General features: G+C 43.5%; 2 protein-coding genes and 1 pseudogene across 2 annotated transcripts; 1 reads left to right on the top strand and 2 right to left on the bottom strand.

Moving 5' to 3' along the window:
- Positions 1-12,128: 12,128 nt before the first annotated feature.
- Positions 12,129-14,970, bottom strand: LOC124039224 (homeobox protein Dlx3b-like). The gene is made up of 3 exons (XM_046355129.1): positions 14,435-14,970; positions 13,509-13,693; positions 12,129-13,088 (listed from the first exon to the last, which is right to left on the bottom strand). The coding sequence occupies exons 1-3, from the start codon at positions 14,775-14,777 to the stop codon at positions 12,774-12,776; spliced, it is 843 nt and encodes a 280-aa protein (XP_046211085.1). The 5' UTR covers positions 14,778-14,970; the 3' UTR covers positions 12,129-12,773.
- An 8,840-nt stretch (positions 14,971-23,810) lies between these two features.
- Positions 23,811-31,743, top strand: LOC124039000 (annotated as a pseudogene).
- Positions 31,744-39,017: 7,274 nt separating this feature from the next.
- LOC124039909 (angiotensin-converting enzyme-like) lies at positions 39,018-71,043 on the bottom strand. The gene is made up of 25 exons (XM_046356460.1): positions 70,609-71,043; positions 59,655-59,822; positions 59,337-59,424; positions 58,211-58,354; positions 57,836-58,027; positions 57,377-57,474; positions 56,978-57,147; positions 56,636-56,859; positions 56,176-56,320; positions 55,932-56,030; positions 55,191-55,313; positions 54,730-54,941; positions 53,648-53,784; positions 53,215-53,373; positions 52,919-53,006; positions 52,230-52,373; positions 51,839-52,030; positions 51,456-51,553; positions 51,173-51,345; positions 50,682-50,905; positions 50,238-50,382; positions 50,037-50,135; positions 49,662-49,784; positions 49,289-49,473; positions 39,018-39,584 (listed from the first exon to the last, which is right to left on the bottom strand). The coding sequence occupies exons 1-25, from the start codon at positions 70,834-70,836 to the stop codon at positions 39,376-39,378; spliced, it is 3,867 nt and encodes a 1,288-aa protein (XP_046212416.1). The 5' UTR covers positions 70,837-71,043; the 3' UTR covers positions 39,018-39,375.
- Positions 71,044-72,089: the final 1,046 nt, after the last annotated feature.

The following is a 72,089-nucleotide window of genomic DNA, read 5'->3' as shown; positions in this document are numbered from 1 at the left end:
CAAACAAAAAACACAACTTTCACTCGAAATGACGAGGACAAACTGGAGACTCGATCTTGAACAGCAGGTGAACAGCAGGTTGCCTCGGGAAGGCACTTGAACCAGACAGACTCAGACACCTGCTCACCACGCAGCATCTGAGGAAAACACGACACGACAGGGCGATACACAAACACAGCACGGTGAATTCTAGACAAGGAACCGACAGGACAGGAACGGAACACAAAGGAAGAAATAGGGACTCTAATCAGGGGAAAGGATCGGGAACAGGTGTGGGAAGACTAAATGATTGATTAGGGGAATAGGAACAGCTGGGAGCAGGAACGGAACGATAGAGAGAAGAGAGAGCGAGAGAGTGAGAGAGGGAGGGGGAGAGAGAGGGATAGAAAGAGGGAAAGAACCTAATAAGACCAGCAGAGGGAAACGAATAGAATGGGAAGCACAGGGACAAGACAAGATAATAAATGACAAAACATGACATTAAGAAAAGGATAAGCTTGAGGATAGGCATATTTATTTCATTTCATTTGCGATTTTTAGAAATCGCTAACGTTGCGTTATGGTAATGAGCTTGAGGCTATGATTACGCTACCGAATACGGTGTGGGTAGGACTAACAGGTTAAGGAATACCTAGGATAGGATAAAGTAATCCTTCTCACCCCCCCCTCCCCCCTTAAAAGATTTAGATGCACTATTGTAAAGTGGCTGTTCCACTTGATGTCACAATTTGTAAGTCGCTCTGGATAAGAGCATCTGCTAAATGACTTAAATGTAAATGTTGTCACTCACTTTGTGCCACAGTCTCACAGCCAGAGACTGCGTTTCAAACTCATAAAAGACACATCCTCGTCCACTCACCCTCACCTTATGCCCATGGGGGATTCCCCGCGGCCATATTTTTCAGCGGTCCAAATGATTAGCCAAGCAAGTGAAGTTTGCAATGTAAGCCCCTCAGCCCTCGTTTTTAATGGAGCTTGCGAGCGTACACTTTAGGGGCCTGAAACACCCTATAATTATACTTGTGAGGATTGCACATCCGGTTCAGAAAAGTCCACCAAAACTTAAAACCTCGTCAATATGGAGAAGTCAACATACAAGCGTAAGTATAAAAAAATGTAAATAAGTTAGAAATTGTGCTACTAATGCACAAACACGTCTCAATAAAGTAACAATGTTTTTATTTGGTTAGCTTTTGAAAATTGCATAAATAAAACAGAAGTTCCAGCTAGGCAGGCTAATGTTAGTTAGTTAATTTGCTAGCTATCATACAGTAGGCATATATTAATAATTATATAGTTAATATAAGAAGACATGCAATCACAATTGACTGTAGAGCATATAAAGCACCCACAAGTTACCATTGGCTGAAAACACAATCATCGCTGGATGAACAAGTGACGAATTTCCGGGCAAGGGCAGTCCATCCTTCCTCCCTTGTCAGATGTCATGAAACGTCATCAAATGTGTCCACTTAATTTGAGGGCTGAGGGGAAAGGGTGTGTCTGTTAAGTGTTTGGAATGCAGCCAGTATCGCATTTGCAAAAAAAACTGATTGGCTAGTGAAACGCAAGCTCGGCCCTCTGATTGGACCAGTAAACTGTCAATTAAGTTGGATGAGCTAGAGCAGCTATTCCCAAACTGTGTTACACGCCCAATGCCATCAGGGGTATGCCAAATAAAAATGTGATTCACATTTAAAAAATATATACAGTGGGGCAAAAAAGTATTGTATTGAAAATACTTATTTTCCACCATAATTAGCATATAAATTCATAAAAAATCCTACAATGTGATTTTCTGGATTTTTTCCCCTCATTTTGTCTGTCATAGTTGAAGTGTACCTATGATGAAAATTACAGGCCTCTCTCATATTTTTAAGTGGGAGAACTTGCACAATTGGTGTTATTTCTTACATTAGTACCCCAGGTCATCTTAGGTTTCATTACATACAGTCGAGAAGAACTACTGAATATAAGATCAGCGTCAACTCACCATCAGTACGACCAAGAATATGTTTTCCGCGACGCGGATCCTGTGTTCTGCCTTACAAACAGGACAACGGAATGGATCGCATGCAGCGACCCAAGGAAACGACTCCGAAAAAGAGGGAAACGCGGCGGTGTTCTGGTCAGACTCCGAAAAAGGGCACATCGCGCACCACTTCCCAGTATTCTTCTTGCCAATGTCCAGTCTCTCGACAACAAGGTTGATGAAATCCGAGCAAGGGTGGCATTCCAGAGGGACATCAGAGACTGCAACGTTCTCTGCTTTACGGAAACATGGCTTACTGGGAAAACGCTATCCAGGGCGGTGCAGCCAACGGGTTTCTCCACCCATCGCGCCGACAGAAACAAACATCTATCTGGTAAGAAGAGTGGAGGGGGCGTATGCCTCATGACTAACGGGACATGGTGTGATGAAGGAAACATACAGGAACTCAAATCCTTCTGTTCACCTGATTTAGAATTCCTCACAATCAAATGTAGACCGCATTATCTTCCAAGAGAATTCTCTTCGATTATAATCACAGCCGTATATATCCCCCCCAAGCAGACACATCGATGGCTCTGAACGAACTTTATTTAACTCTTTGCAAACTGGAAAACATTTATCCGGAGGCTGCATTCATTGTAGCTGGGGATTTTAACAAAGCCAATCTGAAAACAAGACTCCCTAAATTTTATCAGCATATCGATTGCGCAACCAGGGGTGGTAAAACCTTGGATCATTGTTACTCTAACTTCCGCGACGCATATAAGGCCTTGCCCCGCCCCCCTTTCGGAAAAGCTGACCACGACTCCATTTTGCTGATCCCTGCCTACAGACAGAAATTAAAACAAGAGGCTCCCACGCTGAGGTCTGTCCAACGCTGGTCAGACCAAGCTGACTCTACACTCCAAGACTGCTTCCATCACGTGGACTGGGACATGTTTCGTATTGCGTCAGATGGGAATATTGACGAATACGCTGATTCGGTGTGCGAGTTCATTAGAACGTGCGTCGAAGATGTCGTTCCCATAGCAACGATAAAAACATTCCCTAACCAGAAACCGTGGATTGATGGCAGCATTCGCGTGAAACTGAAAGCGCGAACTACTGCTTTTAATCAGGGCAAGGTGTCTGGCAACATGACTGAATACAAACAATGCAGCTATTCCCTCCGTAAGGCTATCAAACAAGCTAAGCGTCAGTACAGAGACAAAGTGGAATCTCAATTCAATGGCTCAGACACAAGAGGCATGTGGCAGGGTCTACAGTCAATCACGGACTACAAGATGAAATCCAGCCCAGTCACGGACCAGGATGTCTTGCTCCCAGGCAGACTAAATAACTTTTTTGCCCGCTTTGAGGACAATACAGTGCCACTGACACGGCCTGCAACGGAAACATGCAGTCTCTCCTTCACTGCAGCCGAGGTGAGTAAGACATTTAAACGTGTTAACCCTCGCAAGGCTGCAGGCCCAGACGGCATCCCCAGCCGCGCCCTCCGAGCATGCGCAGACCAGCTGGCCGGTGTGTTTACGGACATATTCAATCAATCCCTATACCAGTCTGCTGTTCCCACATGCTTCAAGAGGGCCACCATTGTTCCTGTTCCCAAGAAAGCTAAGGTAACTGAGCTAAATGACTACCGCCCCGTAGCACTCACTTCCGTCATCATGAAGTGCTTTGAGAGACTAGTCAAGGACCATATCACCTCCACCCTACCTGACACCCTAGACCCACTCCAATTTGCTTACCGCCCAAATAGGTCCACAGACGATGCAATCTCAACCACACTGCACACTGCCCTAACCCACCTGGACAAGAGGAATACCTATGTGAGAATGCTGTTCATCGACTACAGCTCGGCATTCAACACCATAGTACCCTCCAAGCTCGTCATCAAGCTCGAGACCCTGGGTCTCGACCCCGCCCTGTGCAACTGGGTACTGGACTTCCTGACGGGCCGCCCCCAGGTGGTGAGGGTAGGCAACAACATCTCCTCCCCGCTGATCCTCAACACGGGGGCCCCACAAGGGTGCGTTCTGAGCCCTCTCCTGTACTCCCTGTTCACCCACGACTGCGTGGCCACGCACGCCTCCAACTCAATCATCAAGTTTGCGGACGACACAACAGTGGTAGGCTTGATTACCAACAACGACGAGACGGCCTACAGGGAGGAGGTGAGGGCCCTTGGAGTGTGGTGTCAGGAAAATAACCTCACACTCAACGTCAACAAAACTAAGGAGATGATTGTGGACTTCAGGAAACAGCAGAGGGAACACCCCCTATCCACATCGATGGAACAGTAGTGGAGAGGGTAGCTAGTTTTAAGTTCCTCGGCATACACATCACAGACAAACTGAATTGGTCCACTCACACTGACAGCGTCGTGAAGAAGGCGCAGCAGCGCCTATTCAACCTCAGGAGGCTGAAGAAATTTGGCTTGTCACCAAAAGCACTCACAAACTTCTACAGATGCACAATCGAGAGCATCCTGGCGGGCTGTATCACCGCCTGGTACGGCAACTGCTCCGCCCTCAACCGTAAGGCTCTCCAGGGGGTAGTGAGGACTGCACAACGCATCACCGGGGGCAAACTACCTGCCCTCCAGGACACCTACACCACCCGTTGTTACAGGAAGGCCATAAAGATCATCAAGGACATCAACCACCCGAACCACTGCCTGTTCACCCCGCTATCATCCAGAAGGCGAGGTCAGTACAGGTGCATCAAAGCTGGGACCGAGAGACTGAAAAACAGCTTCTATCTCAAGGCCATCAGACTGTTAAATAGCCACCACTAACATTGAGTGGCTGCTGCCAACACACTGTCATTGACACTGACCCAACTCCAGCCATTTTAATAATGGGAATTGATGGGAAATGATGTAAATATATCACTAGCCACTTTAAACAATGCTACCTTATATAATGTTACTTACCCTACATTATTCATCTCATATGCATATGTATATACTGTACTCTACAACATCGACTGCATCCTTATGTAACACATGTATCACTAGCCACTTTAACTATGCCACTTTGTTTACTTTGTCTACACACTCATCTCATATGTATATACTGTACTCGATACCATCTACTGTATGCTGCTCTGTACCATCACTCATTCATATATCCTTATGTACATGTTCCTTATCCCCTTACACTGTGTATAAGACAGTAGTTTTGGAATTGTTAGTTAGATTACTTGTTGGTTATCACTGCATTGTCGGAACTAGAAGCACAAGCATTTCGCTACACTCGCATTAACATCTGCTAACCATGTGTATGTGACAAATAAAATTTGATTTGATTTTGATTTTGATTTGACTAAATACTTTTTGCCCCACTGTATATGTTATTTAATTTTTTAAAATAATAATCACATTTTCAAACAGTCCATTTATATTTTCCAACGGGGCTATACATTTGGGTGAGGGATTTTTCTCCTTCCTGAGTAGCCTCGTTTCACACAAAAATAAAATTAAACCATCTAGTGTTTCAGCGAAATAACAACAAAATGTAAAATACAGGTAGCCTAGTCAAACAATTAACAACCAATTACATTAACCGTTACTCCTTGCGGGAATTCCACTAACGGTCCATATGTAGCCAAACGTAGCTGCTGCTCATTCCGTTTGCTCGAAAATTGTTACATGGTTAAATAAAGTAAGGCCCACTACTGCAGCATAAATACTGGAGGCTGAGACAGGAGGGGCAGGAGACACTGTGGCCCCATCCAATGATATCCCCAGACAGGGCCAAACAGGCAGGATATCACCCCACTCACTTTGCCAAAGCACAGACCCCACACCACTAGAGGGATATCTTCAACCACTAACTTACCATCCTGAGACAAGGCCGAGTATAGCCCACAAAGATCTCCGCCATGGCACAACCCAAGAGGGGGCGCCAACCCAGACAACTCCCACGACTGGCCAATCTGGGTGATGCTTTTTCTCACCTGAATTATCTGAATCTCGGATCACACGGACTCTCCACAATTACATTCAATGTGCGGTACAAAATTGAAGCTTTTCTCGGTTTGCATTAACAAGGACAACACACAGGTCATTCCATCATTTTATGATGTTTTTGTGTGCAAATGAACTCAAGCTTACGGACAATGTCAAATGTTATATAGCTAGCGAATCACCTCAGTGTGTTGGGTGCGCAATTACGCAGGTACTTTCCAGAAATGCATGACACAAACAGCTGGATTCGTTATCCCTTTCATGCCCTGCCTGCAGTCCACTTACCGATATCTGAACAAGAGAGCCTCATTGGAATTGCAACAAGCGGTTCTGTGAATATTGAATTTAATAAATCTTCTTCCGGATAGGGTTCTTTTTTCTCAATTTCCACCTGACTGACGTGTCCAAAGTAAACTGCCTGTTGCTCAGGCCTTGAAGCTAGGATATGCATATAATAGTACCATTGGAAAGAAAACACTTTGTAGTTTGAAGAAATGTTAAAATAATGTAGGAGACTAACACAATAGATATGGTAGGAGAAAATTCAAAGAAAAACCAACCAGATTTTGGGGGTTTTGGAGAGCCCATGCTGTTACAATAGAAAGTATAGGGACATTCTGAAATCTAGCCCTCGGGGTGCAGTCCTATGGCTTCCACTGGGTGTTAGCACTCTATGTTCAAGGTTTCAGGCTTGTTTTTTCCAAAACAAATAAAAATAATGTGTTTTAGTACTGGGGCACACTCTTGGAAATTTGTGTATGCGCGCGCGATGAAGACAAGTCACACCTGCAAATATCTGTTTCCTATTGAACATACTTCTTTCCGAATTAAATATTATAAATTGATTACATTTTAGAGTACCTGAAGATTCAATAGAAACACATTTTGACACGTTTAAAAAAAAGTTTAGCCATAGGACTCCTTTCTCTGCATGTTGAACGAGTGGATTACTCAAATCGATGGCAACAACTAAACTGACTTCTTGTGATATGAAGAAGGATTTTATCTAACAAAACGACACAGTGCCATTTGCGGTATCTGACCGTTTCTAAAAGACTAAAACAATTGCAAATTGTTGTGGACCTGTAAACAGATCGTTTGAATGGAAAAATGTGTTGCATTCACTTTTGCCCGAATTTAAATATGCTGCACTGCCCGCTAATTCTGAAAAAATGTAATCTACAGTGGGAGCCTAGAGAGGAATTTATTCCGCAATGGTTATGATACAATACCGTTCAAAAGTTTGGGGTCACTTGTAAATGTCCTTTTTTGGGGGGAAAACATGCATGAAATTAGTTGCAAAATGATTAGGAAATATAGTCAAGACGTTGACAAGGTTATACATAGTATTTGTGTCCTTCAAACTTTGATTTCGTCAAAGAATCCTCCATTTGCAGCATTCACCCCATGTTTCCTGAAGCTGGATTGTTGGATTGACTTGATGGGCACTTCTTACGTACCATATGGTCAAGCTGCTCCCACAACAGCTCAAAAGGGTTGAGATCTGGTGACTGTGCTGGCCACTCCATTATAGACAGAATATCAGCTGACTGCTTCTTTCCTAAATAGTTCTTGCATAGTTTGGAGCTATGCTTTGGGTCATTGTCCTGTTGTAGGAGGAAATTGGCTCCATTTAAGCGCTTCTTCAAGATCTGTTTTACCCTGTACAAATCTCCCACTTTACTACCACCAAAGCACCACCAGACCATCACATTGCCTCCGTCATGCTTGACAGATGGCATCAAGCACTCCTCAAGCATCTTTTACATTTTTCTGCGTCTCATGAATGTTCTTCGTTGTGATCCAAACACCTCAAACTTAGATTGGCCTGTCCATAATACTTTTTTCAAATCTTCCTCTGTCCAGTGTCTGTGTTCTTTTGCCCATCTTAAATATTTTATTTTTATTGGCCAGTCTGAGATATGGCGTTTTCTTTGCAACTCTGCCTAGAAAGCCAGCATCCTGGAGTAGCCTCTTCACTGTTGACGTTGAGACGGGTGTTTTGCGGGTATTATTTAATGAAGCTGCCAGTTGAGGACTTGTGAGGTGCCTGTTTCTCAAACTAGACACTAATTTACTTGTCCTCATGTTCAGTTGTGCACCAGGGCCTCCCACTCTTTGTATTCTTGTTAGAACCAGTTTGCGCTGTTCTGTGAAGGATTTGTGATCTTCAGTTTCTTGACAATTTCTCGCATGGAATAGCCTTCATTTCTCAGAACAAGAGTAGACTGACTAGTTTCAGAAGAAAGTTATTTGTTTCTGGCCATTTTGAGCCTGTAATCGAACCCACAAATGCTGATGCTCCAGATACTCAACTAGTCTAAAGGCCAGTTTATTGCTTCTTTAATCAGGACAAAAGTTTTTCAGCTATGCTAACATAATTGCAAAAGTGTTTTCTAATGATCACTTAGCCTTTTAAAATTATAAACTTGGATTAGCTAACACAATTTGCCATTGGAACACAGGAGTGTGTAAGGATCCATGCCGTGGATGAGAAACAGGTACATTTATTAAGGAACAGACATGAAACAAGACAGGCACAGCGACAGCACATGGGCAAAACAACGATATACGACAATCACTGCAGCAGCGGGGAACAGAGATGGGGAACTGAAAAATATAGGGGAGGTAATAAACAGGGGATTGAGACCAGGTGAGTCCAATAATACGCTGATGCACGTGATGGGGAGAGGCAGGTGTGCCTAATGATGGGGAGAGGCAGGTGTGCCTAATGCTGGGGAGCCGGGCGGGCGCCAGGGAGTGGGAGCGGGAGCAGGCGTGACAGAGTGATGGTTGCTGATAATGGGCCGCTGTACGCCTATGTAGATATTCCATTAAATATCATCCGTTTCCAATAGTCATTTACAATATTAACGATGTCTACACGGTATTTCTAATCCATTTGATGTTATTTTAATGGGCAACAAAATGTGCTTTTCTTTCAAAAACAAGAACATTTCTAAGTGACCCCAAACTTTTTGAACGGTAGTGTAAGTATTTGTTCATAAATTAAATATTGCCTACGCTAGAAATCACATGACAGTACTCAGACGTAGCCTACGAACGTCAATGGAAAAGGTGAACCGTCTGTTCTACCGTAGGATCGGATCGCATAGAGCAAAATAGACTACTATTCACTACTGTGTAGTGGGTCCTATTAAATGAGAGATGGGACGAGTAGTCGTCTATCCAAAACGGTTGTTGGCCTATAGGCTATTTTGTGAGTCGCCTATGAAACCATCACAGTCAGAAATGGTGACGACTGTAATTCTGCAATGATCATGGACATTAAATAAATAATAGCAAATATATTTCTATTTCAAATTATTTTAGAATTCAAAGAATGTACTAATGGCAAATGATTGCACCTTGTCATTACATTTAGCTAGACCTACCTGTTTTTTGTTGTTGTTATGAATAAGAGTGTCATCATATATTCCTAATTTGCAAAAGGCTACTAGGCTACTTTTTTTGCCTTGCAATGCAAGACTTCAACCACTAGAAACTGTGAGTACACATGGTCTAGAAACTGTGAGTATGCATGGTCTAGAAACTGTGAGTAGGCATGGTCTAGAAACTGTGAGTAGGCATGGTCTAGAAACTGTGAGTACACTATAATATAATATAAGCAGCATAAGCACATCCCCACTTCAAGTTCAGTTTTCATAAATGCCAACTTTTGCGTGAAAGTTGGTTCACGCATGTTTTGGGGCATATTTTGTTAATTTGCAAAGTTTATAAATGATGGCTGTAACATTCAACCTTCAATACTTATGGGATAAAGATGTAACATACTCTGGCAAATTAATTACGATATTTGTGAGGAAGACTAAGGCAGCAGAGAGCATGCTTTCCATCCGATCCTGCAACCTCCGCTGCATAGGCACACAGGTAGGCCATATGATCCTGCAACCTCCACTGCATAGGCCCACAGGTAGGCCATATGATCCTGCAACCTCCGCTGCATCGGCCCACAGGTAGGCCATATGATCCTGCAACCTCCGCTGCATAGGCACACAGGTAGGCCATATGATCCTGCAACCTCCACTGCATAGGCCTACAGGTAGGCCATATGATCCTGCAACCTCCGCTGCATCGGCCCACAGGTAGGCCATATGATCCTGCAACCTCCGCTGCATAGGCACACAGGTAGGCCATATGATCCTGCAACCTCCACTGCATAGGCCCACAGGTAGGCCATATGATCCTGCAACCTCCGCTGCATCGGCCCACAGGTAGGCCATATGATCCTGCAACCTCCGCTGCATCGGCCCACAGGTAGGCCATATGATCCTGCAACCTCCGCTGCATTGGCCCACAGGTAGGCCATATGATCCTGCAACCTCCGCTGCATCGGCCCACAGGTAGGCCATATGATCCTGCAACCTCCTCTGCATCGGCCCACAGGTAGGCCATATGATCCTGCAACCTCCGCTGCATCGGCCCACAGGTAGGCCATATGATCCTGCAACCTCCGCTGCATCGGCCCACAGGTAGGCCATATGATCCTGCAACCTCCGCTGCATCGGCCCACAGGTAGGCCATATGATCCTGCAACCTCCGCTGCATAGGCCCACAGGTAGGCCATATGATCCTGCAACCTCCGCTGCATCGGCCCACAGGTAGGCCATATGATCCTGCAACCTCCGCTGCATTGGCCCACAGGTAGGCCATATGATCCTGCAACCTCCGCTGCATCGGCCCACAGGTAGGCCATATGATCCTGCAACCTCCTCTGCATCGGCCCACAGGTAGGCCATATGATCCTGCAACCTCCGCTGCATCGGCCCACAGGTAGGCCATATGATCCTGCAACCTCCGCTGCATCGGCCCACAGGTAGGCCATATGATCCTGCAACCTCCGCTGCATCGGCCCACAGGTAGGCCATATGATCCTGCAACCTCCGCTGCATTGGCCCACAGGTAGGCCATATGATCCTGCATTGGCCCACAGGTAGGCCATATGATCCTGCTAGCTCTGAACTCCAAAGTGACAATGTGACATAATATCCCTAGTTGATATTGACTGCTAAAATGAATGACTTTCAGCTAAAAATCTAGGTGTAAAACGTTTATTTTTCTGTATCTTGCGTTTTGTAAATGCTTGATCGTTTATGGCTGTCAGGATATGCTGCATTTGCGCAGCGGTGTTCGCCCTGTGCGCGCGTGCATGTGCGTGCAATGGGGCTGCTTTGAACCACTCCTTTTGGGGGGTTGCGGATCAAAAAGTGTGAAAACCACTGAGCTAGTGAACAATTGCTGATTTGATGTTCAGTTATAGGAACCCGTACAGCGCAAACGTCAAATTGTAGGGAGGGGATTACCATAATAAATATGCAGCTTCAAAAATTGTTTGGTGATCAAGAACATGAACCGTTTACTTTGCAAGCTCACTAGCAATGGGGCAAAACCCTAACCCTCACACAGGACTAACGGTCTTTTGGTATGTTCAAATTGCTTGAAATTAATCATTTAGTTATGAAGCTTGAATTTTGAATTTGTTGTTCAAATGAATTACATAATCAAAATGTGATGTAGACAAAATAATGAAAAGGCCTGTCTGGTAGCCTCTATAAATAGACAAAGATTTGTGTTTGAAGAAGTTATTGCCTGAAGCCTATATATTTATTTGACTTGACTTGAAAAAACTTGTGACTCGACCTGACTAGCTCTTAGAATGCACGACGTGGACTTGACTCAAGACTCGACCGGTTTTAATTGGACTTGGACCTTGTGACTTGAGACTTATTCTTGAGGCTCTATTCTTTCTTGTAATCTGACAACAGAATCCTAATAAAATCAAGAGACTCAAGCATGTCCGTTTGCCTTTCTCCTCCAATGGCTTCTTTGCACGCAGCCCTAAAAACCAAACCTGAAGCGATTATGACTGTATCAACCTTCAGGGAGGCAGGCAAGCTGTCCCACAGACCGATTTAACCCTTTCCTGGCGTTGGCCATTTGGTGCAACACTCAGCATTGAAGAAAAGTTATTTAAATGAAACATTTACGAGATAGTATCAACAATCTAAAATACACGTAGAATTAAGCTGCCACGTTTGTTCTATTATTTCCTGTCGACTGGACAAGCCAAATACAGAGGAAACCATTCATATATGTGATTAATTAAAAGTGAGGAAAAACGTTGAAGAAAATGGACAAGTGTTAAACAATATTCAATTGATATCTTTATTTGTTTTGGCAGAAAGACAATAAAAACATACTAATTGCAACAATAATATAAAAAGGTTTGCAGCACCACAGTGCAGTAATTCCATTCCAAACAAATACGATCTTAGTGGTTCTGCTTTCTATTAACACCTATGTACAGCCTTCGACATTTTGTCGGCTACAAATCGATATAAATTATGACCTGAGTTTCTGACGTGCGCTCTGCAAACCCATAACCATGATATGGATCAACTGCACAGTTTTCATGATTAAGTTTTAGATCTTGTTAAAATATGATTTTGCATAGTCATTTACAAAAAGAAAAAGGAAATACAAATGGAAGTGATAAATAATTTAAAACCACGCCAGGCTTCCTTTAAATAGGCTACATGTTATTCGACATCTCTTATGTGCTTGTGAATTTGAGACTGAGTTTTGAAATATTCCCATGGTAGGTAGCCTGCAGGAGAAATGGTTTACCCAACGTTTCAGGGAAATGCCTACTGCGCTCAACATTATCCAAAATAACCAATGTTTCACCTTTGTCAGGTCTACGTCCAAAACCGGCCAGTTTATACTTTTAGAGCTCTATAAAGTTCCGTTGATTTGGAAGGGCCTCGTATTAAAACTCTATAGTCTGTGTTAATAAGCAGCCCCAACGCTTTGCTGTGGTACTACTGGGTGGTGCACTGCGCCCGGGTGCTGTAGATGCGATCCCTGTTGGTACCAGTGGTTGTTATAATCCTCCAGGTAGGGGGGCGACGAGCTGAGGGGTGGCTGCGGGATTTGGGGCCTGCTGGGCGGGGTAGTGAGAGAGTTATTTTCCCAGACCGTCGGGGATGGCGGGGAGTTGCACGCCATGGAGTCGCTGGCGTTTGGGCTGTGGTCAAGGGGAACCTCTCCGTTCTTGTAGAGCTTCTTGAATTTGGACCTCCGGTTTTGGAACCAAATCTTGACCTGTTAGGGAAAATATTAACGTTGTTAGTCTAAATGTCATGTCAAAAGAGGAAAATATAATTTTCAGCAAAACATCTGCATTTTAAATAGTCAAATAATCACAGTGGCCTCGGTCTAAATATAAAAGCTAGGCCTATAGGCCTACATTAATTATAAGGACATCTGGCCAAGAACACACCAAAAATAATTGCGTGAAAAAATGTGGCCAATATTCAAATGCAATGTAATAACCAATGCTTTTTTGACAATACAAACATTTGTCAATGAGAAATAGCCCATAGGCTTCCGATGTTTAATTTGGCCAGGTATGCTAGATATGAGACATTTCCCTATTTGAGGACAACCTACAGAAGTCAAAGCAATTTGTTATGAGTTAAGGGTGACTGCACTTACAATGTGTGTAATCGTCATGATATTTACCTGTGTCTGCGTCAGTCCCATTTGAGCAGCCAGTTCGGCTCTCTCGGGGAGGGCGAGGTACTGCGCTTTCTGAAAACGTCTCTGCAACGCTGCTAGTTGGTAGCTGGAGTAAATTGTTCTCGGCTTGCGGATTTTCTTTGGTTTTCCATTCACCATACGAACTTCAGGCTCGGGTTCTTCTTTCACTATAAAGAAAGAAGCAACAATTGTTTCATTAGTTCTTAGTATTAGTTGTGGAAAACATTTAAACAATGTATTAATAATAATGAGAATAAGTCATCATCATGATACACTCCATGGTATTATTGTGTTAATTAATATATTATTACTATAATATTTATTACATTGTTATAGGCTAGTTGAAGTTGCAATGGCAATGTTTTCATGAGTGGTGCAACGCTCAAATACATGGAACAAGTCTTGATCATGCTCAACCTACAATAATAGCCTCAATAAGCGGTCAGTGATTTGTATAATAACCCTAAATATCTGCCCAGTGATTCGCAGACAGTTGCTATCAGTGCAATTACTAACCATAATTGTTTTACTAGGCCATCAATTAGCAGCATGGTTCCAACTTCAGTATTGTAGTTTTACTAGTAACTTGTAATAAATCCCACCTTTACAAAATAAAAAATTTAACAATTTAAATGAATGTCTGAAACCCAAATATGACTTTTCACCCTTACAATGTTTTCGCTATCTCTGCTATCTCATTCTATTTCATTCAGCTGTAACAGTCTACCAGTATAGATTACACCAATGCAAATGTTTCTCGATTGAGCGGGCATATAATATAAAACTTCCCAAGACACTACCCTAATGTTTTTCCAGAGTATGCATGCATTCGTCTCTCTCTCTGTACACATACAACGAAACAGGAAAAATATGACACAGAAATCATTCAAATATGTTTAAGTATTTACCTGAGCTTTGAGGCGAAGCCTGCAGATGATCTCTGTTGTAATGTCCATATTGTCTGTAGGAATTTGTGTAAGGATATTCAGACTTGGTGGGATAAACTCCTGCACCACCCATTCCATTCAGGTTAAATTGGTGATGGTAGGCATTCATTTGTTGCCCGTAGGTTTGACTCTGGTAATATTCGTGATGGCTGTGAGCCGTCTGTCCGCTGTAGTAGCCCATGTCCGTGACTGAGGACTCGGGGAGAGTCGGAGAGTCCTTGGAGCTCGGATGGCAACTCATAGATCCGGGGAGATCGGTCAAAATGCTCGCTACCTTCTTCTCATAAGTCTGTCCGCTCATCATGGGTCGCAGCCCTCCAAAGAAAATAAAGTCCACGATAATTCGTAAACACAGGACGTTTGTGTAGTAGTGTTCAAATAAATCGCAGTGAATAGATGTAGTCAGTCGTGCCCTGAACGCAAGTCCTTGGAGAGCAAGTCCTTCTCAAACTCTCCTAGCTGTAGTAACTCGATTGTGGCAGCACTCTACACCAGTGAAACTGAATTATAGAGTGCTGGGATGGATGCTGCGTTCTCATTGGCTCCAGTCAATCCTTTTTTAAACATTTTTTTTTATCTCTCCCTCTTGCCCTCAAGGCGAAATGGTGGCGCTCAATAAATCCTACCCTTGGACTAAAGTGCCAAAACACACATGTCTTCTGGCGCTCCAGGTTTGTCTTTTCAACCTGGACCCAGGGGTAGATGTAACATAGCAAATGTAAATCCACAACACTCCAATTAGTATGATTTGTTACCTTTCATATGGTATGTATTAATTTGTGGATGTCCCCATCATCCAGTTCGTATGATATAATACGAATGACAATGTGCATGATATGTTACCAATTGCAAGTATTACAATATGTTATGAATTGCAATTTGTACAATATGTTAAGAATTTGCCAAATGTATAATATGTTACAAATTCCAATTTGTTGTGGCTAAAGTTAGCCAGGTGGATAACACTAATGTTAGCTAGGCTATGGGTTGGGGTTAGGACTTAGGTGAAGGATATGCTAACATGCTAAATAGTTGAAGTAAGTAAGTAGTTGCATACTAAGATACTAATTAGCTAAAATTAAAAAGTTGTCTGTGATGAGATTTGAACACGCAACCTTTTGGATGTTATATCGTAGAATGTATGCACACATGACTGTAAGTCGCTTTGGATAAAAGCGTCTGCTAAATGGCATATATATATATATATATATATATATATATATATATATATATATATATATATATATATATATATATATATATATATATATCTTTGAGTTACATGTCCACCCATACTTTTGTGTTTACCTTAAGTAACCCATTGTCATATGTAACCTTACCAAACATAACATATCATACTAATTTGAATGTCCTGGATTTACGTTTACTATTTTATGTCTAGTCTATGAGACCAGGCGGGTCTTTTAGAGACAATTTAGAGTTATTTAGCTGTTGACAGCATCACTCAAAAGCATAAAACTACAAACAAACTTTGCACGGATTCTCCAGTGATCCTGTGCTTTGTTTGAAATGGAGCTCACTAGTACTGACACTCTTATGGCCTACTACTTATCCCACTGTAGCCAGAACGTCTGTCTCATTCCTTGTCCTTATTCTTGAGAAGAGCTGAGATACAGAGTTAAGGCTACTTATTCAAAGCCGCCAAACTGTTGCCCTTAGCCTATTCATTCTAATTCAACATTCAGAAGTGTCCTAGGACAGTGAGCTCGGGGTGAAAGAGATCGAAATGATAAGAAAACCATTCCACTGAATGCCTTTGGGGTGAATTCTTTTGTTGTGTGTGTGTGTTTTCCAAAATCTATTGAAAACAAACAAACAAAACTGTTAGGCCTACTGTAATTGTCATGCGTAATGAAAGGAGTGCTCATTGATTCGGTCTCAAAAATGATGTGAAGTAGGTGTATGAAGTAACACTACATCCAGATTCTGTAGAGTTTATTTTCATCATCCATGGTCATTATGTGAAGGCCATAGGCTACCCCAAGGTGTTAGTAAGTTTGAAAACCAATTATATTCTTTGCCATTTTATAACAAAAAACACATATAGTGCATGTTCACTTCTGCTCTTGCAAGTCATATAAGAGTCAAAGGTATAGAAAATGTCTTATTTAAAAAAAAAAGGTGTATGTTTTATTATACTTTTTTATTTTTATTTTTTACATACAGATTACACTGCTCCGTAGTGTTTGGTTTTATGATTGTGATAAAAGTTGAGGTGCTAACATAAAAACACTTATTTTTACCAGACTATAGTGACACCATTCATCTCTATGCATTCATACTCCTGTCGGTGTTACTCACATAAGATATGTATATATATTTTTTTTACATATGTTACTCAGGCGGTCCAGTCCAAGCCTAACATTTTCCTCAAATGAATTCCTCCAAGTACAGTATTACATTGCATTTTCAGTACAACACATTGAACCACACCAGTTAAAGAACGAGGTTATACTACCCCCTTGTGGTGTATTCATGGAAGGTGCAGCAGTAAATGCAAACTGTCGTAACTGGGGGGAGGGGGGGGAAGTAAATTCATTCGTTTATAAAGCTGCTTCTGGGAAACTCGTCACAAGAGAAGATTACATTGTGTAACTTGACTTTGTTAATTCTTGCTCACCATTTACAGAAAAATCTATATAATAAAAAAAATGCATAGAAAATAGCATAAAAAACACTATTAAAAAAAACAATACATGGCATGTATAGAATACAGGACACTTAGACACATATATCAGGACATTCTTTTCATGATGGAAAACTGAACAAATTAAAATCGTATTGTTAAAAGAGATCACATTATAAACATTTAAATGCTAGAGTTATTGTTGTCCTGTCTGACAGCAGTAGAGTGGAATTCTCAGGCGCTTCATACGGTCAGGATTACACAACAGTTTGTGGCTGTTTCTCAGGAGCCTAGTGGTGGAATCACCTTTTTTTTGTAGGGAGCAGGTTGTGCAGTGGGTGTTTAAGAGTGTGTCTGTCCTTCACCAGATGCATTGCAGCCTGCTCTCACCTTGACTTTCGCATGTGTGACTGCAATTTTGCAATAGAATGACACCACATGCTTTATTGGGGTGAAATAAATGAATATATTTGGCCATTATGAGAAGTAGGCCTAAAGATAATTACTTCTTAAGGCCTCTTCGTCCCACAGCTTGTGCCCCATGAGAAACCCATCTCTTCCAGCTCAGCCACCTGTCTGTCGCCATGTTGCTTTTGGCCTGCCTTGCTTGTGCTTTCCAATTGGTGTCAATCTGGGCCGTTTCTGCATTCATGGTAATTGCTGCACATGTCGGCTCAATTGTAAATGACCTTTACATTCAAATCAAGCAATAAATGTGGATCTTCCGCGATACGGATTGAATCTAGACCTAAATGTTACAATTGGGTATCTGAAAAAACCTACACTCGATCCCTCCGATGTTAACAACTACAGACCAGTATCCCTTCTTTCTTTTCTCTCCAAAACTCTTGAACGTGCTGTCCTTGGTCAGCTCTCCCGCTATCTCTCTCAGAATGACCTTCTTGATCCAAATCAGTCAGGTTTCAAGACTAGTCATTCAACTGAGACTGCTCTTCTCTGTATCACGGAGGCGCTCCGCACTGCTAAAGCTAACTCTCTCTCCTCTGCTCTCATCCTTCTAGACCTATCGGCTGCCTTCGATACTGTGAACCATCAGATCCTCCTCTCCACCCTCTCCGAGTTGGGCATCTCCGGCGCGGCCCACGCTTGGATTGCATCCTACCTGACAGGTCGCTCCTACCAGGTGGCGTGGCGAGAATCTGTCTCCTCACCACGCGCTCTCACCACTGGTGTCCCCCAGGGCTCTGTTCTAGGCCCTCTCCTATTCTCGCTATACACCAAGTCACTTGGCTCTGTCATAACCTCACATGGTCTCTCCTATCATTGCTATGCAGACGACACACAATTAATCTTCTCCTTTCCCCCTTCTGATGACCAGGTGGCGAATCGCATCTCTGCATGTCTGGCAGACATATCAGTGTGGATGACGGATCACCACCTCAAGCTGAACTTCGGCAAGACGGAGCTGCTCTTCCTCCCGGGGAAGAACTGCCCGTTCCATGATCTCGCCATCACGGTTGACAACTCCATTGTGTCCTCCTCCCAGAGCGCTAAGAACCTTGGCGTGATCCTGGACAATACCCTGTCGTTCTCAACTAACATCAAGGAGGTGGCCCGTTCCTGTAGGTTCATGCTCTACAACATCCGCAGAGTACGACCCTGCCTCACACAGGAAGCGGCGCAGGTCCTAATCCAGGCACTTGTCATCTCCCGTCTGGATTACTGCAACTCACTGTTGGCTGGGCTCCCTGCCTGTGCCATTAAACCCCTACAACTCATCCAGAACGCCGCAGCCCGTCTAGTGTTCAACCTTCCCAAGTTCTCTCACGTCACCCCACTCCTCCGCTCTCTCCACTGGCTTCCAGTTGAAGCTCGCATTCGCTACAAGACCATGGTGCTTGCCTACGGAGCTGTGAGGGGAACGGCACCTCAGTACCTCCAGGCTCTGATCAGGCCCTACACCCAAATAAGGGCACTGCGTTCATCCACCTCTGGCCTGCTCGCCTCCCTACCACTGAGGAAGTACAGTTCCCGCTCAGCCCAGTCAAAACTGTTCGCTGCTCTGGCTCCCCAATGGTGGAACAAACTCCCTCACGACGCCAGGACAGCGGAGTCAATCACCACCTTCCGGAGACACCTGAAACCCCATCTCTTTAAGGAATACTTAGGATAGGATAATGTAATCCTTCTCACCCCCCCCCCCCTTAAAATATTTAGATGCACTATTGTAAAGTGGCTGTTCCACTGGATGTCATAAGGTGAATGCACCAATTTGTAAGTCGCTCTGGATAAGAGCGTCTGCTAAATGACTTAAATGTAATGTAAATGTAAAAACTGAAACGTTTGATTCTGATCCTCTGGATAGGGATCAGATTTGGTAATTCAATCTGTCCTGTACAATTTAAAAATAAATCGCGTTGGTACTGTTTTCACAAGTATAGTGCTGAATTTTCTAAACTCTTAGCACGAAACTCAAAACTGGTAACACTTGCAACACAGATCGTCTTACATTCAATACCTTTCATTGTGCATTCATTTAGTTTGCAAACATCTTTCACCACACAACCACTGATCCAAAATCTAAGTTTACTGTGAAATATAATAAGTACAGTGGTTTAATTGCCAAACACAACAAAATGATATCTTCTCAATTGAGTTATTTTAATGAAAAGTTAATCCAATAGCAAAACATAAATTTCCCTTTGACTGTAGTATGTTACAGTATTGTAAATTACACTGTTTTCACATAAGGCAATACATGTGCAGAACCCATTAAATGGCTAAAGAGTAGAGCATTGTAGTAGTCCAATCTTGAAGTGACAAAAGCATGGATTCGGTTTTTAGCATCATTTTTGGACAAAAAGTTAGATTTTTACAATGTTACGAAGACGGAAAGAAGCTGCTCTTGAAATATTTTTGATATGTTAGTCAAAAAAGAGATCAGGGTCCAGAGGAACGCAGAGGTCCTTCAGTTTTAATTGAGACGACTGTACAACCGTCAAGATTATTTGTCAGCTCAAAAAGCAGATATCTTTGTTTTTTGGGACCTAGAACTAGCCTCTCTGTTTTGTCCGAATTTAAAAGTAAACAATTTGCCGACATCCACCTCCTTATGTCTAAAACTCAGACTTCTAGTGTAAGTGATTTTGAGGCTTCATCATGTTTCATTGAAGTTGCAAGATCGAAAGGTTGCAAGATCGAAAGGTTGCAAGATCGAAAGGTTGCAAGATCGAATCCCCGAGCTGAAAAGGTAAAAATCTGTCGTTCTGCCGCTGAACAAGGCAGTTAACCCACTGTTCCTAGGCCGTTATTGAAAATAAGAATTTGTTCTTAACTGACTTGCCTAGTTAGATAAAGGTAAAACATTTTTTGAAATGCACAGCTGTGAAAATTTGACAATGTGTTTCCAAATGACATCCCCAAGAGGAATAATATATAGTGAAAACAATAGTGGTTCTAAATCGGAACCTTGAGGAACACCGAAATGTACCATTTATTTTTCAGAGGACAAACCATCCAGGGTCCAGTAGGCAGCTGGAAGGTTTAGATGCCATTCTTTTTTAGTGAATGTGTCGAGCGATACAGGATTAAATAACTAGAATGTCTCCATTGATCCGAGGTCCTGGCTGTTCTGTGCAGACTCAGGAGAACTGAGTTTTGGAGGAATATGCATATTCAAAAGAGGAGTCCATAATTTGCTTTCTAATGATCATGATCTTTTTGTCGAAGAAGTTCATGAATTCATCACTGCTGAAGTGAATTCCATCCTCACTTGGGGAATGCTGCCTTTTTGTGCATTCATTTTGTTAGAATTCTTTCACCACACGACCACACTGTTTTCACATTAGGCAGTACACTTGCACTAACCCATTAAAATTGACTGAACAAATTTCCATCCCATGTGTGATCAAATGTGAGATCATTGAATTTAAAAAACAACATTTATTTAATCTATATTTAACTAGGCAAGTCAGTTAAGAACAAGTTCTTATTTACAATGACGGCCTACACACAAAATGTGCTTAGAGTTAAGACATAGTTCACAATGTAATCGAATGAAAGAAATGAAAGAAACATGTTTAGCAGGAACTAGTTTGCATCAAGCCTGTCTTGAGCATTTGGCCATAGGTTCTCATCAAAATCGCAGCAAACATCCTCATTGTTCATACACCTGGGGAAAAACCTTTTGGCATGGCAAATTCAACCTGACATAGTTCTGAATTGAAATCCTTGGCCTGAAGGAGGGTGGTACGCTCATGGGGATGGCAATGATACATATTTCATCTGTATTGTCATTTGTGTATTGTATTTTACAGTATTGCATTGTACTTATGTATTGTGGAGTTAATCTACCTGGCTCAGTTAATAAGAGCACTAGCAACATCAGAGTTCTGGGTTCAATTCCCACTGGGGTCACACACTAAAATGTGTGGACTGTTGTGTCACTTTGGATAAAAGTATCTGCTACATAAATGGCATATATTACAGTATTGTAGTACTGTATTGGCTTATGCAATTTTAGTATAAGCAAAAAAGTCTTTCTTAATGGACTTTCTGGATTATTTGCATATTGGTATTGATATTATATTTGTGCACTGTAGTAGAAGTAGAACAATACATTTCACTGCACCTGCTGCAACATCTGCTAGAGTTGTGAAAATGTACCACATGCTTGTGAAAATGTACCACATGCTTGTGAAAATGTACCAAAGTGATTACAAAAACTGCAATCAGGATTAAATGTTGTTTTTCAATATTTCAGAACTCAAAGGAACTTGATTACGATAGTTTTGATGCCGCAAATCAGGATTATGTTGATCCCACTGGAAGGGTGGATTCAGGGGGTTATACTGTATCACGAACCCGAGAAATGTCAATGTAACTAAGAATGGGGAGGTTTTAAAATACATTGTGTTATATTAACTGCAGTATAGGTATGGGGTCAGTTATTATATTGAGAAGTGTCAAGTAAAAGCATGTAATAACTTATAAGTGATATTCCGTCTCTATTATTTTTTATCTTAGTTTTAAATCATGTAGTTTACTCATCTTTGTTGACCTGACAGTGTAGAAGTAGTAACATAACCTGTCCAGTAGATGGCAAGGTGTAGGCCTATTCAAAGCTCTGATCTTGATATTGTAATATCTGGATCAGAATGATCAGATCTGATCCTTTATTGAAAACCTCTCTCACAATAATCAGAATCTACCGCACACCCAATCCTAGTGAGAATCTACAGCACACCCAATCCTAGTGAGAATCTACAGCACACCCTATCCTAGTGAGAATCTACAGCACACCCAATCCTAGTGAGAATCTACAGCACACCCCAATCCTAGTGAGAATCTACAGCACACCCCAATCCTAGTGAGAATCTACAGCACACCCAATCCTAGTGAGAATCTACAGAACACCCAATCCTAGTGAGAATCTACAGCACACCCAATCCTAGTGAGAATCTACAGAACACCCAATCCTAGTGAGAATCTACAGCACACCCAATCCTAGTGAGAATCTACAGCACACTCCAATCCTCGTCAGAATCTACAGCACACCCAATCCTAGTCAGAATCTACAGCACATCCAATTCTAGTCAGAATCTACAGCACACCCAATCCTAGTCAGAATCTACAGCACACCCAATCCTAGTCAGAATCTACAGCACACCCAATCCTATGTCAGAATCTACAGCACACCCAATCCTAGTCAGAACCTACAGCACACCCAATCCCATGTCAGAATCTACAGCACACCCAATCCCATGTCAGAATCTACAGCACACCCAATCCCATGTCAGAATCTACAGCACACCCAATCCCATGTCAGAATCTACAGCACACCCAATCCTAGTCAGAATCTACAGCACACCCAATCCTAGTCAGAATCTACAGCACACCCAATCCTAGTCAGAATCTACAGCACACCCAATCCTAGGCAGAATCTACAGCACACCCAATCCTAGTCAGAATCTACAGCACACCCAATCCTAGTCAGAATCTACAGCACACCCAATCCTAGTCAGAATCTACAGCACACCCAATCCTAGTCAGAATCTACAGCACACCCAATCCTAGTCAGAATCTACAGCACACCCAATCCTAGTCAGAATCTACAGCACACCCAATCCGAGTCAGAATCTACAGCACACCCAATCCTAGTCAGAATCTACAGCACACCCAATCCTAGTCAGAATATACAGCACACCCAATCCTAGTCAGAATCTACAGCACACCCAATCCTAGTCAGAATCTACAGCACAACCAATCCTAGTCAGAATCTACAGCACAACCAATCCTAGTCAGAATCTACAGCACACCCAATCCTAGTCAGAATCTACAGAACACCCAATCCTAGTCAGAATCTACAGCACACCCAATCCCATGTCAGAATCTACAGCACACCCAATCCCATGTCAGAATCTACAGCACACCCAATCCTATGTCAGAATCTACAGCACACCCAATCCTAGTCAGAATCTACAGCACACCCAAACCTAGTCAGAATCTACAGCACACCCAATCCTAGTCAGAATCTACAGCACACCCAATAAAGTGAAGGTACTGGAGGCAAAATGCAAAACTGGAGAAACAGGAAAAAGTCTCTGCACACTTCCAGTCACATGCAATGAGATTACAGAACAACACTGTAGTGATATAGACCATCCAAAAGGTGGTATAGACATCACATTATTTTGCTTTACATACCCCTGTCTCGCACGCACATGCACAATGACGTCAAGGACCTCAGCCACCCGAGACATGGCCTGTTCACCTGCTATCATCTTGAAGGCGGAGAGTGTACAGGTGCATCAAATATGGGACAGAGAGACTGAAAAACAGCTTCTATTTCCAGGCCATCCGACTGTTAAATAGTCACCACTAGCTGGCCTCGCCGAGTACTCTACCCTACACCTTAGAGACTGTTACTAACTGGCTACCACCAGGTACTCTACCCTGCACCTTAGAGACTGTTACTAACTGGCTACCACCAGGTACTCTACCCTACACCTTAGAGACTGTTACTAACCGGCTACCACCAGGTACTCTACCCTACACCTTATAGACTGTTACTAACCGGCTACAACCAGGTACTCATCGCAGTCCCCCCGATGATTAATATACGCCACTTCCGTGGTGTTGTTTGATCTGACCAGGACATGCCTTCCCCTCCGAATAGGGCAGGAACTGTTGGAGTGACAGGCGAACCGCCCTGAGCTCAAGCACATTAAATGTCTTTTTATTTTATTTTTTCAATTTCACCTTTATTTAGCCAGGTAAGCTAGTTGAGAACAAGTTCTCATTTACATCTGCGACATGTCCAAGATAAAGTAAAGCAGTGCGACACAAAAAACAACACAGAGTTACACATGGAATAAACAAGCGTACAGTCAATAACACAATAGGAAAAAATAAGAAAGTCTATAAACAGTGTGTGCAAATGGCGTGAGGAGTTAAGGCAATTAATATGCCATAGTAGCGAAGTAATTACAATTTAGCAAATTAACACTGGAGTGATAGATGAGCAGATGATGATGTGCAAGTAGAAATACTAGTGTGCAAAAGAGAAGAAAAGTAAATAAAATCAATATGGGGATGAGGTAGGTAGATTGGGTGGGCTATTTACAGATGGGCTATGTACAGCTTTTTGCCATTCTCAGTGCAGGAGGTACATAATAATTTCATGTTCTGACCTATATTTCCTTTGTTTTGTCGTTATTTAGTATGGTCAGGGCGTGAGTTGGGGTGGGCAGTCTATGTTTGTTTATTTCTATGATTTTGGGATTTCTATGTTTCGGCCTAGTATGGTTCTCAATCAGAGGCAGGTGTCCTTAGTTGTATTCATAGTGTTCAGTTTATGTTTTTAAATAAACAACCATGGACACTTACCACGCTGCGCATTGGTCCTCCGATCCTTCTCGCTTGTCCTCCTCAGACGAAGAGGAGGAGGAAAACCCTTACAAATAAAGGCCTGAAGTGCTTATATCAGAGAAAGCCTGCAGGTCCTGATCATCTTGATCCCTACTTTTTAAAACTGGGAGCTGATTTCATAGCTGAACTACGTACATATCTGTTCAATCGAACCCTGGAATGTAATGAAATCCCAAGGACCTGGAAATCAGCATTTGTCCTACCACTTTTAAAAGGGTGAGATCCAACTCTTTTAAACAATTATAGGCCTATCTCAAAGCTGTCACCCCTGGCAGAAAATACTTGAAACCCTTGTTAGAGAACAGCTAAAATCATTTGTTATATACTAACTCTATTTTATCAATGTACCAATCGGGTTTCAGGAAGAAGCATAGCACAATTACAGCAGCCATGGAGGTTTTAAAGGATATTACTGAAGCCCTTGATAAAAAAAAACAGCACTGTGTCTCACTTTTTATTGACCTCTCTATTGTTTTTGATACAGTTGATCATGCTATACTGAGGTAAAGATTGTCGAGTGTAGGTATTTCGGCTCAGGCAGTTGCATAGTTTGCTAATTATCTGTCTGATAGAACTCAATGCACTTAATTTGATGGGCTTATGTCTGTTAAATTGTCTGTCTGTAATGGTGTGCCCCAGGGCTCTGTACTTGGTGTCGTCTCATTCAGCATTTATATAAATCATTTAGACAAAAATATGCTAAATGTGCAACTTCACTTTTATGCTGATGATATTGTTATTTATTGTTGTGCCTCGTCTCTCACAAAAGCTTTCCAGATTTGCAAACGGCTTTTTATACTGTTCAACATACCTTGTGTCAATTAAAGCTTATCCTTAATGCTGACAAAACTAATGGTGTTTTCTAAAGCAAGAAATAGACCTCTTAACCTTTCACCCATTACTACCTGTCAGGGCAAGGAGATTTGAGGCTGTAACCTCATATAAATATCTTGGAATTTCAAATGATGACGGCCTCTCTTTTCAATTTCATATTCAACAACTTACAAAAAAGTTTAAGCTGAAGTTGGGATTTTATTTTATGAATAAGGCCTGTTTTTCGTTTGAAGCCAGATGGAGGCTTGTAATATCAGCTACATTTATGCCTTTACTAGACTATGGAGATATTTTATATTTGAATGCTTCCACTAAGTGTTTGAGATCAATTTACCCCATTTTACCATGGAGCATACCCTTACACACCACTGCACTTTATATACCAGGGTTGGCTGGCCTTCTTTAGTCACTCGTAGGCTCAGTCACTGGTATACTTGTATTTACAAAGCCATTTTGGGTTTACTACCTTTTTATTTGTGCATTTTTATTGTTCAGAAATGTGGTGGGTACTCTCTTCGTTCGCAGAACTTTATCCTGCTAACTTGCTAACTGTTCCAAATGTCCGAACTGAATTTGGTAAAAGGGCTTTTATGTACTCTGCACCATCGGCTTGGAACGCCTTACAAAATACTTTTAAACTCGAAGAAGTTCATCATTGATGAATGATTTTGAGGCTGATTTCTTGACCTGTTAATGTTTTTAATGAGCTGTTTAATGACTTCGTTATACTCCTGTGATTTCTATGGTTTTTACTAGATTACTTGTAGTTTTTCATGTTGTCTGTCTTTAATTGTGTAATGACTTCCATGAATTTGAAACAAAAGCTTGAGGAGCCTGGGGATCAGACTCCAGAGCCATTTATTTGTGTTGTGTGAATGAGGTGGTTGGCTTTCAACACTTATCAATTGGTTTGTGCAGGCTGAAGTATGGTGCATTCGGATGCTATCAGACACTTGAACATTTGTAACAAGCATGGCAACATGCATTTGTTGCTACGCCTCTGTAATTACAGACTGCAATTACCACCAGCTACATGTTGTTAGTACAGTGTAACTATGAATTATTACAATTGAATTACGATACTTATTACAGTGTACTTACATACTGTATGTAATTACGTTGTAATATGGACCCCTTAAAATGAAGCATTGGCATCTCTTCTCTATGTCTTCTACAGTTTGACCACCAAGCCATGCTCAACATCACTCTCAGATACTCTGGTGTGATCTCCCAGGTACATCCACCAGAGAGTGACAAAGGGTTGGGTGAAGTCTGACAATTGACAGGTCCATTGACTTTAATTGCTCTATCAACTATGTTCTGTACATACAGGTAATAGTGTCATAATGCCAACTGATATTTACTCCTGAGGTGTTGAATTGTTGCACCCTCTATAACCACTGTGGTTATTACTAGACCCTGCTAGTCATCTAAGAAAGTTTGAACGTCTTGAAGAACGATCTGGCATAAATGGCCATGTCCTCTTTTCATCTCCAGGAGAGGACTGGCCACCCCTCGGAGCCTGGTTCCTCTCTAGGTTTCTTCCTAGCTACATTGCTTTTTCTTGTGATGTTGTGGGGGAAGAGACCCAAATAAACTGGATCACATTACAGAACATTTAGATATAAATTATTTATGTAGAATAGACATGCTTTGTAGTCACACAGAATGAGGAAACCCGTAAGCTCTGTATACATTGTCATATCTATATCTGTTCTGTTGCCATGTGTTTTTCCTGTGGTGGCTGTGATACCACCGTTCTACCACCAGGTGCCAGTGGAGGGAGAGCCTCTGGGTGCGCTGGGGACCCTGGCCATGGAATTTGAGTGGCCCCACGAGGTGACCAATGGGAAGTGGCTTCTCTACCTGACTGAGATCGTCACCAAAGGAACAACTGAGACACAGTGTCCCTCCAGGGGGCATTGTCAATCTGCTCAACCTCACGGTGAGTTATGAATCTATAGAGGCCACAGAAACAGGTGCTAATTTCTAGTGACTTTTGAGAAAAGGACACAGACAAATCTTAACATACAAATGGGACAATTTACAAGGCTAAGGGGGCCTTGCAGAGGGGCACTTACTCTGGTACAGTCTAATCAGTCTTTGGGCCATGGCCATTCATACTGTACTGAATACCAGTCTGACTGTTAATGTGGATATATTCAATTAAACAACCATTTTCTTTTTCTGCCCCTGCTGGGTTGTTAGTAATGCTGCTCTGCATAATATATGGTTTTAAACATAATGTCATATTTTCAACTTATAATACAGTTATTATACTGTAATAATAACCATCAACACGCACAGTTCAAAACTGTTTTAATTATAAAAAGGTCAAATTGAAATGAATCAATCTCCACTCCACAATTATTTTAAAAAAAAATATCATCGTGGCCCGACTCTCTCCTGCATTAAGTTCACACATGCAATACACCCTCGAGACCATTCATGATCATTCAGTCTATGAACTAGGAGCTTGGAGAGGCACTTCTCACTGTCTTACCTGTTGGTTTGTAGCCACTCTCTCTCAAACTGTCTGTCCATGGGTATCATCAAGTCTGCCTCTCCTCCAGAGAAGCCCCTCGCGCGACACACGGAACCGGTCGGCTGTGGGCGGGATCTCGAGCTTTCCAAACAGACAAGCGATGGGCAGAGCGGGGATTATATAGCTCAGTGGGTTTGTGTTGGGCTTGTTGTTGATAGAAATGCCATGAATTGAATTGACATGATTCTTTAGAATCAGAGAGGCATGTTTGTTATAGATAATGCATTTCTCTCTGAATGTTGCCCAATGTTATGTCCGTCCTCCAGCTGAACAGGGAACTAGAACCAACAATTATGGATAAACTGACAAGATAGCTAGCATTTTTTTTGTTGCCATATTAGCATTGACATGAAATCAGTCAAAACACCTCAAAACAAGACATGGTATCAATAACAAGATGAAATGAGCTGAAACGAGACACTTACGATTCCCCAAATGGCAATTTCTTGTCATTTTTGCAAGCAATTTGGCCATCTAGAATCACAACAACATGCTGACTTCTGCCCCAAGGAAACGCACATGCCGGTTTCATGAGATGCCAGCTAACCCATATATAGAAATGCATTTATTGACAGTCATTTTGACAGTCATTTTTTGCCACATTTATTTTATAACAGACACCTTAATGCACACTTTTACATTACATTATGTGAGCTAAACATAACAATAAAAAGGCTTCAAAGCCTCTCAATGGCCAATACATAGCATCAGCAATCCAGGGTTTCTACGCATCATTGTTATAGAACAGCGGGCTGACTTTTTGATGACACTTTTCAAATTGTACAAACATACAGGGCATTCGGGAAGTATTCAGACCCCTTGACTTTTTCCACATTTTGCTACGTTGCAGCCTTATTCTAAAAGGGATCAAAATATTTCCCCTCAGCAATCTGCACACAATACCCCATAATGACAAAGCGAAAACAGGTTTTTAAGACATTTTTGTGTGCTTAGGGTTGCTGTCCTGTTGGAAGGTGAACCTTCACCTCAGTCTGAGGTCCTGAGCACTCTGGAGCAGGTTTTCATCAAGGATCTCTCTGTACTTTGCTCCATACATCTTTCCCTCGATCCTGACTAGTCTCCCAGTCCCGTCTCCCATTCTACCATAAAGGCCTGATTGGTGGTACTGCAGAGATGGTTGTCCTTCTGGAAGGACACATGTTCCAGCAGCGGAGGCCTCTTCAAAATAAAGGTCCCTCAACTAATCTGGTGACTTCTCTTGCAATGGTTTTATTTGATTTATTTAACATAATCTATGTTTACACCCACAGATAAACACCAATATTTGGAATAAGGAATACTATTTGGAACAAAACACCCAAAGAAACCAGACTTGGACCTGACTCACAAGTCTAAAATAGGCTAAATATGAATTATGTCTGCACAAAGATAGACTAAAAAGGTCAATGATATTTTGGGAAGTTATGCAGGGGTTGTCTTTATTTCCATACCAGTAATTATGTGATGCAATGTTGTCGTCCCCCCACCTCCTCTCCTTTTTGTCTCTTCCTCTCATCACTTTTTCTCTCTTATTCCCCCTCTCTTCCTCTCCTGTCTGTCTCTCTCTCTCTCCCCAGTTGTCCGAGAACAGGAGCAAGCGTCCCAAACGAGGGGTGGAGGATGATCAACCTCATATCATCGAGCCGCAGGCAGCCATTACTGTGCTGACACGTCGCAAAGAAACCTATCTACTGGTGAGGACAGGAGATTAGAATAATTAACCATTAGTCCATGATCTATTAATTCTGATACTGAATATAACATAATATCTAGACAGATGTATGGCCAATTAGAGGCTATAGACACAACGTTGGTGAGCTTTCACTTAATTCTTAGCTTGTCTGTGTTGTGAAGGAATGTTCAAAGTGGACGGCCCACTGTGTGACGTTCACCTGTCCCTTGATCAACATGTCTACCTCTGCCAATATCATTGTGGGGTCAAGGGTGTGGAACAGCACTATGCTAGAGGTGAGAGGTCAGAGGTTAAAGCAATACTCTTGGACCAAAAGAGTCAAATTGCTAAGTTGTATTGCATCCAGAAGTGTCATGAACATAACTTGTTGTGTGTGTTTGGCAGGACTACAACAATGCTTTGAGGATCAAGGTTAGAGGTCAGGTCACACTGAAACTGGTGACAGACATCAAGATGGAAAGTGAGACCAGAGTGGTTAGTGCCTTGATGATAATGGTAGCTGATGATGATGATGATATGTAGACAAATGGTATGGATTATATGGATATTGATCATGCTATTCTTCTCCTCACCTCTCTCTCTCTTTCACTCTCTCCATGCTCTTCCCTTTAATTTCCATCCTTCAGTTCATAGCGGACATTGACCCAGTCCTTGAAGAGGAGACACCTTACGAGGTTCCCTTGTGGATCATCATTATTGCCGCGGTAGCAGGGATCCTACTGTTAGGAGTCATCAGTATCATACTATGGAAAGTGAGAACCCTAAGGACTACTTTTTGATCAATACCTACTGTATAGACTGGTTGGTTGTTTAGCAACAAAACCGACGGGTGGAAACTGTGGGGCAAAACAGACAGGGTTGGCTTAGAATGTTGACAACATGGAAAAATGAATTTTGTCTCCAATGTTTTTTGAAAACATGAATACATTTGCATAATGAGCACTTGTTGCCTCTCAAATATATCGTTACAGTTGATAGTTACACAGCTAGCACATTTTTTCCATATTAGCATTGACATGAAAAAGACAAGATGAAACTAGCCGAAACTAGCCATTTACGATTCCCAACATGGCAGTTTCTTGTCACTATTGCTAGCCATCTGGCCATCCAGAATCACAACAACTCGTGGACTTCTGCCCCATAAAGGCATGCACATTGTGTTGGTGATGTTGTCAGCCAATCCATCTCATCCTGTATTTGTATTCTTATTCTATATCATGTTTGAATGTATAACTGTTATGATATTGTATCTTGCATATTGCTTGCAATGCAACAGTATCCTGTCTCCCCCAATGTACCAAGGGAAAAAACATTTCTATGTAGCCTACTGTACATGTGTGAGTGCCTTTTCATATTGACTGTTTTTTTAATCAAATATGTTGTTGCACAGTACAGTGATACTCCATTACACTCAATTGCGCTAGTAGGCTAGTTTTAGCATGATACCACTATCAAATAACCTACAGTATGTATAAGTGCTGCCCCTTTAAAGACAGTGGCACTAGCTCGCTAATGCTAGCTAGCCATTAGCTTCTCCATTTAGCTCCAGTAAACTGTATCGCATGGTCCCCCAGTGTGGTTTCTTCAGGAGGGCCAGCAGGCCAAGGCCCAGAAGGCTGAGAATAAGATCCTGCCCTCAGAGGCTGACTGAGGACTACTGAGACAGGAGAGGCCCCCACTGAGGGACCATGCAATACTTCTCTAGGGCTCCTGGGTAATGCAGTCCTTTGGCCTCTGCCACTGGCAGCTTCGGGCACACTAGACGTAATGGCGTGTAGATTGTGGGATGTAGTTGGTTATAGGCAATTCATGTGTTGAAGGGGAATTTGGACTTCTCCTATACTATTTTTTTCTTCACTGTCAATTCTAATGAGCTTTTTGTCACCCTTATTTTTTAGTCTGATAGATTGTACTTTGCCAAAAATTTCTCCTTGTCTTTTCAACCTCATTTACTAAGTATCTATTCTACTGCATCTCTCACTCTCTGGATGAATGTCTTTACTCTCTCTCCTCTTCAATCTGTTTTTTACTCTATGGGAAAATGTATTTCTTCTACTGACCTACATGGTCTAATTTGGTCTAATTCCTTAGTTTAGCCTCCAGATTTTGTAATTGTTACATTTTTAAAAAATCAACAATTCTAAAATCAACAATATTTGAATATGGCTTTCCCTAAAGTGTTGTCTGTCTTCCCAACAGCTTGGCATCTTCAAGTGGGCCAACTACTACCAGATTATGCCAAAGTACTATGGAGTGAAAAACCGATACGCAGAGCGCTACAAGTTCAACATTGGCTTCCAGACGGAGGATGCAGGCAAAAAGCCCTGGATCACCAACTGGACAGAGATGCAACAGTTACTACTACTGAAACCCTGACCTTTGACCCTGAACTCTCGACTAGTCTCAGGAGTGAGGTGATGGAAGAACAAAAGGGTTTTTGTGATGTCACACAACTTGGAGGTCACAGCACTTGGACTGACTGATTCTGGATCTTTTCTCCATTGTGTGCAAGTCTCTGTAGATTTCATCAAAATATGTTGGTTATTGTTTGTGCAATGTGCCAAATATGAGTCAGAAATCATAATGTTTAAATTATTTTTGATGAAAGGAATGTTGTACATTATTTATTTTTTTTAACCTTTATTTAACCAGGCAAGTCAGTTAACAACATATTCTTATTTTCAATGACAGCCTGGGAACAGTGGGTTAACTGCCTGTTCAGGGGCAGAACGACAGATTTGTACCTTGTCAGCTCAGGGGTTTGAACTCGCAACCTTCCGGTTACTAGTCCAACGCTCTAACCACTAGGCTACGCTGCCGCCCCATTGTGGGTAGGGTGTGTTCAAAAATCCCAGTTTGGTTGTAGGCTAATTTGATCTACTGTATATTTGCAGGATTAAAAGTTGACATTTGAAGTTTAAAGACCCTGTTATTTGCAGTTGATCTTGGTTGGACAGAAAGCACATTGCAGGAGTTGAGAAAGAAATGGCAGTGCATTGTTTAGGTGGCCCTGCTTGCCCTATCTATCCTCTGTATATCTACTTCTCACTATGACCGCTAAGCACTCCAGAAGGAAGACATAGAATAGCCTAGTAGTTGCTTGTTTTTATGCTCCATCTTTTGAACTAGACCATATTTGGTGATGGGATGGTTGGAGAGCACTTGAATTCTGAATAGTTGACAGAAGATGAATGCGTCACTAAATGATCCTTTATTTCACTGGACTGTGTGGTTATGACAGTAGAGCTCCGTTGCTGTTGGTCGAGTTGTAATCGTATAGAGGGAGTCATGACACAAGTGTATACTGCAGGCCTGTAACCTGCATGAGATTACTGTACGTGACAGCAATATCGGCAGGCTAGAGACAACCTACAGAGCGTGATTGAAGGGGTTTTAGGTTTTCATTTTCTCGGAGTAATTAATAAACCCTTACGGCTCTCTCCAATCTTTACCGCTGACGCGTTACATTGCAAGATGGTAACCTTCGATTGAACATATGCAGCGTTTACCGGGAATGCGGTCTTGGCTAATGTGGGAACAGTGCCTTGACATTTCCATCACGCTGGAGTGCTGAGCCTCTGCCATACGGATTGAATAGAGCCCCAGTGTGCAAATGACTGACTGATTGAATGACTGCATTTCTCCTGAGTTATTGACGTTGTCACATTTTACTTGTGTGTTTTCTTTCACCGTTCTTTACTGCGCTTTGTGTTTGGTGGGCAGCAGAGCAGATCTCATTGTGGTCAACCTGCAGAACTAATGCCCACAGAGCAGTTCTCAGTCAACAGAGAGTAGATATTGTCTGCGTTCAAAATGGCACCCTATTCCCTACACACAGTAGTGCACTACTTTTGACCAGGGCCTGGTTTCCCGATAGCGATGGACCTTGGGCCTACAAGTGCTTTAAAATGCATTGTTCCTCCAAACAGATGCAGCATGCGATTCCCAAAACACCACACAGAAATAATGTTGGGTAAGTGCGTGCTTGGATCATGTGTCGATACTGACAGGATTGAAAGAAAGGCAGCACTGCTCTCATATCAGCTTTCGCCATTAAAATATTACCTTAAAACTTCTTTTGGCTGCAGGGGCAGTATTGAGTAGCTTGGATGAAAGGTGCCCAGAGTAAACGGCCTGCTCCTCAGCCCCAGTTGCTAATATATGCATATTATTATTAGTATTGGATAGAAAACACTTTGAAGTTTCTAAAACTGTTTGAATGATGTCTGTGAGTATAACAGAACTCATATGGCAGGCAGAAACCTGAGAAGAAATCCAAAAAGGAAGTGGGAAATCTGAGGTTGGTCGATTTACAACCCAGCCCCTATTGAATACACAGTGGGATATTGGTTATGTTGCACTTCCTAAGGGTTCCACTAGATGTCAACTGTCTTTAGAAAACTTGAATGAGGCTTCTACTGTGATGTGGGACCGGATGAGAGCTGCTTGAGTCAGTGGTCTGGCAAAGAGCCAGGTCCTGGTCATGCGCATTTCATATGATAGCGACCTGCGTTCCAGTGCTTTTCTACAGACAATGGAATTCTCCAGTTGGAACGTTATTGCAGATAAAAACATCCTAAAGATTGATTCTATACTTAGTTTGAAATGTTTCTACGACCTGTAATATAAATATTTTTGAAGTTTTCGTCTGACGTTGGCTGGACCTGCACGAGCTTTTGGATTTGTGTACTAAACGCCCTAACATAATTAGCTACTTGGACATAAATAATGGACATTATCGAACTAAATCAAACATTTAATGTAGAACTGGGATTCCTGGGAGTGCATTCTGATGAAGATTATCAAAGGTAAGGGAATATTAATAATGATATTTCTGATTTCTGTTGATGCCAACATGGCGGATACATTTTGTTTTCTCCCTAGCGTCGTTCTCAGATTATTGCATGGTTTGCTTTTTCCGTAAAGTTTGTAAAAAATCTGACACAGTGGTTGCATTAAGGAGAGGTATATCTATGTCTAACAATTGTATTGTCATCGCCATTTATAATGAGTATTTCTGTCAAATGATGTGGCTCTCTGCAATATCACCGGATGTTTTTGGAACTAGTGAACGTAACGCGCCAATGTATACTGAGATGTTTTAAATATGAACTTTATCAAACAAAGCATACATGTATTGTGTAACATGAACTCCCATGAGTGTCATCTGATGAAGATCATCAAAGGTTAGTGATTAATTTTATATCTATTTGTGCTTTTTGTGACTCCTCTATTTGGCTGGAAAAATGGCTGTGTTTTTCTGTGAGTTGGTGGTGACCTAACATAATCGTTTGTGGTACTTTCACTGTAAAACCAATTTGAAATCGGACACTGTGGTGGGATTAACAAGATTACCCTTAAAATGGTATAAGATACATGTTTGAGGAATTTTAATTATGAGATTTCTGTTGTTTTGAATTTGGCGCCCTGCACTTTCACTGGCTGTTGTCATATCCATCCCGTTAACGGGATTGCAGCCCTAAGAAGTTAACCTGTTAAGCCTACCCCTGTTTACTGCCCCTTCTGGAGGAATTGGGTACCCATATAAAACAGGATAAATTTTTGTCAAAAGTTGCTAATATATGCATATAAAACATATTATCGAATAGAAAACACTCTAAAGCTTCTAAAACCATTTAAATTTTGTCTCTATGTAAAGCAGAAGTCTCAGGGCATGCATTCTCCCAAAGTCTCTCTTGTCATGGAAAAAGTTGGCCCAACTTTGACGTCATCGTATACGCCTTCCCAAACAACTACCGCTCTGGGAACAGTCTGTACGTGTTCAGCGCGAAGCCTGCTTTCAATGGGGCTTCTCATTGTGAGAATCGCGCGCTCACGAGACATTGAGCGTGCCGAAAGGTCTCGGTCACGCGAAAAAAAAGTGTACGATTATGCGCGCTCTGCTCCGGTGAAGTCTTTTCTTCAGGATCGATTAAAAGACGTGTGTGTTTCGCTTCGTCCTCACAATTGCTGTACACCTTTATAACATGTTAAAGCTTAATTATGAACATAGTTTGACAAGTTTACTCGACATATAATATATATTTTCGACGTTTTGGTGCGCATCCACTTGAATTTTGCCTACATTTCGACCGAAATGTGGCTATTTTGAGAACCGAAAGACGCAGACTTGAAAACTAAACGCTGTTTTGGTAAGTATAATCCCTTCCAGGTCTTTTGATGGAAGAACAGCAAAGGTAAGGGAATATTTATGTGTTAATTTTGGGTTTCTTTCGACTCCAAGATAGAGGAGGCATAATGATACATTTGGAGCGCCGACTCTTAGTATAGCCTAGTGAACTCAACCTGTAACGTTAAAAATAAATGTAACACAGCGATTGCATTTAGAAGAAGTGTATCTTCCTATACATATGTAAAACATGCATATCTAGTCAAAGTTTATGATGTGTATTCCTTGTTAGCTGACGTTATCTGCCGGAGCTATTTAATTTCTCCTGACATTTTAGTAGCATTTTTTGAACGATGCGTCATTGTAAACAGAGATTTATGGATATATATTGCAGATTATTGAAAAAAAATGAATGTACTGTGTAACATGTTATATTACTGTCATCTGATGAAGATTTCAAAAGTTTAGTGAAATTTTTTTTTTTTAATCCTGCGTTTGTTGATTGCATATTTTTTCCTACTTGGCTATGCTAATGAGCTATGTCTGCGGTGGTGGTTTGACATAAATATGTGCTATGTTTTCGCCGTAAAACATTTTAGAAATCTGACTTGTTGCCTGGATTCACAACGAGTGTAGCTTTAATTCAATACCCTGCATGTGTATTTTAATGAACGTTTGAGTTTTAACTAATACTATTAGCATTTAGCGTAGCGCATTTGTATTTCCAGAGCTCTAGATGGGACGCCTGCGTGCCAGGTAGGAGCAAGAGGTTAACTGTCCTGCAGTTGAGCCCTGACCTCAATCCCAACAAACACCTTTGGGATTCATTGGAACGTCGACTGCGAGCCAGGCCTAATCGCCCTAATCAATAATGCTCTTGTGGCTGAAAGTCCCAGCATCAATGTTTCAACATCTGGTGGAAAACCTTCCCAGAAGAGTGGAGGCTGTTATAGCAGCAAAGGAGGGATCAACTCCATATTAATGCCCATGATTTTGGAATGAAATGTTTGACGAGCAGGTGTCCACATAATTTTGGTCATGTACTGTATATTGAGGCAAATTTTTTTGACAGTGTAGCCTACAATTAGCAAAATATAACTCAATAGACTGAACATGACATGTTTAAATGTATGAACCCTGTTTAGCCTATAGGCCTACTGTATGTATCTTTCAATGCAGTCATCTCGGGTCATTTGAAACATGTTTTCATGCTTTGCTTGTTTGTAACATTTGCAAAGACATTGACAATTTTACAATTGTAGTCGGCTTCGTTCCGAAGTTTATTGTCTGTCAGCTTGATTCTGTTTAGCTGAGATCTTCTGTGTATAAAGTGATGCGGAAAGGCCCCAAAAATTCGAAAAATCTAACGACGCTGTCATGTTTTGTCATTGATTATCATGTCTTGTCCCTGTGCTTCCCCTTCTATTCGTTTCCCTCTGCTGGTCTTATTAGGTTCTTTCCCTCTTTCTATCCCTCTCTCTCCCCCTCCCTCTCTCACTCTCTCGCTCTCTCTTCTCTCTATCGTTCCGTTCCTGCTCCCAGCTGTTCCTATTCCCCTAATCAATCATTTAGTCTTCCCACACCTGTTCCCGATTCTTTTCCCTGATTAGAGTCCCTATTTCTCTCCTTGTTTTCCGTTCCTGCCCTGTCGGATCCTTGTCTATAATTCACCATGCTGTGTCTATGTATTGCCCTGTCGTGTCGTGTTTCCCTCAGATGCTGCGTGGTGAGCAGGTGTCTGAGTCTGCTACGTTCAAGTGCCTTCCCGAGGCAACCTGCAGTTCTTGATCAAGTCTCCAGTCTGTTCTCGTCATTACGAGTAGTATTATACCTTTTGTTTTGTAAAGTACCTTTACTGGATTAAAAACTCTGTTTTCGCCAAGTCGCTTTTGGGTCCTCATTCACCCGCATAACAGACGCACTTCGAAAGCATATCTGTTCGTTCAGATCTACACAATCAGATCCGCCTAAGCCAACATTTGCATGGCGGTTGTTTTTGTGATGTCGAGGTAGAACTGTGTTATAGCTGTCAAATCCACAAGCTGCTCCTGGCATTTGACCTAAAGTGGACATTGCCGTTGTCTAATTAAGAGAAATCCCATGCAGCCTTGTTTACAACTCCGAACACTGGAATGTGAGATGTTGTTCCGTGACAATGATCAAGAGCAGCTGCTCACTGATTGGAAGGTTCCAAAGCAGTTACACCTCCAAAACATCAGCTGTGCGCGTATAGGTTATCGCCGGTTAACGCTTGATCTGATTGATAACGATCCTTTTCAAGTGCAACTTTACTAAAGATGGAAACAGCTTGGAGATGTATCGATGCACCTACGAAGGTTCTAACGACGAACTTTGCCTTAAAAATGCTTTTGGGAAACCGGGCCTAGAACCCTATGAGCCCTGGTCAAAAGTAATGCAATAAATAGGGGGTAGGGTGCCATTTGGTATGCATCCAGACAGTGGGGTGACCACTCCGGTAGTCGTCACCTGAGACACCAGAGATATTCTGCTAAGAGATTCTTTATCCAGTCATCTGTGGTTGCTAAAGAGGTTAAATTGACTCACACAGTGGCTGGGGAGGAAGGGAGATGTATAGTGTATGGTGGTTATTTTATATTGTGCTTTTTCGATGTACTATAATTAAATATATTTTTTAATTACCCCTTATTACTACCCTTTATTTGATTTGAATATATTACTCATTATTACCTGCAATATTGAACACATTAATATGTTATTGATTGTTTTTAATCCATCTATTCTTGCCACACAGAACATAATTGGCCAATGAATACAGAGCAAATGGACATTTCTCTCTCTTTATTCTAGAAAGGCAAAGTATTCACTGATCAAATCAAATATTACAAAAACAATGTATACACAATTAAAGACTTTACAAACAATTACTTGAAACATTTGTTCCCCAGGCTCAGCATTTAAAATATTACAAATAAATTACAAAACTGTTAGCTTCTTTGTTCTTTGCATAGTCAAAATCATTTTGACTCCAAATGTATACAATAAATATACAGACATCAAATTTAGGCGAGAAGCAGAACAAAATAATAAATGAACCAGGATGCACGGTACAAACAAACACTGATGATGACATTGCTGTTGCCAGGTGAAGCGGGATCTTCCAATAAGGTTAGTAAGTGTGGACTCACTTCAGCTCCAGCTCAGATGAGGACAGATTTCTCCGTTTTGATTTCTTGTACATGTAGCCCAGGAGGATGGTGGCCACTAGGAGCACCAGACCCAGGACCAGTAGGACCCACTGGCCTGCTGCAGCTCCTGCACCATCCAGACTCATCCCAAGGAAGTCAACTTTACCCTCTTCTGGGGCTGGTGGGGACGTTTCTGAGCTGTCACCTGGGAACACACACAGAGGTGAGTGATGCAAATCAGGTTGTGGCATCATACCCCCATCAATAGCCGTATAGCTAGAAAAGACTCACTCTTATCCTACATTACTTTTCTAGATTGCTAGTGCCGAAACTCAGAACAGCTTATTTGATGAATATTTAGAAAGGAAAGAGTATATTTTTTGTATCCTTTCCTCCATTTAAATGTTGTACAGTCAGTGGGTCTGAGAACATAGGTCTCTCAATTTTGTGCTCCCCCTCTTTTCTAACCCCATTCTATTTTCTCCTCTATCGTGTTCTCTTCCTCAGCTTTTTCCACATCCCAGTGTATTGCTCTCCAATGTTCTCTCCACCTATTGGATTTCTCTCATTTGAGTCCTGTCTCCCTTCTATCTAATCTCGAACTCGTCCTTGCAGCAGGAACTCATCAGTACATGATGGATTGGAGCGATTGATTTCATTGCTAGGCGCCTCAAACCCCTAAAAAATCAATGCTTAAGCTCTGACAACAGTTGTTTCTCTGCAAAGGCATTGGTTTCAAGTTGACATTGGAATTTTGGTAGCTCTGATGCATTGGAAAAAAAACATACTGTGCCAGTCAAAAGTTTGGACACCTACACATTCAAGGGTTTTTCTTTATTTTCAGATGTAGAAAATAGTGAAGACATCAAAGCTACGATATAACACATATGGAATCATGCAGTAACAAAAAAAGTGTTAAACAAATCCAAATATATTTGATTTTTGAGATTCTTCAAAGTAGCCACCCTTTGCCTTGACAGCTTTGCACACTCTTGGCATTCTCTCAACCAGCTTCATGAGATAGTCACCTGGAATGCATTTCAATTAACAGGTGTGCCTTCTCAAAAGTGCATTTGAGGAATTTCTTTCCTTGTTAATGTGTTTGAGCCAATCAACTGTGTTGTGACAAGGTAAAGCGGCATACAGAAGATAGCCCTATTAGGTAAAATACCAAGTCCATAATATGGCAAGAACAGCTCAAATAAACAAAGAGAAATGACAGACCATCATTACTTTAAGACATGAAGGTCAATAAATCAGGAAAATGTCAATAACTTTGAAAGTTTCTTCAAGTGCAGTCACAAAAACCATCAAGTGCTATGATGAAACTGGCTCTCATGAGGACCGCCACAGGAAAGGAAGACCCGGAGGTACTGCAGAGGATAAGTTCATTAGATTTAACTGCACCTTAGATTGCAGACCAAATAAATGCTTTACAGAGTTCAAGAAGGAGACACATCTCAACATCAACTGTTAGAGGAGACTACATGAATCAGGCATTTATGGTCGAATTGCTTGAAGGAAACCACTACTAAAGGACACCAATAAGAGGAAGAGAATTTCTTGGGCCAAGAAACACAAGCAATGGACATTAGATCGGTGAAAATCTGTCTTTGTGAGATGTGTAGTAGGGGAATGGATGATCTCCGCAGGTGTGGTTCCCACTGTGAAGCATGGAGCAGGTGGTGTGATGGTGTGGGAGTGCTTTGCTGGTGACACTGTCTGTGATTTATTTACACTTAACAAGCATGGCTACCACAGCATTCTGCAGCGATACGCCATCCCATCTGGTTTGTGCTTAGTGGGACTACCATTTGTTTTTCAACAGGACAATGACCTAACACACCTCCAGGCTGTGTAAGGGCTATTTGACCAAGAAGGACAGTGATGGTGCTGTATCAGATGACCTGGCCTCAACAATCACCCGATGTCAACCTAATTGAGATGGTTTGGGATGAGTTGGACCGCAGAGTGAAGGAAAAGCAGCCAACAAGTGTTCAGCATATGTGGGAACTCCTTCAAGACAAAGCTGTCATCAAGACAAAGGGTGGCAACTTTGAAGGATCTAAAATATATTTTGATTTGTTTAACACTTTTTTTGGTTACTACATGATTCAATACAGGAGGTGTTATTTCATAGTTTCAAACTGTTGACTGGTGCGCTATGTATATATATCTATTCATTATAATTCACATAATAATTCACATTTCCTGTTGCTGCAGGATTATTTTCCTTCTGTAGCAAAAAGGCTCAAATGAAGATCCTACATCTGTAATGTCAATATTGAGCTTTAGGGGTAGATTCTATCAGATCTGCACTACTTGACACCCGCAAAGCATTCCTAGATGCTATTCCAAACTCCCTCCACCTACCCAAGGATTTAGGAGTACAAAAATCAGTTAACTACCTAACTGATGATCTAAACTGAACTTTGTGTAAAACCCTAGATGCAGTCGCACTGCTAAAAACAAAAGCAGTTGTGATAAGAAACTAGCTCCCAGGTTTACAGAAAATTCCCGAGCCCTGAAACTAGCTCCCAGGTTTCCAGAAAATTCCCGAGCCCTGAAACAAGCTTCCAGAAAATTGAAACGGAAATAGCACTCCACCAAATTGGAAGTCTTACGAATAGCTTGGAAAGACAGTACCGTGCAATATCATAAAGCCATCACTGCTTCTCGATCAGCCTACTCTTCCAACCTGATTAAGGAGAATGAAAACAATCAACATTTATTTTTGATACTGTCGCAAAGCTAACTAAAAAAGCTACATTCAACAAGTGAGGATGGTCTTCACTTCAGCAAGTGATGAATTCACGAATTTCTTTGATGCAAAGATCATGATCATTAGAAAACAAATTACAGTCTCCTCTTTCAATATGCATTTTTCTCCTCCAATCCTCAGTTAGGTCCTACTGGACCCTATTCGAACTCAACTACAGAAAGAGCTACTTCGTGTGCTTGGCCCTCCTATGTTGAAAATCATAAATGGCTCACTATCCTCCGGATGTGTATGAAACTCACTAAAAGTGGTAGTAATAAAGCCTCACCTGAAAAAGTGAAACCTTGACCCGGGTAATGTTAAAAACTATCAGCCTGTATCGAATTTCCCATTCCTCTAAAACATTTTTGACAAAGCTGTTGCTCAGCAACTCACTGCCTTCCTCAAGACAAATAATGTATATGATTTCAGACTGCACTCATGAAGGTGGAAAAGGACCTCTTAATGGTGTCAGGCCAAGACTCTGAGTCTGTTCTTGTGCTCCTAGGCGTTGGTGCCGCTTTTAACACCATCGATCACCACAATCTTTTTGATTGGAAACCTGGTTTAGATCTTATCTGTCGGAAAGATACACTACATGACCAAAAGTATGTGGACACCTACTAATCAAACATCTCATTCCAAAATCATGGGCATTAATATGGAGATGGTCCCCTCTTTGCTGCTATAATAGCCTCCACTCTTCTGGGAAGGCTTTCCACTAGACGTTGGAACATTATTTCGTTCTCCTGGCATCCGCCAAACCCAGATTCGCCCATCGGACTGTCGGATGGTGAAGTGTGATTCATCACTCCAGAGAACACATTGCCTCAAGACTACCTGGCCTGACGACTCCTGGCTGTTCCTGTCGTGCTGTCCACCTGGTCGTGCTGCTGATTCAGTTTCTGCTGTTCTGCCTGCGGCTATGGAATCCTTACCTGTTCACCGGAGCTCCTACCTTATCCCAGACCTGCTATTACTGTCATGTTTTGTCTTATATTGTCTTGTCATTTTGCTTTTCCTTCTGTTCGTTTTCCCCCTGCTGGTCTTTTTAGGTTCGTTCCCTTTTTTCTCTCTCCCTCTCTCTCTCTCTTCTCTCTATCGTTCCGTTCCTGCTCCCAGCTGTTCCTATTCCCCTAATCAATCATTTAGTCTTCCCACACCTGTTCCCTATCTTTTCCCCTGATTAGAGTCCCTATTTCTCCCCTTGTTTTCCGTTTCTGTCCTGTCGGATCCTTGTATACTGTTCACCGTGCTGTGTCTTTGTATCGCCCTGTCGTGTCGTGTTTCCCTCAGATGCTGCGTGGTGAGCAGGTGTCTGAGTCTGCTACGGTCAAGTGCCTTCCCGAGGCAACCTGCAGTTCATTATCGAGTCTCCAGTCAGTTCTCGTGATTACGAGTGAAATTGTTTCTTATGCTTTATTTACCGCTCCGATTTGTCTAGGAGTATTGCTATTTCCTTAAACTGGATTAAAGACTCTGTTTTCGCCAAGTCGCTTTTGGGTCCTCATTCACCTGCATAACAGAAGGATCCGACCAAAGAATGGACCCAGCGACTACAGACGCTCGTAACACTGCCGTCGAGATCCAAGGAGCCATGCTCGGCAGACACGAGCAGGAATTGTCTGCTGCTCGCCATGCCGTGGAGAACCTGGCCGCTCAGGTTTCCGACCTCTCTGGACAGTTCCAGAGTCTTCGTCTCGTGCCACCTGTTACTTCCTGGTCTGCCGAGCCTCCGGAACCTAGGGTTAATAACCCACCTTGCTACTCCGGGCAGCCCACGGAGTGCCGCTCCTTTCTCACCCAGTGTGATATTGTGTTCTCTCTCCAACCCAACACATTCTCTAGAGAGAGAGCTCGGGTTGCTTACGTCATTTCACTCCTTACTGGCCGGGCTCGAGAGTGGGGCACAGCTATCTGGGAGGCAAGGGCTGATTGCTCTAACAATTACCAGAACTTTAAAGAGGAGATGATTCGGGTTTTTGACCGTTCAGTTTTTGGTAGGGAGGCTTCTAGGGCCCTGGCTTCCCTATGCCAAGGTGATCGATCCATAACGGATTACTCTATTGAGTTTCGCACTCTTGCTGCCTCTAGTGACTGGAACGAGCCGGCGCTGCTCGCTCGTTTTCTGGAGGGACTCCACGCAGTGGTTAAAGATGAGATTCTCTCCCGGGAGGTTCCTTCAAGTGTGGACTCTTTGATTCTCTCTCCATCCGCATAGAACGACGGGTAGATCTTCGTCACCAGGCTCGTGGAAGAGAGCTCGCGTCAACGGTGTTTCCCTGCTCCGCATCGCAACCATCTCCCTCCTCTGGCTCAGAGACTGAGCCCATGCAGCTGGGAGGTATTCGCATCTCGACTAAGGAGAGGGAACGGAGGATCACCAACCGCCTGTGCCTCTATTGCGGACTTGCTGGACATTTTGTCAATTCATGTCCAGTAAAAGGCCAGAGCTCATCAGTAAGCGGAGGGCTACTGGTGAGCGCTACTACTCAGGTCTCTCCATCTAGATCCTGTACTACTTTGTCGGTCCATCTACGCTGGACCGGTTCGGGTGCTACATGCAGTGCCTTGATAGACTCTGGGGCTGAGGGTTGTTTCATGGACGAAGCATGGGCTCGGAAACATGACATTCCTTTCAGAGAGTTAGACAAGCCTACGCCCATGTTCGCCTTAGATGGTAGTCATCTTCCCAGTATCAGTTTTGAGACACTACCTTTAACCCTCACAGTATCTGGTAACCACAGTGAGACTATTTCTTTTTTGATTTTTCGTTCACCTTTTACACCTGTTGTGTTGGGTCATCCCTGGCTAGTATGTCATAATCCTTCTATTAATTGGTCTAGTAATTCTATCCTATCCTGGAACGTTTCTTGTCATGTGAAGTGTTTAATGTCTGCCATCCCTCCCGTTTCTTCTGTCCCCACTTCTCAGGAGGAACCTGGCGATTTGACAGGAGTGCCGGAGGAATATCATGATCTGCGCACGGTCTTCAGTCGGTCCCGAGCCAACTCCCTTCCTCCTCACCGGTCGTATGATTGTAGTATTGATCTCCTTCCGGGGACCACTCCTCCTCGGGGTAGACTATACTCTCTGTCGGCTCCCGAACGTAAGGCTCTGGAGGATTATTTGTCTGTGTCTCTTGACGCCGGTACCATAGTGCCTTCTTCCTCTCCGGCCGGGGCGGGTTTTTTTTGTTAAGAAAAAGGACGGTACTCTGCGCCCCTGCGTGGATTATCGAGGGCTGAATGACATAACGGTTAAGAATCGTTATCCGCTTCCCCTTATGTCATCAGCCTTCGAGATTCTGCAGGGAGCCAGGTGCTTTACTAAGTTGGACCTTCGTAACGCTTACCATCTCGTGCGCATCAGAGAGGGGGACGAGTGGAAAACGGCGTTTAACACTCCGTTAGGGCATTTTGAGTACCGGGTTCTGCCGTTTGGTCTCGCCAATGCGCCAGCTGTTTTTCAGGCATTAGTTAATGATGTTCTGAGAGACATGCTGAACATCTTTGTTTTTGTCTATCTTGACGATATCCTGATTTTTTCACCGTCACTCGAGATTCATGTTCAGCACGTTCGACGTGTTCTCCAGCGCCTTTTAGAGAATTGTCTCTACGTGAAGGCTGAGAAGTGCTCTTTTCATGTCTCCTCCGTTACTTTTCTCGGTTCCGTTATTTCCGCTGAAGGCATTCAGATGGATTCCGCTAAGGTCCAAGCTGTCAGTGATTGGCCCGTTCCAAGGTCACGTGTCGAGTTGCAGCGCTTTCTAGGTTTCGCTAATTTCGATCGGCGTTTCATTCGTAATTTCGGTCAAGTTGCTGCCCCTCTCACAGCTCTTACTTCTGTCAAGACGTGTTTTAAGTGGTCCGGTTCCGCCCAGGGAGCTTTTGATCTTCTAAAAGAACGTTTTACGTCCGCTCCTATCCTCGTTACTCCTGACGTCACTAGACAATTCATTGTCGAGGTTGACGCTTCAGAGGTAGGCGTGGGAGCCATTCTATCCCAGCGCTTCCAGTCTGACGATAAGGTTCATCCTTGCGCTTATTTTTCTCATCGCCTGTCGCCATCTGAACGCAACTATGATGTGGGTAACCGCGAACTGCTCGCCATCCGCTTAGCCCTAGGCGAATGGCGACAGTGGTTGGAGGGGGCGACCGTTCCTTTTGTCGTTTGGACAGACCATAAGAACCTTGAGTACATCCGTTCTGCCAAACGACTTAATGCTCGTCAAGCTCGTTGGGCGTTGTTTTTCGCTCGTTTCGAGTTTGTGATTTCTTACCGTCCGGGTAGCAAGAACACCAAGCCTGATGCCTTATCCCGTCTTTTTAGTTCTTCTGTGGCTTCTACTGATCCCGAGGGGATTCTTCCTTATGGGCGTGTTGTCGGGTTGACAGTCTGGGGAATTGAAAGACAGGTTAAGCAAGCACTCACGCACACTGCGTCGCCGCGTGCTTGTCCTAGTAACCTTCTTTTCGTTCCTGTTTCCACTCGTCTGGCTGTTCTTCAGTGGGCTCACTCTGCCAAGTTAGCTGGTCATCCCGGTGTTCGAGGCACTCTTGCTTCTATTCGCCAGCGCTTTTGGTGGCCGACTCAGGAGCGTGACACGCGCCGTTTCGTGGCTGCTTGTTCGGACTGCGCGCAGACTAAGTCAGGTAACTCTCCTCCTGCCGGTCGTCTCAGACCGCTCCCCATTCCTTCTCGACCATGGTCTCACATCGCCCTAGACTTCATTACCGGTCTGCCTTTGTCTGCGGGGAAGACTGTGATTCTTACGGTTGTCGATAGGTTCTCTAAGGCGGCACATTTCATTCCCCTCGCTAAACTTCCTTCCGCTAAGGAGACGGCACAAATCATCATCGAGAATGTGTTCAGAATTCATGGCCTCCCGTTAGACGCCGTTTCAGACAGAGGTCCGCAATTCACGTCACAGTTTTGGAGGGAGTTCTGTCGTTTGATTGGTGCGTCCGTCAGTCTCTCTTCCGGGTTTCATCCCCAGTCTAACGGTCAAGCAGAGAGGGCCAATCAGACGATTGGTCGCATACTACGCAGCCTTTCTTTCAGAAACCCTGCGTCTTGGGCAGAACAGCTCCCCTGGGCAGAATACGCTCACAACTCGCTTCCTTCGTCTGCTACCGGGTTATCTCCGTTTCAGAGTAGTCTGGGTTACCAGCCTCCTCTGTTCTCATCCCAGCTTGCCGAGTCCAGCGTTCCCTCCGCTCAAGCGTTTGTCCAACGTTGTGAGCGCACCTGGAGGAGGGTGAGGTCTGCACTTTGCCGTTACAGGGCACAGACTGTGAGAGCCGCCAATAAACGTAGGATTAAGAGTCCTAGGTATTGTTGCGGCCAGAGAGTGTGGCTTTCCACTCGCAACCTTCCTCTTACGACAGCCTCTCGTAAGTTGACTCCGCGGTTCATTGGTCCGTTCCGTGTCTCCCAGGTCGTCAATCCTGTCGCTGTGTGACTGCTTCTTCCGCGACATCTTCGTCGCGTCCATCCTGTCTTCCATGTCTCCTGTGTCAAGCCCTTTCTTCGCACCCCCGTTCGTCTTCCCTCCCCCCCTCCCGTCCTTGTCGAGAACGCACCTATTTACAAGGTACGTAGGATCATGGACATGCGTTCTCGGGGACGGGGTCACCAATACTTAGTGGATTGGGAGGGTTACGGTCCTGAGGAGAGGAGTTGGGTTCCGTCTCGGGACGTGCTGGACCGTTCACTGATTGATGATTTCCTCCGTTGCCGCCAGGATTCCTCCTCGAGTGCGCCAGGAGGCGCTCGGTGAGTGGGGGGTACTGTCATGTTTTGTCTTATATTGTCTTGTCATTTTGCTTTTCCTTCTGTTCGTTTTCCCCCTGCTGGTCTTTTTAGGTTCGTTCCCTTTTTCTCTCTCTCCTCTCTCTCTCTCTTCTCTCTATCGTTCCGTTCCTGCTCCCAGCTGTTCCTATTCCCCTAATCAATCATTTAGTCTTCCCACACCTGTTCCCTATCTTTTCCCCTGATTAGAGTCCCTATTTCTCCCCTTGTTTTCCGTTTCTGTCCTGTCGGATCCTTGTATACTGTTCACCGTGCTGTGTCTTTGTATCGCCCTGTCGTGTCGTGTTTCCCTCAGATGCTGCGTGGTGAGCAGGTGTCTGAGTCTGCTACGGTCAAGTGCCTTCCCGAGGCAACCTGCAGTTCATTATCGAGTCTCCAGTCAGTTCTCGTGATTACGAGTGAAATTGTTTCTTATGCTTTATTTACCGCTCCGATTTGTCTAGGAGTATTGCTATTTCCTTAAACTGGATTGAAGACTCTGTTTTCGCCAAGTCGCTTTTGGGTCCTCATTCACCTGCATAACAATTACAACCCTCTCTCTCTCTCTCTACCTCACATGTTGTCTCAACCTTTGAAAGCTCAGTTATGGAAAGGCCACTGACATTTACTCCTGAGGTGCTGACCTGTTGAATCCTCTATAACCACTGTAATTATTGTTTGACCCGGTTAGTCATCTATGAATGTTTGAACATCTTGAAGAACGATGTAGCCTTAATGGCCATGTTCTCTTCTAATCGCCAACGGCACAGCCAGAAGAGGACTGGCCACCCCTCAGAGCCTGGTTCCTCTCTAGGTTTCTTCCTGGGTTCCTGCCTTATTAGGGAGTTTTTCCGAGCCACCCTTTTTCCACATCTGCATTGCTTGGTCTTTGGGGTTTTAGGCCAGGTTTCTGTATAAGCACTTTGTGACATCTGCTGATGTAAATGCATTTGATTGATTGATAGCAGTTGTTTTGTCTGTGTCCAAGGTGAAACTACATTAGAGCTGTCAAATCCACAAGCACAATCTACACCTCGATTAGGCTGATAGAATTCCTAATTATTTTGTTTAAATTAGTTTCAATTTGAGCGTCATTATTTTTATGTAGACTACACTTTCTCGTTCTGAACTTCTAATGCGAGTGGGACGGGTGTGGCTTTGTGCAAATGATCACAAGAACACCGGCTGACCGATTTTGACAGCTCCAATGCAGTTACACCTCAGACATGATAAAACATCAGTTATGCGCGGGTGTCTGAATCCTGACCCCATAATGTTGTCATTAAGTGCAATTTCCCTCAAAGAAGGAAGTTAAAATGTAGTTGAAGATAGTGTTTAAAGCCAGCTATCAGACTCACTTGGTGGTTTCCAGTCGTATTCAGGCCAGCCTCTGACCTCATCGTTCTTGTTGTTCTCCGCTTCCAGCCAGTCAGTGAGAGGTTTGAAGTACTCTACCAGTGGCTTGGCAGACATGATGGACTTTCCAGTGATCATGGCCATCGTTTCAGGCCAGGGCTTACTGAAACCCACTTTCATCACGTCACTGCAAAGCACGCGGAAAGGATACAACTGATAAAACAAGTCCAAGAGTATCAGAATGGCTGTCTGTTTCACTATAGTCTCACAAATACGGTAACTTCCAAACAACGTCATTTATCACATTCAAATATTGACAGTGCTGTCCTCACGGTGATAGAATGCTACTTGTTTTGCGGGTGGCACAGTACTGACCCTAGAAGTTTCCCTGCCTCTTTGGAGCGGTAGATATCACAATCGTGGAGAGGGCCGACATGCCCGGCGGCGTTACACAGGGCCTGGTGGAACTGGAACTGGATGATGAAGCTCACAAAGTACCTGATAGGAAGACACACAGTCACATGACGTTCCCACCGCGTCCCACATACAAAAGCAATCTGTTTTATGAACGAATGTCACTTCATGCAATGTAGGCCTCCTTGTGTTTTATGGGCAAGAAAGAGAAGTGATCAAATTGAAGTCAGGTAACTTAACGTTGGACATTTGGCTCACTATTGTTTTCAGCATGTACATTGCACCACTGATTTCATCTCCTTTCATCACCAGTAATAAATGTGGCAGACACCGTACCTGACATAGGGCACATTAGCAGGGATGTGGAACTTTGCACCTGGGTCAAAGTCCTGCTCAGTGCGGGCCACAGGTGGACACAAGCCCTGGTACTTCATTCTGGAAGGGACAGACACAGTACAAAGAAACGATTCAGTCTTTCTTTTAGATAGATGAGATATGGAGGATGGAGGTTATTCACTAAAAGTACTGGTCTTCTACCTCATATTCCACCATTCCTTGTTGTACTCCTCCTCAGAGATGCGTCCGTCAAACACTTTCCACCTCCACTGGTCCATCAGGTAGCCGAAGGGCAGGAAGGCTATTTTGTCCAGGGCGATGCTCATGAGGTAATTGATCGTACTCTCTATGGAAATGAACAGACACATTCACGTTTAGAGTGGCATAGCACATTCACAGTGCAATCACAGCGTATAGCTAGTTAATTTATGTTCGCCACACAGACTGCTTTAAAATATTATATTTTGTTGATGCTCTGTCTCCAGCTATGCTGTCGTCACATAACTATTTTTTTCCGGTTGGAAGAAGGTCTTGGTAGTGAATTGAAAATGTACCTTGCAAAAAAAATGCTTCTTTATTTTCCTCATATTTATGACAGGGAAAAAAGCAGGGCAGAGTCCAAATGATTCATAAGTAAGAGCTCACCGGCGTTGTCCTCCACCACATCCAGTAAACCAATCTCCTTTAGATGCTTGGGAGTCGCGACAGACAGGGCCAGCACATCACCGATGGCCTCGTGGAAACCTGGATTGGCGCCTTCGCGGAAGGAGATGGGCTGGTCCTTGTACTGCAGGAAGTACTGCACATGACCCATCTCATGGTGAACGGTGATGAGGTCATCCATGGTTATCACGGTGCACTGTTTGATCCTGGAAATGAAGCATATGAACTCATCATTTGAATGGCCAAAAAGGGCAGTCATCTTTGTTTTTCATGGGGAACGCAAACACATCTTGAAAGTTGAACGGGTTAGAATACAACGACGACGGGTGTGGGTACCTCAAGTGAAACTCACACCTGCAATCCTGTACATGTGAGTCCCAACAGCATTCACCAAGAGTTCCAAAGCTCTTTGCAAAGTTTCTGATGTTTTACTGCACTAAGAAAGCTACAGACTCTACATCCCTCCAAATTACCGGAAGTCTTTGCGGTTGTAGAAGTCCCAGGCGGAGGCATGACACACCACATTGCGTCCATCCTTGGGTTTCTCCAGCATGGACTTGGCCCAGAACTCTGGAGGCATGGGCAGCAGCCCCAGAGAAGTGAAGAAGTTGTCTGACTCTTGGAACATCCTGGTGGCATTCCAGCCCTGTGGGGAAAGTTGAGGAAAGCCAATAAGGTTTACCTGGTCAGGTCACATGGAAACGCAATAATATCCCACCGTTAAACAGAAAAACTGGTAGTGGTCAAATTTGTTACCTTGGCTATCATGGCTGGTGTGGCGTCTACTTGTGTGGCATCGGGGTAGGGAATGGCCAAGTCCATGATGCCAGACCAGGTCTGCGCCCACATATTACCTGATAGGACAAGAGAAACATGGCTGTGCTGTTTTATCCATAACTAAACAAATGTTAAAAGGTATTAGCTATCTTTCAACCTTGCACCCCTGACAGAGCTAAAAACAGTGGGATTTAGATTCAGAGCCAGCGCAATCCCTAGCCTGGTGGACCTGTCACAATCAATGTCATGCTCAAGGAACATCCACAAAACAACAGCAGAATATCAATGTGCAATGGTCATACATAACAAGAGTTTTGGCCTTAGTGCTGGAATCCATGCAGGATTCTGACTCTTGGTCTCACCTAGAAGATGGGCAGGGATGGGCCCTCTCACGTTGATGTGTTTGCCGCCATACTTTTTGTAGAGAGACCTGCGCACGTAGGCATGCACGTTGAGATAGAGGGGCTCCAGCTCCTTCCACAGATGCTCCAGGTCCTCTTCGAAGGTGGGGGTCTCGTACAGGGAGCGCCAGAATGCCCCGTTATCAGAGTGTCCTATGAACAGAAGCATTAGAGGGAAGGAGCATACAGTGCCAGAATAGAACATAAGTTGATTGCGGAGGCCGACAGGGCTGCTCCCTATTGCTTATTTTTTCATATTAGTACATGAAACCCTTCCTGAACCAATTAGAAAACCTACCAACTGCCGGCCTCTGTAGAAATGTCTTTGGGTCTTTTATTTTGAAGACCTTACCATTAAGAGTGGCAGCTTTGTTGGCCAGTTGAACATATCTCTTGTAGTCCTGTCGCAGTTCTCTGCCAGAGGCGTTTCTCCAGCCCTGCCAGGCGAATAACAGCTCATTATAGTCTCTGGACTCAGCCATAATCTGCTGGAGGTCTGAAACAAGACACAAACCAGAGAAAGAGTCAAGACCAGAACTCTCGGGACTCAAACCAAGACCAGACTCAACCATTTGAGACCCAGAACAAGTGTATAAAGGCCATGATGAGATCAAGACCCAAAAATGTGAGAGAAAAAAACAAGACCCAGACCAACCAATTAAAAAGGTTTGTGTATCTTGACCACATGACCACAGTTCAAAAACTGAGACAAACCTCTTTGAAGTTTCATATTTGTCTGGTTTTGCAGAGTTAATTGCCACCTCTTTTGCCAAATGTTATCTAGATAAGTTGTTATATTTATTACTATATATACTATATATATATACTATATATATATATATATATATATATATATATATATACTATATATATATACTATATATACTATATATATATATCTTGGATGTGAAACAAATATCACATGGACTAATAATAAAAACCAGTTAGAAAAATGGACAATATATGGACCCAGAAATTAGGTAAGTGTTTTAGTGTCCTGAACCAGGCATGGGTTTCAGCAAGTGTATTGTGGGATCTTACCTGGGTCCAGTGGATGGCAAGTCCCATTAGCTCTGCACACCTGAGCCACACTGTACTTGGTCTCCATGTTCGCCAGCAGAATGTTGTACTAATAAAAAAGCAAATCAAGGGCATAAGAACTTGCGACTGCCCTAAAAACATTTTATAGTCCTACGTACCTGTTAAATAGCTGAGGCATAATTTAATTAACGATTGAGGTTAATGTACTGTGTGATTTTGCCCTTGATTTTTTTGTCAATGAACAGGGGATCATTTCAAAGGTATTGGGTCAATAAAAGCACACAACCCATTCTTACCTCTTTCAGTTCCTCGTCGGGAAGTCCTGCTCTTTCGATGTCACTGAGTTTCTTCAGGATACGTTTCACAGAACCATCCTGGAAGTCTGTGGTGTCATACTTGCGGGCCTCTTTTCCGTAGGTCAGTGTGTGGATAGACATGTCCAAGTTCTTTTGCAGCTGGCGACAGAATACACTCACTCGTCACAACGGTCCATTGATTTGTCCAAGTGCAAGAAATGGGCCAGAAAAGCTGCAGGATGTGCAGTAGAATCTAGTTTGTTAATGCTGGGCTGGAACAAAAGCCGGCTCATCCTGTAGCTCCTCCAAACCCTGGTTCATCGATACTAAGAGCAGTTTTTGAGCTGTGGGTTAGTTGTGTGAAAGCCAATTGGCAATGTGTACAGTATGAGCGAGTGCGATGCTCCATTAAGACACCAGACCCAACTCTTACCATGTTCTGCTTGTTCTCCTCATTGATGTCAGTGTTGTAGGCCCACGATGCTTCAGTGTAGGCATTCCAGACCCCCTCAGAAGTGCTGTTGTACTCTTCCAGGAACTTCTTAGCCTGCACCTCATCTGCAATCTTGTCTAGGTTAAGAGAAAGGTACAGGTACATTTAAGCTTCATGGCTATGTGACTGTGGCCTGTTTCTAATTTAAGATCTGAGGGTATAGCTTGAATTTGTATAAAGGTTCATCTTCCAGTGACATCCATGCATGATTTAAGAGAGAAGTGAATTTGTTTGAAGAATCATTTTATTGATTTTCAGCACAAGGTTTCAATTTAGTTTGCAACAATGAGAGTTCTAAATGTAATGTCCAAACGATGGAAAACAATACCCACCACCAGTAACACAATTATTATCCTTATCATGTTCATTGATAATAACTATTACAACAATCACAATAATAATTGCACTGCCTACAATTTCATCAACATGTAAGTGGAATCAATCAACAACAAAAATAGATGAATCACCAACAATGAAGGGTTCATATTAGAATTATAGACAGATGGTATAGAGAGTTTGTAACACCGTTCTTAGTCAGAAAATGAAAATGGAATAAAAAAAAGAAGAAACAAAATGAATACACAAATAAATGAGTTAGAATAAATAGTTAAATAAATAAAAACATCTAACAAAACAAAAGGTTATAGATTAAGATTTTCCTTCATTTGTCCTACAATCGTATAAACTGAATTTGATATTTTCCTGTTTGAATCTTTGTACTGTGTCTATATATGTTTTTTTTATCTGACAAATAAAATGAATGAATCCATCAAGTGGGGAAAAAATGTTGATGCATCTGCCAAAAGTAGGAGGGGCATACTTCTTCCAATGCAAAGTAACCATGTTGAAAAGGTCATTATAGTGCACTTGTCATCAGCTATATCATCAATAACCATATAAATCACATTGAAAGATGATCATTTTCCTCCACCAAATTTAAAGGTTGACTTTTGGAATTCTCCATGTTTTATTTGATGGAAAAATCCTCCTCCTCCTTCGGTTAAACCTGTTTACTGGCTTACCAATATCCTCGGGGTAGCCCTCTGGTACGGGTGGAACCCAGTTAAAGTCTGGCCAGCCCAGGGTTTCATTCGTCGCTGCATTCTGTTCCTCCAGCCATGTGATGATGGGACCAAAGTATTCCATCAGGGCACTGGCGTCCATCTTGTTTGTTCCGACAGCTTCCTGGAGCACCTGTGTCCAGGGCTTTGATTCTCCGGATTTAAGGACCGTCCTTTCAAATTCAACAGAGGCCACATGGGGAAATGTGTTAAGCCTCATTTACTAATGTAGCTTTGTATGGTTTAGCTTTAGCAAGTCTAGGGACAATGTTTTATGACTGATTCAGTTAGGGGGGGACTACATCTTAGGGTCATTTGAGATTAAATATATTTTGTGTCTTATCTCTTAACTTGATCAGGTAACACCATTGTTTATATGGCTGTAATGAATGTTCTAAGAGAGGCAATAACAGAACACATACTCTAAAATCTTTCCCGCCTCCTTGGACTGGTAGATGTCACATGTGTGCAGGGGTCCACTCTGATTGGCTGCCTGACAAAGCTTCTTGTGGAACTGGAACTGCAGAATGAAGCTCACAAAGTATCTGCAGGAGACCAAACAACATCTTGAATCAATCATCCCAGCAAACCAAAATTGGTTTGTTCGCATAAAACATTCGCCTGATATTGTAAGAACGCTCCCAGAACACATTTGGACTGTTTTTTTAAAGGTTCCCAAAATGGGTTGTGGGAATAGTCTTATGGAATCATTGTAGGGATATCACAAAATATGAACTGTCCAGATGATTATACAATATTTATTTTGGGGTGCAAAAAACAGTCACCTTTTCTTTAAAAGTTAACATTTTAGTGAATGTTAGGAGAACATTCCAATGATATTTCATTTAAAACATTATATTTGTTTGGTTAAAAAAATATGTTGTTATCAAAAACATTATTTCAATGTTTTTGGGAGGCTATCACCCTAATGTTAGATAAAACCCAAACTATAACTTAATGTGAATCTTATCTAATGTTCTGGGAATGTTTGAGGATTGATTACATTTGAGGATCGATTTTTTTATGAATGAATGCGTATTCGAAATATGTATATTCCCTCAGTGGTCTTTATTCCTGAAGTGTATGTGCATAATAATCACCAATAAAAGTACCTGTATGTGGATATGAGGAAAGAAGTGAGATGGTTTGAAAGAGAATCCTACCTGATGTATGGGGTGTTTCCTGGAATGTGGTATTTGGCTCCAGCATCCATGTGCTCCTCTGTGCGTTTGGTGGGAGGACAGATACCCTGGTATTTTGTCCTTGAAAAGTGAACAAGGGAAGACAAAACAACAATGTTTTTTAAAATTAAACATATTCCCATTGTATAAAATGTACTATTATCTTGGATATAAACAATTTCCCTCCGCAAACTTTGGTAATGTTAAGTCTTTTCTTGGCACTTACCTGAGGTGCCACCAGTCTGCGTTGTAGCGCTCTGGGGGGGTGCGCCCACTAAACACACTCCACCTCCACTGGTCAATGAGATAGCCGAAGGGGAGAAAGGCTATCTTCTCCAGAGCCATCTTCAGCAGGTAGTTGATGTCGCTCTCTACAATGAACAAGCCAATTAAATCACACACAAAAATAATAACCACCACAATAACTAAGTAAGTAAGTAACTTACTCACTAAGTAAGTAAGCAAGCAAGTCGGTAACTAACTAAATAACCACTTACTAACTTACGTACTAACTTACTTTCTTACTTAAGCTGCTACTTTCATACTACTTACTCTCTTAATTTCTTACTTACTTTACTAAGCTACTTAGTTAGTTACTTACTTGGCAACACTGTACCTACTAACTTACTAACCACCAAAAATGCAATTGTTTTATAACAGTGTGCCATAGATGTATTTTTGCGTACCGTTGTCATTGGTCACATTGGGCAATAGGCCGATGCTGGCCAGATGCTTAGGCGTGGACACAGAGAGGGACATGACATCACCAATTGCCTCATGGAAACCTGGGTTAGCCCCGCGGCGGAAGCTATAAGGCAGTTCCTTGTACTGCAAGTAGTATTCAACATGGCCCATCTCGTGGTGCACTGTGAAAAGCTGCTGCATGTTGACTGTGGTGCATTGTTTGATCCTGAATGTGAGGAAACATCACATATGAAGACATTTCATTTTCATAGCATCGGGTAACTGAAGCCTCTCTTTCCTCGACTCCGGAGTACATTTCCATAAGCCCATTTCCACTTGCTCACCTGAAGTCCTTTCTATTGTAGAAGTCCCAGGCAGATGCGTGGCACACCACCTCCCGATTGTCTGGCTTCTCCAACATAGACTTGTCCCAGAACTCTTGGGGCATTTTGATGAGGCCCAGGGAGGTGAAGAACTCCTCAGCCACCCGGAACATATGAGTAGCATTCCAGTTCTAGGAGGAGGAAATCATTGTATTTCAGGTATATACAGCCTAGCTTAACAGACTTTCAGTGGATGAATTTTGAGTTGGAACAAATGATTTCACTCTGTGAACAAACACAGAGTGAGTTTTAGATATTGTTTTTGGATATATTGCCATTTCTTAACTTTAAACTATTTCCCACCCAGTGATCTACATGTAAACTGAGCTGATAACCATTTCTCCAATTTCACCAGCTTACTTGGGCCATCATTTCATCTGTCACGTCCACATTGGGTTTGCCGGGGAAGGGGATCATCATGCCATAGATGTTGTTCCAGGTTTGTGCCCACATGTTTCCTGAAGAAATGAAGCACACGCACCTAGCATTAGCGAGACGCTTAATAAATCTACTGGCAGAGCCTCACTATAGACAAACACTGTGAGCAATGGGCTATCGGTAGCATCTGATGTTTCCTGACTACGTGACTTGACCAGGAAACCGCAGGGCCTGTTCTAACCTACATTATGTGTCTGATAGTAACGTCTATAATCACGGCCCAGGTCAGGGCTAAGTGGTCAGGAAAAACTCAGGGCACCACCTTAAGTTAATGCTAAACTTTGATGGAGTGAGATTAAGTTGACAAAACAGCTGATAAATGAGTGATTGAACATTTTGCATTGGCTATAAGTTCAAAATGAAATGCAAAGGTAAACTCACCTAGCAGATGAGCAGGGATAGGTCCTTTAAGATTGATGTATTTCGGGCCGTAGTGGTTGTAGAGCTTGCGGCGCACAAAGGCGTGAAGATTCTGGTAAAGCGGCTGTATCTGTTTGTAAATAGCCTCCAGGTCACTCTCGAAAGTCGGTGACTCGTACCACGAGCGCCAGTATTCTCCCGTGTCATCAAAACCTAGAGAGACAGCACAACCACATGTTTATGAACAATGACCTTTCACCCCTTGTCCATCTGTCTCCCTCACTACAACCATGGACCAAACTTACAATGCCTATGAAATATGCTAGAAATAGTGACATTCACAATGACACCGTTGTGTGGTTTAACCATATGTAAGGTCAACGTGATATTTTGTACCATCAGCTTTATAGGCCTTGTTGCTAAGCTCCACAAACTTTGGATACTCTGCCTTGAGTGGCACACCCGATGCATTGTGCCAACCCTCCCAAGCGTACAGCAGTGTCTTGTAGCTCCGTGAGTTGGCCATGATCTCTGTCAGCTCTGTGGAGGCAAAGTCAAAGAGACCCTCAGTTACAGAACACAGAAACTCCCCACACAGGGGACTTCTGGATTTCCAAACGGCGCCAACGGAAAGAGAACAATGGTAGTTTTAACTTTTATTAAACAGTGAGGTGTAGAAGTGTTTAGATGACTTCATGCTCTCCTCTCAGTGGGAGAGGTGCTTAAAAATACACATTTGCTAAGAGGTTAGCCTTAAGTTATGATGATGCGACGGAGGCAGATAGTGGCTTAAAAAACATATATATTACAGGTTGGGTACAGGAAGTGAAGGTGAGGAAAGAGGGAAGTTGACGGCCACTGAACAAAGTGAGTTTGGTAATCCAACGGCTGGCGTTGTTTTGGGATGAGGGACCCTGGACCACCCAATGTTAACTTTAGTAGATTGGAAAATGAGGAATCATCTGGGGGAAGTGGACTCTAATTTTAGACACATGAACAGAAACCATTTCCATGACCTAGGGTACCGAGTTTAGGACACCCTGCACTAAGGTGTCAAAATGTACACAGTGTAGTAGGCCTGTCAGAACATTTTGTATTTTGTTGATGTTTGAGTTCCATCCATTACACTGCATGACATTAGGAAATGACTGACAGTAAGTTCAAAAATGATTGTGCGGGCGTATTACTGAATCACTAATGTTTTTTGCCCAACACGATAGTTCACATTAGTTTTTTGGGGGGCACAGCTCACAAACCACAGGCCAGGGTTTAAACCAACATCTAGGTAATTGGGAATGACTGATGAAGTCAGCGTGCTCTGCACCGTAGTAATGACCAGTACTTGGCCATTTCAATGTTCCTAAAGAGCTTAAACCACATCTTCCAGAGACCTCTTCAAAGTAATTGCCCTCATCATTTTCCTAACTTGTTATTCCATCCTCCCTTAAGGTTCCCTCATTTATTTTTACAATAAGCATAATATTGCAATTATAACTGTAATTACACGAAGACACCCACTCACCTGGCTCAAGAGACCAGCATTCATCTGGCTTTGGACACACTTTGGCAGTAGAGTATATTTCAGACATCTTGCTTAGTATGACGTTGTACTGGGTAAATAATAAGGAGATTGTGAAAAGACAAAATGGCTCTCTGAATCCATTCAGACCTTGCTGATGCTCTCCTACAACAGCTGAACTAAACATATTATGTTTTATAACATCTGCTTCAGACATGTTGACATTTCACTATCACATGGATACACAACATCTAATTCTGAGTCTGACTCAAAGCTTGTAATAGCGCTCCTCTAAAAAGATGTCAACAATATGAGACTGACCTCATGTCTTTCTCCTGCAGGTAAGTTAGCCGCTCCCAGAACGTTGATCTTCTTGATACGCCTCTGCAGAGTATCATTAAAGGTGGCCACTAGCATATCAGAGAAGGTTTCTTTGGCCTTCTTCCCCCAGGCTTCTGTGAAGGCCTGCTTTAACCCATCAGATTCCACCTGTAACCACAGACAGGTTTTGGGGTTACTATAGTGTAGCAGCCCAACGGCCTTCACGTCACAGCATCCTGTATCTTGAGTAGTCACGGTCCAAGTCTGAAGCAGAACGCACAGGTACCATTGACATCCAATCATTTGGGAAATTGATGATGCTGTATATTCTGTTCAGAAAACTATGAATAGCCATTACAAAACTACTTCCCAGAAACAAGGAATCCACTAACTGTACAGTCTCTCTTTCTATATCATGGCCACTCACACAATCATTTTCCTACTGTATTTGTCTTATTCCCTACTTCTGGTCTAGTGTCGTAAGACTGATTGCATTGCACTAAATCCCAAGCAAAGGCCCACAGCATATTGAATATTCATGGGGATCATGGCAGTTAGCTGTGGGCCAGAAGGCCCTCTTTGTGACAACAGTCAGAGCTCAGGGGTTGAGTGGGAGTACAAAGACTAGAGAACCCTGGCCGGCCGGATCAAAAAGTTCCTTATGCATCTTATTAAGGAGTGGAGACGACTACTTAACTAGGAAAGCGGCAGAATCACTCAGTTCAAGGACAACACACAGACATTATACTGCTCTCTTGCTCTTACTACGTAGGCAGTACATAAACTCATAATATGAGACGTGAGACCTGTCATGTTTGTCATTTATTGTCATGTCTTGTCCCTGTGCTCCCCATGCTATTCGTTTCCCTCTGCTGGTCTTGTTTGGTTCTATCCCTCTCTCTCCCCCTCCCTCTCTCACTCTCTCGCTCTCTCTTCTCTCTGTCGTTCCGTTCCTGCTCCCAGCTGTTCCTATTCCCCTAATCATCATTTAGTCTTCCCACACCTGTTCCCGATCCTTTCCCCTGATTAGATTCCCTATTTATTCCTTTGTAATCCGTTCCTGTTCCGTCGGTTCCTTATATTGTATTCACCATGCTGTGATTGCGTTTCGCCCTGTCCTGTCGTGTTTTTTGCCGTGATTGTGTATCACCCTGTTCTGTCGTGTTTTGTGCCTTCATCAGACGCTGCGTGTGAGCAGGTGTCTCAGTCGACTACGGCCTGCGCCTACCCGAAGCGACCTGCAGTCTGTGGCCGCTTCTCCAGTTGTTTTCCCCTCTACAAATCTAGAGGATGTCAGTTATTCCGTTTTGGAACATTATTAAACTCTGCTTCTGTTAAGTCGCTTTTGGGTCCTCTTTTACCAGCATGACAGAAGGAACCGACCAAAGAATGGACCCAGCGACTTCAGACGCTCGTTACACTGCCGTCGAGTTCCAAGGAGCCATGCTCGGCAGACACGAGCAGGAATTGTCTGCTGCTCGCCATGCCGTGGAGAACCTGGCCGCTCAGGTTTCCGACCTCTCTGGACAGTTCCAGAGTCTACGTCTCGTGCCACCTGTTACTCCCTGGCCTGCCGAGCCTCCAGAACCCAGGGTTAATAACCCACCTTGCTACTCCGGGCAGCCCACTGAGTGCCGCTCCTTTCTCACGCAGTGTGAGATTGTGTTCTCTCTCCAACCCCACACATACTCTAGAGAGAGCTCGGGTTGCTTACGTCATTTCACTCCTTACTGGCCGGGCTCGAGAATGGGGCACAGCTATCTGGGAGGCAAGGGCTGATTGCTCTAACAGATTCCAGAACTTTAAAGAGGAGATGATTCGGGTTTTTGACCGTTCAGTTTTTGGTGAGGAGGCTTCTAGGGCCCTGGCTTCCTTATGCCAAGGTGAACGGTCCATAACGGATTATTCCATTGAGTTTCGCACTCTTGCTGCCTCTAGTGAGTGGAACGAGCCGGCGCTGCTCGCTCGTTTTCTGGAGGGACTCCACGCAGCGGTTAAGGATGAGATTCTTTCCCGGGAGGTTCCTTCAGATGTGGACTCTTTGATTGCTCTCGCCATCCGCATAGAACGACGGGTAGATCTTCGTCACCGGGCTCGTGGAAGAGAGCTCGCATCAACGGTGTTTCCCTGCTCCGCATCGCAACCATCTCCCTCCTCTGGCTTTGAGACTGAGCCCATGCAGCTGGGAGGGATTCGCATCTCTAATAAGGAGAGGGAACAGAGGATCACCAACCGCCTGTGCCTCTATTGCGGAGTTGCTGGACATTTTGTTATTTCATGTCCAGTAAGAGGCCAGAGCCCATCAGTAAGCGGAGGGCTACTGGTGAGCGCTACTACTCAGGTCCCTTCATCTAGATCTTGTACTACTATGTCGGTCCATCTACGCTGGACCGGTTCGGGTGCTACATGCAGTGCTTTGATTGACTCTGGGGCTGAGGGTTGTTTCATGGACGAAGCATGGGCTCGGAAACATAACATTCCTTTCAGACCGTTAGACAGGCCTACGCCCATGTTTGCCTTAGATGGTAGTCATCTTCCCAGTATCAAATTTGAGACACTACCTTTAACTCTCACAGTATCTGGTAACCACAGTGAGACTATGTCTTTTTTGATTTTCCGTTCACCGTTTACACCTGTTGTTTTGGGTCACCCCTGGCTTGTATGTCATAATCCTTCTATTAATTGGTCTAGTAATTCTATCCTATCCTGGAACGTTTCTTGTCATGTGAAGTGTTTAATGTCTGCCATCCCTCCCATTTCTTCTGTCCCTACTTCTCAGGAGGAACCTGGCGATTTGACAGGAGTGCCGGAGGAATATCATGATCTGCGCACGGTCTTCAGTCGGTCCCGAGCCAACTCCCTTCCTCCTCACCGGTCGTATGATTGTAGTATTGATCTCCTTCCGGGGACCACTCCTCCTCGAGGTAGACTATACTCTCTGTCGGCTCCCGAACGTAAGGCTCTCGAGGATTATTTGTCTGTGTCTCTTGACGCCGGTACCATAGTGCCTTCTTCCTCTCCGGCCGGGGCGGGGTTCTTTTTGTTAAGAAGAAGGACGGTACTCTGCGCCCCTGCGTGGATTATCGAGGGCTGAATGACATAACGGTTAAGAATCGTTATCCGCTTCCCCTTATGTCATCAGCCTTCGAGATTCTGCAGGGAGCCAGGTGCTTTACTAAGTTGGACCTTCGTAACGCTTACCATCTCGTGCGCATCAGAGAGGGGGACGAGTGGAAAACGGCGTTTAATACTCCGTTAGGGCATTTTGAGTACCGGGTTCTGCCGTTCGGTCTCGCCAATGCGCCAGCTGTTTTTCAGGCATTAGTTAATGATGTTCTGAGAGACATGCTGAACATTTTTGTTTTTGTCTATCTTGACGATATCCTGATTTTTTCTCCGTCACTCGAGATTCATGTTCAGCACGTTCGACGTGTTCTACAGCGCCTTTTAGAGAATTGTCTCTACGTAAAGGCTGAGAAGTGCTCTTTTCATGTCTCCTCCGTTACTTTTCTCGGTTCTGTTATTTCCGCTGAAGGCATTCAGATGGATTCCGCTAAGGTCCAAGCTGTCAGTGATTGGCCCGTTCCAAGGTCACGTGTCGAGTTGCAGCGCTTTTTAGGTTTCGCTAATTTCTATCGGCGTTTCATTCGTAATTTCGGTCAAGTTGCTGCCCCTCTCACAGCTCTTACTTCTGTCAAGACGTGTTTTAAGTGGTCCGGTTCCGCCCAGGGAGCTTTTGATCTTCTAAAAGAACGTTTTACGTCCGCTCCTATCCTCGTTACTCCTGACGTCACTAGACAATTCATTGTCGAGGTTGACGCTTCAGAGGTAGGCGTGGGAGCCATTCTATCCCAGCGCTTCCAGTCTGACGATAAGGTTCATCCTTGCGCTTATTTTTCTCATCGCCTGTCGCCATCTGAGCGCAACTATGATGTGGGTAACCGTGAACTGCTCGCCATCCGCTTAGCCCTAGGCGAATGGCGACAGTGGTTGGAGGGGGCGACCGTTCCTTTTGTCGTTTGGACAGACCATAAGAACCTTGAGTACATCCGTTCTGCCAAACGACTTAATGCCCGTCAAGCTCGTTGGGCGTTGTTTTTCGCTCGTTTCGAGTTTGTGATTTCTTACCGTCCGGGTAGCAAGAACACCAAGCCTGATGCCTTATCCCGTCTGTTTAGTTCTTCTGTGGCTTCTACTGATCCCGAGGGATTCTTCCTTATGGGCGTGTTGTCGGGTTAACAGTCTGGGGAATTGAAAGACAGGTTAAGCAAGCACTCACGCACACTGCGTCGCCGCGCGCTTGTCCTAGTAACCTCCTTTTCGTTCCTGTTTCCACTCGTCTGGCTGTTCTTCAGTGGGCTCACTCTGCCAAGTTAGCGGGTCATCCCGGTGTTCGAGGCACTCTTGCGTCTATTCGCCAGCGCTTTTGGTGGCCGACTCAGGAGCGTGACACGCGCCGTTTCGTGGCTGCCTGTTCGGACTGCGCGCAGACTAAGTCGGGTAACTCTCCTCCTGCCGGTCGTCTCAGACCGCTCCCCATTCCTTCTCGACCATGGTCTCACATTGCCTTAGACTTCATTACCGGTCTGCCTTTGTCTGCGGGGAAGACTGTGATTCTGACGGTTGTCGATAGGTTCTCTAAGGCGGCACATTTCATTCCCCTCGCTAAACTTCCTTCCGCTAAGGAGACGGCACAAATCATTATTGAGAATGTATTCAGAATTCATGGCCTCCCGTTAGACGCCGTTTCAGACAGAGGTCCGCAATTCACGTCACAGTTTTGGAGGGAGTTCTGTCGTTTGATTGGTGCGTCCGTCAGTCTCTCTTCCGGGTTTCATCCCCAGTCTAACGGTCAAGCAGAGAGGGCCAATCAGACGATTGGTCGCATACTACGCAGCCTTTCTTTCAGAAACCCTGCGTCTTGGGCAGAACAGCTCCCCTGGGCAGAATACGCTCACAATTCGCTTCCTTCGTCTGCTACCGGGTTATCTCCGTTTCAGAGTAGTCTGGGTTACCAGCCTCCTCTGTTCTCATCCCAGCTTGCCGAGTCCAGCGTTCCCTCCGCTCAAGCGTTTGTCCAACGTTGTGAGCGCACCTGGAGGAGGGTGAGGTCTGCACTTTGCCGTTACAGGGCACAGACGGTGAGAGCCGCCAATAAACGCAGGATTAAGAGTCCAAGGTATTGTTGCGGCCAGAGAGTGTGGCTTTCCACTCGCAACCTTCCTCTTACGACAGCTTCTCGTAAGTTGACTCCGCGGTTCATTGGTCCGTTCCGTGTCTCCCAGGTCGTCAATCCTGTCGCTGTGCGACTGCTTCTTCCGCGACATCTTCGTCGCGTCCATCCTGTCTTCCATGTCTCCTGTGTTAAGCCCTTTCTTCGCACCCCCGTTCGTCTTCCCTCCCCCTCCCGTCCTTGTCGAGAGCGCACCTATTTACAAGGTACATAAAATTATGGACATGCGTTCTCGGGACGGGGTCACCAATACCTAGTGGATTGGGAGGGTTACGGTCCTGAGGAGAGGAGTTGGGTTCCGTCTCGGGACGTGCTGGACCGTTCGCTCATCGATGATTTCCTCCGTTGCCGCCAGGATTCCTCCTCGAGTGCGCCAGGAGGCGCTCGGTGAGTGGGGGGTACTGTCATGTTTGTCATTTATTGTCATGTCTTGTCCCTGTGCTCCCCATGCTATTCGTTTCCCTCTGCTGGTCTTGTTTGGTTCTATCCCTCTCTCTCCCCTCCCTCTCTCACTCTCTCGCTCTCTCTTCTCTCTGTCGTTCCGTTCCTGCTCCCAGCTGTTCCTATTCCCCTAATCATCATTTAGTCTTCCCACACCTGTTCCCGATCCTTTCCCCTGATTAGATTCCCTATTTATTCCTTTGTAATCCGTTCCTGTTCCGTCGGTTCCTTATATTGTATTCACCATGCTGTGATTGCGTTTCGCCCTGTCCTGTCGTGTTTTTTTGCCGTGATTGTGTATCACCCTGTTCTGTCGTGTTTTGTGCCTTCATCAGACGCTGCGTGTGAGCAGGTGTCTCAGTCGACTACGGCCTGCGCCTACCCGAAGCGACCTGCAGTCTGTGGCCGCTTCTCCAGTTGTTTTCCCCTCTACAAATCTAGAGGATGTCAGTTATTCCGTTTTGGAACATTATTAAACTCTGCTTCTGTTAAGTCGCTTTTGGGTCCTCTTTTACCAGCATGACAGACCTGTCCTTGACATCGTCCTGGAAGGCCACTTTAGAGTAGAATACAGTCAATTCAACATTGTGCTGTGCTGTATGATAATGCTGATACACGAGGGATGCTGGAAGACAGGGCCACTCAACGCATCACACACATACCATGTTATCCTGTCCATTATGACACTGACTGAAGCGGAATACAATTGCGTCGAAGGGGTTGAGAGGCTTCAGCCCAAACCGCCTCAGTTCACCTCAGTGACTGCTTCTGACAGTTGACGTGTTTTACCTGCCAAGAACTAGACTATTACAAACAGATTAGATGGTGTTGCTTTGTTATCGGGTTAAGAGTGTTTTCACAGTAGAGTGAACGCCTCACCGGCGACACAAGGTGTACTGTGTGATAACAAAAGACAGATGACACACGGCCAACAGGGAGAATGATAACCTCAAGATGACACACAGTCACACACCCATGTGTGCTACAATGTGGACCCAGTGTGAATATGCCACAAGCTACAGTCGTTTTGGGTTTCCCTATACTGTAGTATCATGTTTGGGGAACACACAAAGCAACTCCTTTTCCTCCTGGGTGTTTGATCCTAGGACTGGGTAGACTGGTCCATTGTAAACTGTCCCTTTGTGTACTCTTGTGCACTCTCCATAAATGTTCGTTTAACCCATTTGGGTACTGTTGTTTTTGCCGCACTGTTAAAAACTCGAATTGAAAAACCTACTAGTTCCCCAGCCGCCTTTCTCGTTTGTGATTTCCTACAGGGAATGTTCGGCGCACTCTGTCTACGTCCACTGCATTAGGGGTTGAAGATTCTCCAACAGGACCTCCAGTCCATTAGTTGTGTTATTTGTATCTTAACCACAGAAGCATAGAGTCACTGTCAGGAGGACACTGGGGGCTGTCTGTCACAGCCCAGGACATAGACGTCCTGTCAGGGCTGACAAGACAGTAGCTTATCCACTGTGTCTCTACCGCCACTGATTAACTGCTGCGCTGGATGGAAAACTGGTACCAGATTTGAGGCATTAACTCTGACCTCTCTCCCACTCTCTCCCTCTCTTAAACTTGGTTTTGCTGCCACACACACTCAATTATATCATCAGATTGAGCTCTCCTCTCTTTTTCAATAGGATAATAAAGATAAGGTGAAAAGTTGTTGACTTACCCCCCCCCCCTCTCTCTCTCTCTCTCGCTCTTTCTCTGTATATTTTTCCCTCTCCCCCTTTCTCTCTCTCTCAAGGCTGTTGAATGTGTTCACTCACTTATGAAAGATTGACTGTAATTCAGTAAGGTATAGTGTCATTAACCAAAGGGCCCAAGGTTCACTCTTGTAAAGTTCGCCAAGATAAAGTTAATTTGTAAAAAGGCGAATGGGGAGGGAAAGATATCCTACAACGAGTTAGACAAATGTTCCAATTAGAACGTTGGAATTCTGAAAAACTAGGAATCTCAGTCAAATTCAAAATGGTACTCTCAGTGTTTGGCTAAATAAAGTACTGTGCTTCTTCGCTTCATATTATTTCAGATTTTCTGAGGAGAACGAATGTTTCATTCAGTTGTGCTCTATGAAGTTAAGTGAAAGAAGACGCTTTGAAAACACAACTCCGTGGATTTGGACCTGCTTCGACAGCCCTGGGTGCACACGCATCATGTACTTTTTGGATAGTTGATATTCCATCCGCATTTCAAAGTAACTGAGGCCCACAACCAGTGGTGCTCGTTGAGCATTGCATTTTTTTAGAGCTTACTTGATATTAACATCCCGGACGGACCTGACTGCTGTTTGATCCTTTGCTCTCCTCGGCCCGAGCTCATTTGAACTGAGATTAAATCACTTGACTGCAAGGTTATCATAGGTGTGTGTGTGTGTGTGTGTGTGTGTGTGTGTGTGTGTGTGTGTGTGTGTGTGTGTGTGTGTGTGTGTGTGTGTGTGTGTGTGTGTGTGTGTGTGTGTGTGTGTGTGTGTGTGTGTGTGTGTGTGTGTGTGTGTGTGTGTGTGTGTGTGTGTGTGTGTGTGTGTGTGTACATAGAGTTGCAAGGGGAATACATCTAGTCTAATTGAATTGCTTACCATGCTTTACCATGGTACAGTTTAACAGCACGTTTCTGCTATTTTCGCCTAATCCACTACGACAGGACTGAGACAAAGATTAACTCAGTGACTTTGGAATCCCAGACCCAGCCCAAGTTGAATGGAGTGTTGGTGTTAACTTTACAGTACATCCCCACCAGTCAATAGGCCTTTCTCTCGCGTGATGGTGGGTCATGCTAATCCATTGTCACAGCCTGCGGGGAGGAGACTCGGAGAGAGACCAGGAAGGCTACCCTGCCAGATCTTATAGAACACCAAAACCCCTGATTCCCTTTGATCCAATATTTGATGTGTGGGGAATAATAGCGTTCATAACTGGCAGAGACGCTCGATGCCTGGTGCGCGTGTGTGTGCACTTGCATGCATGCGTGTTTGTGCATGTGTGTGTCTATGTGTGTGTGTTTGTTTCTCTCTCAGAGCGACAGATTACTGCCTCACACCTCCGCAGTTTCATTGATCCTTCCCAACTGCCTGGATGGCTTTACAGCTAACACTGTTCCCCAGCCCATTCGGTTATGCAAATGTCTCCTGATAGCATATGGTGAGACGGGAGGAGCAGTAAAAGAGAAACAGGCGGCACTAGCATGCAAATGTCTCATTACTCCACTCTGAAAAGTCCCATTTAAACCGCACTACAGAGTCTTTAATTGTTTGTACTAGGAAGTCCATGTTATGCATCAACCTGTGAAATTGCATTTTCCTCAAATACCAGTACAATGCTTGGAAAAATAATCAGGCATTTGAACTTATAGGCATCTAACAAAACAACAACCCTCATTCTACCCTCTCCACACACACCCCACACCCCTCGGGCTTCATTCAAGACTCGGAGACGCTCAAACCACATGTGTGTGGGTTCTTTTGATGATTTCCGAAAACATACAAGCTGAGTTGGCAGAAATGGGAGGAACTGAGCATATCATTTTGGATGAGGATGAATAGGGTTGGTTGTAAAGCCATGCGGGGCTCAACCCAACAAACATCCCTCTATGGGTGCTGTTGTCATACAAGGAACCAGTCTAGCCCTGACAAACACAACTGAGTAAGACTTTACAGTACCCGCCTCCTTGTTTATGCATTCATAAAGCCTTTATAACAGCTGTGTGACATTCATAAAGCCTTTATAACAGCTGTGCAACATTCATAAAGCCATTATAACAGCTGTGCAACATTCACAAAGCTTTTATAACAGCTGTGCAACACTCATAAAGCCTTTATAACAGCTGTGCAACATTCACGAAGCCTTTATAACATTTGTGCATCATTCACAAAGCCTTTATAACAGCTGTGCAACATTCATAAAGCCTTTATAACAGCTGTGCAACATTCTCAAAGCATTTATAACAGCTGTGCAACATTCACAAAGCCTTTATAACAGCTGTGCAACATTCATAAAGCCGTTATAACAGCTGTGCAACATTCACAAAGCCTTTATAACAGCTGTGCAACACTCATAAAGCCTTTATAACAGCTGTGCGACATTCATAAAGCCTTTATAACAGCTGTACAACATTCATAAAGCCTTTATAACAGCGGTGCAACAATCACAAAGCCTTTATAACAGCTGTGCAACATTCATAAACCCTTTATAACAGCTGTGCAACATTCATAAAGCCTTTATAACAGCTGTGAAACATTCATAAAGCATTTATAACAGCTGTGCAACATTCATAAAGCCTTTATAACAGCTGTGCAACATTCACAAAGCCTTTATAACAGCTGTGCAACATTCATAAAGCCTTTATAACAGCTGTGCAACATTCATAAAGCCTTTATAACAGCTGTGCAACATTCACAAAGCCTTTATAACAGCTGTGCAACATTCACAAAGCCTTTATGACAGCAGTGCAACATTCATAAAGGCTTTATAACAGCTGTGCAACATTCACAAAGCCTTTATAACAGCTGTGCAACATTCACAAAGCCTTTATGACAGCAGTGCAACATTCACAAAGCCTTTATAACAGCTGTGCAACATTCACAAAGCCTTTATAACAGCTGTACAACATTCACAAAGCCTTTTTTTAACAGCTGTGCAACATTCACAAAGCCTTTATAACAGCTGTGCAACATTCACAAAGCCTTTATGACAGCAGTGCAACATTCATAAAGGCTTTATAACAGCTGTGCAACATTCACAAAGCCTTTATAACAGCTGTGCAACATTCACAAAGCCTTTATGCCAGCAGTGCAACATTCACAAAGCCTTTATAACAGCTGTACAACATTCACAAAGCCTTTATAACAGCTGTACAACATTCACAAAGCCTTTATAACAGCTGTACAACATTCACAAAGCCTTTATAACAGCTGTACAACATTCACAAAGCCTTTATAACAGCTGTACAACATTCACAAAGCCTTTATAACAGCTGTGCAACATTCACAAAGCCTTTATAACAGCTGTGCAACATTCACAAAGCCTTTATGACAGCAGTGCAACATTCATAAAGCCTTTATAACAGCTGTGCAACATTCACAAAGCCTTTATGAATGCATGCATAAGAGGGCTACAGTAAAGTGCTACCCACAACTCTAACTGGTACATAATGGTTCGCACTGGACTGAAGAGGCTAACGACTAACTAATCCAACAACTGTCAACCTTTCATTGAAACACCTCTGTGTGCTGTGTGCAGAGTGGGTAAGGGGGGCCGGGGGGAGGAGTCCTACCTTTTTGTTGGAGTTGTGGGCCGTAATGTTGGTCTGGTATGTCCAGCTGGCCTCTTGGTTTTGGTAGGTGACAAGCTCGGCGGTGGTATTGTAGGCAGTGACAAAGCTTTCAGCCCCGACCTCTGTGGCAGGGTAGCCCTCTGGCACCCACTTGGGTGGCAGGACAAATTGACAGAGTCCCAAGAGTGGCAGTACCAGCACCACCGCTGCCCAAAGCATTCTGGCCATTCTGGCCCTAGAGTAGTCTCTCCAATCAGAGGATAGTAAAGTCAAGAAAACAAAGTGGAGTAGGAGGGAGGAGAAGCTGCCTAAAAATGAACTTGTTGCAGTGAGAGGAGAGTAGAGGAACACCTTCCCTGGTTTTCTCTCATCCCAGTCTCCCTCCTGCTTCTCTTCTCCTACTGCCACTGTCTGTTCCTCCAATGCTGAGCCGCCACAGCCAGCTCCTTTTAAGTAGCTAGCAGTCTAACCCAGCCCACACTTTTCTGCAGCCTTCCCCTTTCCACTTTACAGCACTGCCTGCCGCACACTTACTAACAGTATCTCTTTCTCCTTTTTCCTCTCCCTTTCCACCCCCTCTTCTCCTCTTTCCCCACACGCCCTTCTTTACCTGTCTCTCTCTTTCTTTAATTAACAGTATATCTCTCTCCTTTTTCCTCTCCCTTTCCACCTCCTATTTTCCTCTTTCCCCACACGCCCTTCTTTACCTGTCTCTCTCTTTATTTAATTGTCTCTTTCTCTTTTTTTAACCCCCCCCACCTTTACCTACCAATATTAATGATTGGAATCGCAAGCACTCGCTCTTTTGCCCAAAGCCAAAGCACGTAGAGGGAGAGAGGGAAGAGAAAGGGGGAAGATACAGAGAGAGAGAATAAGAGAGTGGGAGAGAGGGAGAGAGGGAGAGGAGGTGGGGAGAGAGAAACTGGAAGAGAGAGATACAAAGTGAGAGAATGAGAGGAGGGGAAGATATGGGTAGATGTTAAGGGGGTGAAACAGAGATACAATATGTGAGACAGGGGATTCTATGTGCACAATTATAGGGCCCCCTGACTTCCCAGCTCTCTCATCCTATAGCTACTGTATGAGAGCATCAGTGTTATTTCTCTCAAAAGAGAAAAAGGTTTTTGCTGCAGCTCCATTTTCAAAGTAATATCATCATACTAGCTAGCTGTGGGCAAAACAATAATACTGCACAGTGCAAGCATTTTCTTCACTATTTAATTGGTTTACAAGGGTATAGTAACACAACACAAAATGTTACTCTCAATTGTTTTCATGAGAAGCTGTTTTTGCTTTCTTCGACTGTGGCTAGTTGTGGATCACATAATCTCCCGTCTCAATCTGTAATTCAATTCTACATGTATTGACGCTCAAAAGAAAAGGAAGAAAAGCTTGTCATTTTCATCTTATTCAAGGTTTAATACGGGCTTTTTTGTTTCCCTCATCAAAGACTGTAGATAGAACAATGGCCAGCGATTAAA

Source organism: Oncorhynchus gorbuscha, linkage group LG07 (genome assembly GCF_021184085.1).
Source record: "Oncorhynchus gorbuscha isolate QuinsamMale2020 ecotype Even-year linkage group LG07, OgorEven_v1.0, whole genome shotgun sequence".
Lineage (NCBI taxonomy): Eukaryota > Metazoa > Chordata > Actinopteri > Salmoniformes > Salmonidae > Oncorhynchus > Oncorhynchus gorbuscha.
This window is presented reverse-complemented; position numbering and strand designations above follow the sequence as displayed.

Coding starts and splice junctions, on each gene's coding strand:
- LOC124039224 (XM_046355129.1), bottom strand. CDS start 14,777: ATGATGAGCGGACAGACTTATGAGAAGAAGGTAGCGAGCATTTTGACC. Junction 13,694..14,434: donor GGCTTCGCCTCAAAGCTCAG/GTAAATACTTAA, acceptor CTTTCTTTATAG/TGAAAGAAGAACCCGAGCCT. Junction 13,089..13,508: donor TGGGACTGACGCAGACACAG/GTAAATATCATG, acceptor TTTCCCTAACAG/GTCAAGATTTGGTTCCAAAA.
- LOC124039909 (XM_046356460.1), bottom strand. CDS start 70,836: ATGGCCAGAATGCTTTGGGCAGCGGTGGTGCTGGTACTGCCACTCTTG. Junction 56,031..56,175: donor GCAGACTGGTGGCACCTCAG/GTAAGTGCCAAG, acceptor TCACTTTTCAAG/GACAAAATACCAGGGTATCT. Junction 51,554..51,838: donor CATCCCTGCCCATCTTCTAG/GTGAGACCAAGA, acceptor TTGTCCTATCAG/GTAATATGTGGGCGCAGACC.